Source organism: Cherax quadricarinatus, chromosome 23 (genome assembly GCF_038502225.1).
Source record: "Cherax quadricarinatus isolate ZL_2023a chromosome 23, ASM3850222v1, whole genome shotgun sequence".
NCBI classification, from domain to species: Eukaryota; Metazoa; Arthropoda; class Malacostraca; order Decapoda; family Parastacidae; genus Cherax; species Cherax quadricarinatus.
In genome coordinates this window covers 18,642,288-18,714,376 of record NC_091314.1, presented here as the reverse complement: position 1 = coordinate 18,714,376, position 72,089 = coordinate 18,642,288, and the positions used below count along the sequence as shown (strand labels likewise).

At 40.4% G+C, this 72,089-nt stretch overlaps 1 protein-coding gene across 1 annotated transcript; it reads right to left on the bottom strand.

Annotated features, from left to right (window-relative positions):
* Positions 1–12,276: 12,276 nt before the first annotated feature.
* Positions 12,277–57,298, bottom strand: LOC128685583 (peptidyl-alpha-hydroxyglycine alpha-amidating lyase 2). Its single transcript, XM_070087993.1, has 7 exons — positions 56,993–57,298; positions 52,324–52,466; positions 39,623–39,815; positions 29,310–29,508; positions 19,578–19,781; positions 13,094–13,200; positions 12,277–12,632 (listed from the first exon to the last, which is right to left on the bottom strand). The coding sequence occupies exons 1-7, from the start codon at positions 57,128–57,130 to the stop codon at positions 12,516–12,518; spliced, it is 1,101 nt and encodes a 366-aa protein (XP_069944094.1). The 5' UTR covers positions 57,131–57,298; the 3' UTR covers positions 12,277–12,515.
* Positions 57,299–72,089: the final 14,791 nt, after the last annotated feature.

Genomic DNA, 72,089 nt, shown 5'->3' with positions numbered 1-72,089 from the left:
TACCCGTAAACGTGTGTATATAAGTGAGGTGAAATATCAGCCTTATAAGTCTTCTGTTCTTGTATTATGTTTTACTGTTCCTTGATAATGTGAGAAATCACGAAATCTCATGGAATTTCACAATTTCTTCACTTGTTATTTTGCATATTGTGATATCACCTGTTTACTGTGATCTTTTTACATCGTAGTATATATTCATTAAGTATTTACTTTAATACATATATTAGGGACTAAAGTGTCCTTGACTGATGGTGACCAGGTTACATACAACCCTGATGACTCTTTGTGTAGTTGATAGGCTTTAAATACAATTAAGCAGCCAAGAAGTCAAACATGACTGTTACATTCAATCTGTTCAGGCAAACTCTTCGGTGGTCACACAGCTTCACCTCGTCGTTCCTGTGCACATGTATAGCATACATATATATAGCGACCTATACAACAATATGTCCCCATGAAATGACACACCAAGTAAGCGTGCCTGCGACACCTAATATTATCAAAAATATTTTGGAAAACAATATTCGAAGCATCCCCCCCCCCCCACCATTTTGTTATCTGAAAATTTCTACCTCCAAAATCTATTATAGAATGATAGATTTGGGAAAAAAAACAGTCACCATATATGAGCTATATTATATGTTTATTTTAAAATGTTTCCAATGATTCTCTGTCGGGCTACTCTCTGACAATATACTGAAATCTACCGTGCAGGTTAACGTACGTTGTGCCGACTCTGCCGGGTAATGGCAAACCACTTCAATGTTAATAAGATATTCAATATGTTGAGAGTGTATCAGACAAAACAACTTTATTTATACAAAGTGGAGTACAGTACACAACTGGTATTGGAGTAATTCATATCTGAAAGCTACTAAATTTAGCATGTGTAAATATGTATGATTTGACCCTTCGGGAAATTTTGTGTGAAGGAGGGTGTGCAGCGGGCACAGAGTGATACAGACGGAGATGCCATAATGGAATAATCTGGGAACACTGGTTTTGACATTTTGTGCATTGTAAGCAGGCGTCATCGAGGTCAAATTAGTGTATATTGGCCTCAGTTCGCAATTTAGAAATTTCTGACACGTTTCTCACTAAAGAATTGGGATAAATTGTGTGGAAAAATCCTTACAATTCGGCAACAAGGATGGAAAAATAGAGGACTCCGACTCTTTCTAGAAGCACATCTTAGCTAAGTAGTTTTGTGACGGCCAATGTAATTCTAGCTGTTAGCATCCGTAACTCAAAAAACCAACTCATCTAGCACCTCTAATTCCTTGCCAGATGGATTCAGCTCAGCCAGTCACACTCCCATTATCAAGAAAAATAGTAGATGGGATATCAGCAGGTACAGGCTTGTTAGTATACTTAGCGTCATATCCAAACTCCTCGAGAAAACAGTATATTATTAGGCAGTAAATTATCTTACTGATAATGACATCTTAAATGTCAATCAAATCTCAAGGGATCTCATTCAATGAATATCTCCTCACTTAACCTAAAACAATTATAGGAGAACCCAAATGTTAAATGCGAATTACACAGGCATGGTCACTTTAGATCTACAAAAGACATTTGGCACAGTAACCATGACATACTGTGTGATAAACTACAAGCTATAGGCATAGGCTTGTAGAATGGTTTAAGTCTTGCCTAAACAAGAAGAAATAAATTTTGAAAGTCATGAATCCAACATCTGAACTCTTACCGATATTATGTGGAATTCTACAAGGGGAATATCTAGGGTCTTCTACTCTTCCTGTGCTATATAAATGTTTTATTATTATATGCGGATGACGACTTTCTTAGTACCGGTGAAGATCCAAAGTACTGAGGTTGTGAAGACAATGTGACAAAGTGTTGCTGCATCTGGGCAAAACTAAAGCTGTTATTCGGCTTAAAATGTAAACTGACGAGAATGGATAATTTTAAAATATTGTATGTACAACAATGAACCCATCATAACGATAACTTCTTGTAACATTCTAGGAATATCCTTTAATCCATGCATGTCAGGTGAATTAATAGATAATAATACAGTAAAAAAAAAACATGTTAAAATTGTTTTGTAGACATAGTGAACAGGGCGTTTTACAGTGAGTGTAAGACCCTATATCTATTTCTTGTACAACGCTTTATAGATAATTTCTGTTCTTCATGGCACAATGAACTAACAAATAACTGGAAAACAGATGACAGATCAATAATCATCCACAAACAGATGGCGAAATTCATCCTTTGCCTGGTGTGGAAAATTTTGAATTTTCCTAAATTCAGTATGTATAAATTTGAATTATATAATAATTGTATATTAAAATGTGATGCTGATTTGAACCTCTGAGAAATTTTGAATGGGGGAATGAGGAACAACCAGGGAAGTGACATTGGAGACACGCCATTGGTAATTTGTAGGCACTGGCTGTCGTGGAAATTTCTGCTAATAATCTGGCATCTTCCGAGCCAAATTGGGGGGTTTCGGCCTGAATTTGTAATTAGGAACCCGTGTTAATGTCCCCTGCTGAAGAATTGGGACAGGAAATTTGCGGAACCTCAAGATTTACGTGTGGATGGCAGAAGATAAGGGATACTACCATCACTCACAGGGAAGTGGGCCATTAGTCCTTGCATTAAGAGCTCTAGCTGGCCAGTGTAAGGTCTAGGTGTCAGGCAGGTGTTGTGGTGTGATCTATCTACAGTAATTAAATGGTAAGTGGTAATATGAATTTCTTTTGTGTACCCAGCAAGCCTAATCATATACAGTCCACAACTTTAATTTACCAGAGTAGCTAGTTTTACTAGTGTAATTATAATTACACTATTAAAACCAGCTACTCTGGTAAATCAGCCCATTCGTGACTGCATGTCAGACCGGCCAGTTGGACACGTATTGGACTTTGACAACATTTGTTTACTCTTGAACATCGGCAAAAATCGAACATTTCTGCTACTTTGACCTCGGTTACAAGACTTATTAATTTAATGTCAGGTCTAGCTTTTTTGTGAGAGTGGTATTGAGTGGGCTTTGATGAAGTGACAGTCTGGCGGCGACCTGTTGTGACTCAAGTCCCACTTACCTCGCCCAAATTATTTGCAGGAAATAATTCAGGTAATACCCTGTAAACCTCCTGCAGGTAATTTGCTCACATAATAATAATAATAATAATAATAATAATTCACACCAGGGTCCAGAGAACATGTAAGCCATCACGAACTACAGAAAGCAGAAATCTTTCTAAACTGTTAGAGTACAGCGGCTGAATGTTAACAATGTATACACAGATGTTAACAACCAATGTCCAAAATATTTTGCTTCAAACTCTGTAAAGGTTACGAAACAAAACCAATATTATACCTTGGAAAGCGAATACCATTTTGTAGGGCTTTACAGTAGGCAGTCAAGTCTCAAACACCTTTAATTCTGTAACAATAGACTGGAATGTATTTCTTGATCATATTTAAAGGACCCCAATGGAAATAAGTCACTCTGACTTTTTTGGGTTATCCTAGGTTCTCTACACATATGCTACTATGTATGATAATCTGTGTAACTGCATTTGTGTATACCTGAAGAGAAGTGACTTTTTTGTTATTATTAATATACAGTAACATTTACATATCTTAAATATTTATAACTGTGTTTATTGTCAGCAACATTAAGGGTAGAATAAATGGCTTATATAAATTCCTTTATTCACCACTGGTCAAGACCACTTTAATCTCTAAAATATGGATCAAAATAAATTCCGCATATACACCTATCTGTGTATAAAACCATATGTATTAACATAAACCTTAATGTAAACCAGTTATATGGTGTAACTTTATTGGGTCATCCTAAATTAAGTGTATATAATATAATACATATATAAGTGATACTATCATCTTTGCACCCCCTTGACAATTGTAAAAATATTTATGAATATTATTTATATTGGCTGCCTAAATAAAAACTAACAAAACCTTTGCATAATACTGATCTAAAAAGTAATCAGTTACATTTTCTGTTTCTGACTATAATAGAAAACTTTATTGCGGGGACCAACTATAATAATATAATAATAATAATAATAATAATAATAATAATAATAATAATAATAATATCTTTATTTACTACAAGTACATAAGATGTACATGGTATACAGTCCTAGCTGACAACAATGACATACTACTATATAGACAGCCCCTTGTTATGCTCCGCATGTCAGGCAAATTAGGTCAGTGTCCCAGGATGCGACCCACACCAGTCGACTAACACCCAGGTACCCATTTTACTGATGGGGAACATAGACAACAGGTGTAAAGAGACACGCCCAATGTTTCTACTCTGGCTGGGAATCGAACCCAGGCCCTCGCCGTGTGAAGCGAGAGCGTTAGCCACTAGGGCTAATTTCCAATGGGGTCCTAAGGGTTTCCCTTACCTGCGACCTGTTAAAGTGGACTGACTCCTAGGTAACGTAGCTACCAGGGTCTACAAAGTAAGTTACATTATTTGACTATTGAGTTGTCCTAGGTTAAACTGTGGAAATAAATGGTATAAAATACCGACACAATGGAAATATAAACACATATGCAGTGTACTGTAATCCTTTATTGGCAACGTTTCGCCCACACAGTGGGCTTTTTCATGTCAAACAGATCTACCTGGGTGGAAGGTACACGGGTATTTATAGTCAGGTTGAGAATGCTGCATGTGATGATCTACCGAGTGGGGTTATAGAGTCTAAAATCTTGGGAAGCTTGGAAGGGAGACTGGTTGAGTATATGAGTATACCTTCTGCAGTGTTCCTCCATTCCTATGTTCTTATGTGGGATAGCGATGAAGAAGTTTCTTAGCAAGTGGTTCAGCTATGTTATAGAAGCCGTTGTTCTGGTTGAAGTTGATGGATATAGAGATAAGCGATGATTCCGGCATTCTTCGGTATTGAGTGTTGTCTTCTCTGGCGATAAGTCTTGAGTTTCTGTAGTTTACTAAATGGTTGTGTGAATTACAGTGTTGTACACAGGCATTCCATGGATCGTCAGACCTGTTTGTGTATTGGTGTTCTGAAATACGTGTTAGGAGGTCTCTTGATGTTTCTCCCACGTATAATTTGCTGCAGTCATTACAGTCATTACCCCTGCAGAGGATGGAAGCTTGTCCTGTCTGTTACTGGTAATGTCCTTGATGACCAATATCCACCAATTCCATTGCCAAACACGTTTCCAGCATCTTTTCCAATACCCCATTCCAGGTATCTACCTCCACAACCTCGACCACTGTGTGGGCGAAACGTTGTCAATAAAGGATCACATTATACTGCATATGTGTTTATATTCCCATTGTGTCGGTATTTTGTACCATTTTTTCCATTCTCCACCTGACCCAGCATTCTCAACCTGACTATAAATACTCGCTTACCTTCCACCCAGGTAGATCTGTTTGTGACTTGAAAAAGCCCACTGTGTGGGCGAAACGTTGTCAATAAAGGATCACATTATACTGCATATGTGTTTATATTTCCAGGTTAAACTGTAAATAATGTACCTTATTGTGCCCATGCCATGTTTATTCTCAAGACCATTGTAAACAAAAATTACATATGCCCCAGAGGTTGCCAGCGACCCTTGCAAGTTGATCCTCGGTACCCTTGTAATTAAGGGCGAGGAAACCTGTAAATGTAAAAAATATGTAAGAAAAGATAAAATTTTACTCGGACTTTTAACCTCGGAGGGTTAGCCACCCAGGATAACCCAAGAAAGGCAGTGTGTCATCGAGGACTGTCTGTCTTATTTCTATTGGAGTCCTTAATCTTGTCCCCCAGGATGCGACCCAACAACAATCGACTAACACCCAGTAAGGAAACATGTCCAGTGTTTCTACCCATGCCGGGGATCGAATCACAGACACTCAGCGTGTGAAGCAAGAGCGTTGCTTACCAGGCCACGGGCCACCGTGTAAGAATAAAGCTTTTTTTTTTTTTTACAATATACACGTAACAGAAAGTTCAAACACAGCATTAGTTATAAATCTTTCAATTAAGATAACAAATTCATAGTGCAACAGAGAGAGAATTATTACTCGAGGAGCGCTAAACCAGAGAGCATATCTACATTGCTGGTAATATCTTTGAACATTTTTGTTATAATGTACCGAGAGCTGCATATATATAGTTCGCTGACTGTTGCCTTAGTGTGCTCATGGCTAAATTTGTAGCGGCTTCAGCTCACATACTGAGGGACCGAAGTTCAATCCCCGGACGAGTGGAAACTAGGTGTTTCCTTACGCCTGCTACCCATGTTCACCCATCATTAATAATAATAATAATAATAATAATATCTGTACTACAAGTACATGTACAAAGTATACAATCCTAGCTGACATCAGTGACATACTACTATACAGAAAGCCACTGGTTATGCAGAGCATTTCGGGCAAATTAGGTCATTTTTTGTCGCAGGATGCGACCCACATCAGTCGACTAACGCCCAGGTACCCATTTTCCTGATGGGTGAACATAGACAACCGGTGTAAGGAAACACGCCCAATGTTTCTAATCCTTTGCCGAGAATCAAACCCGGACGCTCACTGTGTGAAGCGAGAGCTTTTGCCACCAGGTCACGGGGCACAAGCATGTAACTGGGTGTTAGATAACTGATGTGCACCACATCCTAGGGTAGAAGATTAACCAAATATAAAGACATTCCACGAGAAAATTAAAGACTATCCACTGCTAACGTAGTCAGTAGATTGCTCGATGGTAGATGGATCTACAACTTCCTGACAAATAGAACACAAAGAGTAATAGCAAACAGAGTAAAGTCCCAGGCAGCCGTGGTAAAAAGCTCTGTTCCACAAGGCACAGTACTCGCTCCCATTCTATTCCTCATCCTCATTTATGACATAGACAGAGATGTAAGCCATAACTCCGTGTCTTCCTTTGCGAATGACACCCGGATCACCATGGCAGTGACCTCCATCGAAGACACTACGAGACTCCAAGCGGACATCAACCAAATCTTCGAATGGGACACTCAAAACAATATGAAGTTCAACGAGGAAAAATTTCAACTACTCAGATATGGAAAACTTGAAGAAATTAAAAATGTGTCAGGGCATACCACAAATTCTAACCATACAATAGAGCGGAAAAGTAATGTGAAGGACCTGGGAGTGATAATGTCAGAGAATCTCGCCTTCAAGGACCACAACAATGTATCTACCTCATCCGCTAGGAAAATGATAGGATGGATAATGAGAACCTTCAAAACTAGGGACGCCAAGCCCATGATGATTCTCTTCAAATCGCTTGTGCTCTCTAGGCTGGAATATTGCTGTACACTAACAGCCTCCTTCAAGGCTGGCGACATTGCAGACCTGGAGAGTGTACAAAGAACTTTCACGGCACACATGAGTGCGATGAGGCACTTAAACTACTGGGAACGGTTGAAGGTCCTTGATCTGTATTCCCTCGAACGCAGGCGAGAGAGATACATGATAATATACACTTGGATGGTCTTGGAGGGATTGGTACCAAACCTGCACACGAAAATTACTCCATATGAAAGCAAAAGACTCGGCAGGAGATGCAACATTTCCCCGATGAAAAGCAGGGGCGCCACGAGTACACTGAGAGACAACACAATAAGTGTCCGAGGCCCAAGACTGTTCAATTGCCTCCCAGCATACATAAGGGGGATTACCAATAGACCCCTGGCTGTCTTCAAGAAGGCACTGGACAGGCACCTAAAGTCAGTACCTGACCAACCGGGCTGTGGTTCGTACGTCAGCTTGCGTGCGGCCAGCAGTAACAGCCTGGTTGATCAGACCCTGATCCACTATGAGGCCTGGTCTCAGACCGGGCCGCGGGGGCATTGACCCCCGAAACCCTCTCCAGGTAAACTCCAGGTACTCAGCTCACATTGAGGTTCGTGGTTCGATCCCTGGTACGGGTGGAAACATTAGGACGTGTTTCCTTAAGACCTACTGTCCATGTTCACCTTTCCCTAAAATAAGTAGCTGGGTGTTGGTCGACTGGTGTGGATCGCATCCCGGGACAAAATTGACCTAACTGTACATGTACTTTTAGAAATAAAGATTATTATTAGAGACGTGGTGGGTAAAGCAAGGAGGGACACAGTGTCTACTCATGACGTTAAATAAAAGAGAATTATAATTAATTATAATCACGAGGAGCGCTAAACCCGTAGGATTATACAGGGAATGTGGTTGGGGGATGGAAAGTATTCAAGCTCGATTCAAGGAACCGGAGCACAGATCCATTTCCCTAGATCAAGAGCCTCTCACCAGCGTCAAGGAACCTCTCTTGAGGGGAATAGACAAGAAAAGATTTATTTCCACGTCAGCAGGTTCCAGAGGTTGGTGAGGAAGGTGGAGGTGACGGTGTTACACCACCAAGTGATCTGGGAAGTACAAGGACTCAACCATCACTACTTGTACTGTTAACAACAATGTATATCTGTAGGAACTTTTCCTTCACACTGTAACTAAAACACTTTGTATCTTGCCTTCAGATCGGCAATGTTTTCATGTCATTTTCCATCTCTCTTTTCACAAGTTATTTTCTGTAAACAAAATTACCATAGAATATAATATTTCCTGTCTCACAGATTACCTTAAATATGTTTTTATAAGTTTTAGTTTACTAAAACGTCTCTTTCTCGTGAAAACAGTGACAGGTATCATAAATATCATTGATGATGTAACCCACACATTTGTCATGACATCCTCTAACTCATTGATAAATCTAACTGTTTTTATTGGGATTATTATTCGACTCAAAACTAAGAGCTAAACCCACGCTTTTACTGGGAACTTTACATATCCATGAAATATTTATTTTGTAATAGTGTCTAGTTGAGTCAGAGGTCATCTGTTATATTACTATTGTCTTAATACCATAATTAACTTGTCCTCCAAATCTTGGTTTGTTAATCTCAGTTTGTTTTGATCTGGCAATTTTTTTATGTAATTTAAATATTCACATCAGCTACAGAAACTTTTTAATTGCTCAGTTCTGAAGGATAAAGAAATAATAGTTTTGTCGATTATTATATTAAACACTCGACTTTTTAATATTCTTTTTGTGTTATATTTATTTAGAGAGACATTGTTACACTCAACACTGACGCTGTCTTTTATAACTTAACTCTTCCACTTGTTAAAGTGGACTCCATATCTATTATTAAAACCAAAAGGAAGCGCTAAACCTACTAGGGTCATACAGCAGGACTCTACATCTAGATCTGCAGCTAATTATTTTTTCCAATATTAGTGCCCTTTCATATCCATTTGTAAGATAAACACTTAAATAACTGATGAATTAGACATACGTGAAGCATCTGAGTATGTTTATTTGCAAACGTTTCGCCACCCAGAGGCTTTATTAATACAATACAGGGACATCAAAGTTGGTGTCTTTGATCTGTTCATTCCTCAGGGGAGGTACCTTGATGTCGGTGAGGGGGCTCATGATCCATGCAATTGTACTTGTCTTCCCTTTCCATGCATCGAATCTGACTGCCTATTTCCCTACTGTTTTAGTGTTTCCCCATAAATAAAACAAATATATGTTGGTGTTGGCATATACTAAGAGCAAAAACACTACTGAGTCTGGTAGAGGTGTCGTTGTAACAACTGTACCAAGCGTACCATCTAGTGTCACTCATATAAGAATTGTAATGCACATCTGAGTTTTGTAGCATGAATTTAAAGAATGTTCATTAAAGTGATCTCTATCCTCTCATAAGTTCGTAAGTTTTATTAATCCCTTGGCGATTAAGGCTAACTCACTGCGTTTATGATAATAATATATCTTCATTTACTACAAATACATGTATAAAGTATACAGTCCTAGTTGACATCAATGACATACTACTATAGAGAAAGCCGCTTGTTATGCAGAGCATTTCGGGCAAATTAGATCAGTTTTGTCTCAGGATGCGACCCACACCAGTCGACTAACACCCAGGTACCCAGTGTAAGGAAACACGTCCGACGTTTCCACCCTTTCGCCGGGAATCGAACCCAGACCCCTCACTGTGTAAGGCGAGAGCTTTTGCCACCAGGCCACGGGACACAAATAACGAGGACAATAAAACACTAGACTTGTTGATGATTTTAATTAATGTTATAGACAGAAGATGCAAACCTTCTTCATTACCAGAAATATCCAGGATCAGGTTCAAATACTCGACCCCAAGCACAGGTTCACTAGTTTAATACCAAACGATTTTGCTGTGGGTCACTCCAGATATATCTCACCCAAGATAATAGAAATGTCCAACACAACGAAGATTTTTCAACAAGACATGTGCAATAGTATTCTATATATAGATTAATGAGCACGTTCTTGTTCATTAGACTTTCAAGTAATGTGTGTGTTCACTTGCGTACCCACTGTGGTCGACACACTGTACAATGAGTATATTTGACCAATATAGCTTACTGCACCAGAATAACAACAACTTAGCTTGTAATATGTGCATAAACTTTTTTTTAATTTGGCCATATTTATCTATGCCTTTACTTTCCACTATATATATCATAAGGAATGTTCGCTAATCTGTTTTTTTTTTCTGGAGTTAGTTTCCATGTGTATCGATGATGATCGGTGGTGTAAGGGCTAAGGCACCGTGTTGCTAACAACTCGCCCTGGCTGAATGTGAGTAGTGTGGCTTCGAATCATTCACGTTGACTGAGATAAAATATTTATTCATATTTCATTAATTTCCGTGTAGTTGCAGTATATGTGAAGAATGGTAAGACCCTGGAATAGCACATATAATATGAAGTTCCCATTCAAATATTTATTTTATTCTATTATAGCTGATGTAATTCAATATTTTTACTGCTCTAGTTGGGTGGGTTATGTGTGGTGCTCCTGAGCAGGAGTCCAGCCTTCTACAACACTTGACTATATGCTGCTGTTATTGCACCTCCAGTTGTCTCGTCTTCCCCACTAACCTAATGTTTGAGGTAATCCTCATCATCCTAAGTCTTGGAACTAGGGTGACAGATTTTATTACCTTATGTACTCATCTAGTTGTGGTTGCAGGGGTCGTGTCACAGCTTCTGGCCCATCCTGTACGATGGAGTATGACAAGGAAACGTTATTAGCTTTTGTCCACATAATTTAACCTGAATAAAGAATATAGTAGCCACATACTGCGGTTGTTTCCATAATGTAACCATCGTATAGACCAGAGAAGTCTCACACTTAAGGTGTTCCCATAATGCATCTGTCAAAGAGAATAGAGTATCATCACACTTCCGGTTTTCCCATAATTGTCATACAGAACAGTGCAGCATCACACCGCAGGAGTTTCCACACTTTAGTTTTTATACACAATAGGATAGCTGCAAAGTACGGTTGCATGTTAAGAACTCTTCACTCCTGCAGAGCCTTGCTGGTTCACCTTGACACAATCTTCATCCCTTCCCTCACCTCTGCCTTTCGTCTCGCTGTGTTAGGTGACTCCAGCTTCACAAATTAAGACTTACTATACTATGAGCTTGAAAACAATAACTTCAATTGAGTGTTGTTGTTTCCATGTTCCACGAATCTCTATAGTACATAACCAGCAGAATGACAACCCAAGAAATTATTCTCGTATATATTTTTGCTATCGTAGTATTGTTTTCCTCGGTGAACGTAGCTAGGAGACTCCCTGACTGTATATATATATATATATATATATATATATATATATATATATATATATATATATATATATATATATATATATATATATATATATATATATATATATATATATATATCCGTAATCCTTCACACTGACACACGCAGCATCAGTCATTATCTACCCACATTACACTCCAAATAATGCATTACATTGTATAAATTGAGTAACGCACTCAGCACATCTAATGTTTTATGTTACAGATGAAATGTATAATTTGCATCAACAAAGTCTTGTTCCTACCTTGGAAACATTTGTCTCTCCTTGATACATTGTTTATATAGTGAGTTTATATGAAGAAAAGAATTATTAAGGCCTTGCTACTAGTGCAGTATTAGACCGACTTTCTTAAACATTAACACCTATTATACATAATACTGTAGTTATGATTCAGTATGAATTGTGTTGAGGAGGGGGAATTATTATTATTATAATCAAAAAGAAGCGCTAAGCCACAAGGACTATACAGCATGAAGAGGGGGAAGAGAAAGATGCAAGTTATCAGTGTTGTTGAGGGTTGTGGTTGTTACAAATTAAAGTGTTGTCATTGTGGGTGGTTCTTGTTGTAGTAATAGTAGTGTTGTTGTCGGTAGTGGTGGTAGTGATTGTTGTGACAGTGGTGATGGTAGTGGTTGTGGGAGTGGTAGTGGTGGTGGTAGTGATGACAGTGGTGGTGGTAGTGGCACCGGTGATGGCGGTTGTGATGACAGTAGTGGTAGTTGTAATAATGTTGTTGTTAGTGGTTGTGGTAGTTGTGGTAGTGGTGGTGGTGGCAGGCACTCTGACGTTCCCCATCAGTGCTGCTGGTTCCTTCAGAAAGTTGCAGGGGTGTCCAAGACAAACTTCCACACTCGGTTGGGACCAATCTCAGCCACGTAGATGGCGACACCGTCTTGACTTACAGAGATGGCGTGGGGGTTGTGGAAGCCCTGCGCACCAACACCAGAAACACACACTTAACATTGTGACGCACTAAAGCATGCAGGAACATATGATATATACAATAATGTCCCGAATGTAGACAGAGAATAATCCGTCAACATCCAGGTGAACTACTCGCCTACGTGAATATCAATGGTAAAATATATCGATAATTATGTGAATGAGACACAATATACAGTTAGCCAGTAAATGCAACTGTTGAAAAAGAAGGAAAATAGGTGTAAGATTACCAACTGGCTAACCTGGCTTCGAGCCCATATAACGCCTGGCTTCGAACCTATATAACGCCTGGATTCGATCTCAGATAATGCCCCCGGTTCAAACCCATATAACACCCGGGTTCGAACCCACATATCGCGTTGTTTACACCAGCTACTGAGGTCACCCGATTATGATGGTTCATATAGAAACATCATCACCATGAGAAAGGATGTTGGTGGTGACGTACCGTGAGAGGTGCCCAGGCGTCAAGCAGGTCGCCAGTGTCCATATCAGCCGTGAAACCTGTTGCCACGCCCTCGTCCTCGCTGCCGCCCACGCCCACTAGCATGCCATCTGTCGGCAAGAAAATTAATTACCCGGCTGACCAAATGAATTATCCTGCGGTAACTGATTATAATAATCGGGAAGCGCGAAACCCGTGAGGGTCCTACGGCTCTTGAGGAATGGGATGTAATCAGGTATGATACGAGAAAGAGGTTAAAAACCGTAGAATCAAGAGTCTTCTCCAGCATCAAGGTATGTCTCTTGAAGAGTCCCGCCCCTCAAGGAAGGTTCCTTGACGCTGGTGAGGGGTTCTTGATCTAGGGAATTGGATCTGTGCTCCAGTTTCCTGAATTAAGAATGAATACCTTTCACATCCCCCCACAGGCGCTTTATAATCCTACGGGTTTAGCCCCCTCAAGGAAGGTTCCTTGATGTTGGTGAGGGGCTCTTGATTTAGGGAATTAAATCTGTGCTCCAGTTCCCCGAATTAAGCCTGAATGCCTTCCACATCCCCCCTAGGCGCTGTATAATCCTCCGGGTTTAGCGCTTCCCCTTGATTATAATAATAATAATACGGGTTTAGCGCTTCCCCCATGATTATAATAATAACTGAAGAGCCCCGTTGTAAAACTTTCATCTGTCCGTATATCATCTGTCCGTATATCATCTGTCCATATTGCAAAGAATTACAGACCGATAGCACTAACGTCCCACATTATTAAAATCTTTGAGTTTTCTAAGAAGCAGGATCGCCAACCATCTGGACACCCAACAGGTGCACAACCCAGGGAAGCAGGTCGCTTCTGCCTCTCACAATTACTGGACCACTATGACATGGTCTTGGATGCACTGGAGGACAAACAAAATGCGGATGTAGTACACACAGACTTTGAGAAAGCCTTCGACAAGTGCGATCATGGTGTAACAGCATACAAAATGCGTGATAAAGGAATAACAAGGAAATAGGGTAGATGGATCTATAATTTCCTAACCAGTAGAACACAGAGAGGAACAGTAAACAGAGTTTTAAGGTCAAAGGCGGCTAGAGTGAAAAGCTCTGTTCCAAAAGGTACAGTACTCGCTCCTATCCTTTTCCTCATCCTCATATCTGACTTAAAGAATATCTTATCATTTCACATACACTTTTTAAATTACACCAAAGTGGTTGGGCCACCTACCTTTTATATCCTACCTCTCTCCCCCCTCCCACCCTTTTCCAAAATTTCTATCCTTACCCATCCTTCTTCCTTACCCATCTCACCAAAGCTCTGGTCTGGACAAGAACAAGAGGTAATTGAAGATGATGTGGAGGAGTTGGTGGAAGAGCATAGAACTAAATTCACCACAGAAGAACTTGAAGACCCTCAGAAGGAGCAGCAACATCTTGCAGCGGAGAAGCTGTCATCAGAGGAAGAGGAGGGAAGGGATGATGTGCCCACTGCACTTGCCAAGGAAATGTGTGCCAAATGGCGTGAAGTGTAGGAGTTTGCTGAAAAATACCATCCAGACAAAGCAGTGGCCATCTGTCTCTCTAACATGTACAATGGCAGTGTAATGTCTCAATTTAGACAAATGTTATAAGAGAACCTGAAACAAACCTCACTGGACGGGTTTTTAGTGAGACAAAGAATCAGTGAGCCACAACAAGTGATGAAAAGAGACAAAGAAGAGAAACAACAGGACAGTTGCCTGACATATTAATAGGTGACTCTCCTTCCAAGCAGCAACATCCCCCTCTTCTCTTCCACTCCTGCTTCCAGTATGCCATTAGCTCTCTTCTGACAGATAAGAGCCAATTAAATTTTGATTTACTGTACAGTATTTCGGTTAAAGTTACTTTTAGTATTCATTTTTAGTTTAATGTAGCACTTAGTACATTTTTAATAAATTATTATATTATCATTCAGGCTCTGAAACGGATTAATTTTATTTACATTATTCTTCATGGGAACAATTGCTTTGGTTGTCGCCCATTCTGGTTGTTGAATTGACATCTGGAACGAATTAAGTTCGACAACTGAGGTTCCACTGTTCTTCTTGCTCTGTATGTATATTTCGGTTTCAGTCTCATGTTCATTATTTTATACATGCTTGTTTAATAATTCATATATATGTCGTGCCGAATAGGTAAAACTTGCGATTTTCACTTAAATAGCAACGCTCTTCTTGCCGAATAAGGCAAGCAAAAATTTGCATATGCAATAATTTCGCAAAAATCGTTCTGAACCTAATGAAAAAATATATTTCATTATGCTTGCTTATTATTAAATTATTGCAAATTTATCTAAAATATATTTAGTTGGATTAGGCTAAATTAAACTATGCTTGTTATAATAAGGTTAGATAGGTTTTCTAAGGTTCTTTTGGTACAAAATTATTTTTTACATTAACATAAATGAAAAAAATGTCTTTATACATATAAGAGAAAATGTTAGAAAGAACTTAATTTTAAATGAGTTCTTGCTAATTGACCATTTTACCTATTCACCACGATATATATATATATATATATATATATATATATATATATATATATATATATATATATATATATATATATATATATATATATATATATATTCTTCTTTCAACGTACCAGCCGTATCCCACTGAGGTGGGGTGGCCCAAAAGAAAAAACTAAAGTTTCTCCTTTTAAATTTAGTAATATATACAGGAGAAGGGGTTACTAGCCCCTTGCTCCCGCCATTTAAGTCGCCTCTTACGACACGCATGGCTTACAGAGGAAGAATTCTGTTCCACTTCCCCATGGAGATAAGAGGAAATAAACAAGAACAAGAATTAGAAAGAAAATAGAAGAAAACCCAGAGGGGTGTGTATATATATGCTTGTACATGTATGTGTAGTGTGACCTAAGTGTAAGTAGAAGTAGCAAGACTTACCTGTAATCTTGCATATTTATGAGACAGACAAAAAACACCAGCAATCCTACTATCATGTAAAACAATTACAGGCTTTCGTTTTACACTCACTTGGCAGGACGGTAGTACCTCCCTGGGCGGTTGCTGTCTACCAACCTACTACCTATAATATATATACATATATATATATATATACATATATATATATATATATATATATATATATACATATATATATATATATATATATATATATGTATACAATAAGATCATAGTAAACAGGTGATATCACAATATGCAGAACAACCACAGTGAAAAAATAGCTATATTGCCAGTTCCTACTATCATTAAACTTACTAAACTTAGCACTGGTGATGCAAAAATTTGTATTTAATGACGAGTTTTACACTCAGAAGTTTAGTATGGCAATGGGAAATCCTCATTCACCTGTTCTTAGTAATTTATTCATGGAACTTTTTTTAAACAAGACTGCTTAACACAATCCTTCCTAATAAAGCTAAGTGGTTTAGATATGTTGATGATATTTTGTGTCTTATGCCTAAGAATGTAGATATAAAACATTTCCTTGTTAAATTAAAGAGCTTAACTCATTCTATAAATTTTACTGTTGAGTTTGAAGAAAATAACTCATTGCCTTTCCTAGATGTTTTAATTATTAAGGATAACAATGATTTTAAATTTAAAATTTCAAGAAAACCAACAAATAACTGTTCCTACGTACACTATTATTCTTCACATCAAGATAGAGTTAAACTGTCTGTTATCTCATCAATGTTTTTGAGAGCTTTGCTATTTGTAGTCCTGAGTTCATAGATGAAGAAATATCCAAAATTTATGAAATAACTAATGATCTGAAATACCCAAGAAACGTATATTGGTAAATCATTTAAAATTGCTAGAAATACTTTTTACAATCCAAAAAGGGACAACTAAAAATATGTTGATTGTCCCTTACCATGAAAATTTGGTTGATATGCCTTCTCTTCTTAAGACTTTTAATATCAAAGTTGTATTTAAAAGTCTTGACACAGTTAAACTTTTGATAAAGAATTCCCCCCAAAATGCTGACGGATGTGTGTATAAGATTCCTTGTAAATTTTGCGATAAAGTTTATTACGGTCAAACTGGTAAAAATCTCGAACTAAGATTAAAACATAAATATAACATTAGAATTGGACAAGATTCCAATGCTCTATTTATTCATGTGAGAGATTTTAACCATCCAATTGATTTTCAAAAAGTTGAGAAAGTTGTATCAAGCAAGTCCATGGTCGACAGGAATATAATTGAATCTTGTTTCATAAAAAGCAGTTTTGACAATAATATGAATATTTCTTTTGATTTATATAAATTGGATTCATTTATAATTACTAAAATTTGGGAAGAATTTAAGGTACATTAGACAAATTTTTGGGTAGAATACAAGCTGTGTTTCACGGATCACAGACTACCTACCTACACCATCATAAAAAGTCAGGTGTTGTTGTGGGGTGGCAATGAGGTGTAGTCTCGTCCTTATATGCCTTCCTGTTAACCTTTTATTTTTATAGCTTTTTGATAATGTGAGAAATCACGAAAGTGCTTGGAATTTCACTATGTTTTCGCAGTGGTTGTTCTGTATCTATATATATATATATATATATATATATATATATATATATATATATATATATATATATATATATATATATATATATATATATATATATTTTTTTTTTTTTTTTTTTTATTTTATTATCACACTGGCCGATTCCCACCAAGGCAGGGTGGCCCGAAAAAGAAAAACTTGCACCATCATTCACTCCATCACTGTCTTGCCAGAAGGGTGCTTTACACTACAGTTTTTAAACTGCAACATTAACACAGTTGCTCTTTGCTGATGACACTGTGCTCTTGGGAGATTCTGAAGAGAAGTTGCAGAGATTGGTGGATGAATTTGGTAGGGTGTGCAAAAGAAGAAAATTAAAAGTGAATACAGGGAAGAGTAAGGTTATGAGGATAACAAAAAGATGAGGTGATGAAAGATTGGATATCAGATTGGAGGGAGACAGTATGGAGGAGGTGAATGTATTCAGATATTTGGGAGTGGACGTGTCAGCGGATGGGTCTATGAAGGATGAGGTGAATCATAGAATTGATGAGGGGAAAAGGGTGAGTGGTGCACTTAGGAGTCTGTGGAGACAAAGAACTTTGTCCTTGGAGGCAAAGAGGGGAATGTATGAGAGTATAGTTTTACCAACGCTCTTATATGGGTGTGAAGCATGGGTGATGAATGTTGCAGCGAGGAGAAGGCTGGAGGCAGTGGAGATGTCATGTCTGAGGACAATGTGTGGTGTGAATATAATGCAGAGAATTCGTAGTTTGGAAGTTAGGAGGAGGTGCGGGATTACCAAAACTGTTGTCCAGAGGGCTGAGGAAGGGTTGTTGAGGTGGTTCGGACATGTAGAGAGAATGGAGCGAAACAGAATGACTTCAAGAGTGTATCAGTCTGTAGTGGAAGGAAGGCGGGGTAGGGGTCGGCCTAGGAAAGGTTGGAGAGAGAGGGTAAAGGAGGTTTTGTGTGCGAGGGGCTTGGACTTCCAGCAGGCGTACGTGAGCGTGTTTGATAGGAGTGAATGGAGACGAATGGTTTTTAATACTTGACGTGCTGTTGGAGTGTGAGCAAAGTAACATTTATGAAGGGATTCAGGGAAACCGGCAGGCCGGACTTGAGTCCTGGAGATGGGAAGTACAGTGCCTGCACTCTGAAGGAGGGGTGTTAATATATATATATATATATATATATATATATATATATATATATATATATATATATATATATATATATATATAACATTATGTTTATTTAATAGTGAATATTTAATTATTCATGTTTATTTATTTATGTTCAACCTAACATTTCGAGAGCAGAATAAATCAACAGTAGCCTCGGTGAGGTAGGTCATCAAATACATAATGAACACCATCAAAACAAACTGGCAGGCCAGTAACAGTACTCTTCAAGGCACTTGAGCTCACAGTCCTTTTCAAGAAAGGCAGCTTAGCCTTGCTGATTCAACAAGGCACATATCATCTACAACACCCCACCACCACCCAGCTTAAGTTAACCTTGCTGATTCAGAGAGGCACGTATCCTCCACAACACCACACCACCTAGCTTAACCTAAGCGATTCAAAGAGGCGCATATCATCTACAATACACTATATTAACACCATAGTCCCATGATTCTTCTTCTCCCAGTAGACATAAGAAATATTATTGGAATGAAATTATAAGTCTTCATGAGGGAACTAGTCAAGGTTCTTCACGAGGCGCCTAGTCATTTAGGTTATACTGGCAATGTAGGCCTATAGACTGGAAGCAAAAAAGCTGAAAACTCTTGAATCCTGCTACAAGTTAATTACAGTTAGTTTGCTCTGAGAGGAAAAGTAAAATCAAGGAGAGCAAATTCGATTGCTTGAACTGACCGCCAAATTACTTTCTTGCAACCTCAACCATTATCAGCTTGCTTCTAACTTAAGCAGAGAACTATATATACCACTCACTGAGAAAAGCAACGTCAAACACCCTGCTGCGGTTAGGGTCCTGAAGAGTCATGACGGGTTGGCCAAACTGTTGTTGGTGCTGGAGTCCTGCCTTGAGACATACCACTCTATGGTTCTCCCGGTCAGCCACACACAGGGCGTCACGAGTCTCATCAAGTGCTAACCCGTGGGGAACATACAGTGCTCCAGCGCTACCCTCGCTCCCTGTATACAACAAATACACACATTAAAAATGAAAATTTTATTAGTCACAATTTTTCATAAGTAAAATGCTAAAAGAAGGTGCCAGGTCAGTGAGGGGTTCCTGATCCAAGGAACTTAACTTTCCTCGGATCGAACCTGATTTCTTCTCATTGACCCTATGGGTTTAGTGCTCCCCTATAAGCGTAATACTAATAAAAGTGCAGATTCTAAAGAACTGATAAATTATCATATAATGCATTATATTTGTTCTGAAATAAATCATTTACAAAGAAAAAATGGTGCAAATAAATGGATGTAAAAGAACACAAACAAACATGAGTGGGAACCAGACAGATAAAAATGGGAAGACAACAATTGTGAATTAGGATAACAAAATAAGTCATCCACACACACACACACACACACACACACACACACACACACACGGCAAAGAAGACCGCAGACAAAGACTACAGACCTCACTCAAGGAGAAAGACCTTGGGGTGACCATAACACCGAGCACGTCACCGGAGGCACACATCAACTAAATAACTGCTGCAGCATACGGCGCCTGGCAAACCTGAGAATAGCGTTCTGATACCTTAATAAGGAATCGTTCAAGACACTGTACACTGTGTATGTTAGGCCCATACTGGAGTATGCAGCACCAGTCTGGAACCCACACCTTGTCAAGCACGTCAAGAAGTTAGAGAAAGTACAAAGGTTTGCAACAAGGTTAGTCCCAGAGCTCAGGGGAATGTCGTACGAGGAAAGGTTGAGGGAAATCGGGCTGATGACACTGGAGGACAGAAGGGTCAGGGGAGACATGATAACGACATACAAGATACTGTGGGGAATAGACAAGGTGGACAGAGACAGGATGTTCCAGAGAGGGGACACAGAAACAAGGGGTCACAACTGGAAGCTGAAGACTCAGACGAGTCACAGGGACGTTAGGAAGTATTTCTTCAGTCATAGAGTTGTCAGGAAGTGGAATTACCTGGAGTTTACCTGGAGAGAGTTCCGGGGGTCAACGCCCCCGCGGCCCGGTCTGTGACCAGGCCTCCTGGTAGATCAGAGCCTGATCAACCAGGCTGTTGCTGCTGGCTGCACGCAAACCAACGTACGAGCCACAGCCCGGCTGATCAGGAACTGACTTTAGGTGCTTGTCCAGTGCCAGCTTGAAGACTGCCAGGGGTCTGTTGGTAATCCCCCTTATGTGTGCTGGGAGGCAGTTGAACAGTCTCGGGCCCCTGACACTTATTGTATGGTCTCTTAACGTGCTAGTGACACCCCTGCTTTTCATTGGGGGGATGGTGCATCGTCTGCCAAGTCTTTTGCTTTCGTAGTGAGTGATTTTCGTGTGCAAGTTCGGTACTAGTCCCTCTACGATTTTCCAGGTGTATATAATCATGTATCTCTCCCTCCTGCGTTCCAGGGAATACAGGTTTGGGAACCTCAAGCGCTCCCAGTAATTGAGATGTTTTATCTCCGTTATGCGCGCCGTGAAAGTTCTCTGTACATTTTCTAGGTCGGCAATTTCACCTGCCTTGAAAGGTGCAGTTAGTGTGCAGCAATATTCCAGCCTAGATAGAACAAGTGACCTGAAGAGTGTCATCATGGGCTTGGCCTCCCTAGTTTTGAAGGTTCTCATTATCCATCCTGTCATTTTTCTAGCAGATGCGATTGATACAATGTTATGGTCCTTGAAGGTGAGATCCTCCGACATAATCACTCCCAGGTCTTTGACGTTGGTGTTTCGCTCTATTTTGTGGCCAGAATTTGTTTTGTACTCTGATGAAGATTTAATTTCCTCATGTTTACCATATCTGAGTAATTGAAATTTCTCATTGTTGAACTTCATATTGTTTTCTGCAGCCCACTGAAAGATTTGGTTGATGTCCGCCTGGAGCCTTGCAGTGTCTGCAATGGAAGACACTGTCATGCAGATTCGGGTGTCATCTGCAAAGGAAGACACGGTGCTGTGGCTGACATCCTTGTCTATGTCAGATATGAGGATGAGGAACAAGATGGGAGCGAGTACTGTGCCTTGTGGAACAGAGCTTTTCACCGTAGCTGCCTCGGACTTTACCCTGTTGACGACTGCTCTCTGTGTTCTGTTAGTGAGGAAATTATAGATCCATCGACCGACTTTTCCTGTTATTCCTTTAGCACGCATTTTGTGCGCTATTACGCCATGGTCACACTTGTCGAAGGCTTTTGCAAAGTCTGTATATATTACATCTGCATTCTTCTTGTCTTCTAGTGCATTTAGGACCTTGTCGTAGTGATCCAATAGTTGAGACAGACAGGAGCGACCTGTTCTAAACCCATGTTGCCCTGGGTTGTGTAACTGATGGGTTTCTAGATGGGTGGTGATCTTGCTTCTTAGGACCCTTTCAAAGATTTTTATGATATGGGATGTTAGTGCTATTGGTCTGTAGTTCTTTGCTGTTGCTTTACTGCCCCCTTTGTGGAGTGGGGCTATGTCTGTTGTTTTTAGTAACTGTGGGACGACCCCCGTGTCCATGCTCCCTCTCCATAGGATGGAAAAGGCTAGTGATAGGGGCTTCTTGCAGTTCTTGATGAACACAGAGTTCCATGAGTCTGGCCCTGGGGCAGAGTGCATGGGCATGTCATTTATCGCCTGTTCGAAGTCATTTGGCGTCAGGATAATATCGGATAGGCTTGTGTTAATCAAATTTTGTGGCTCTCTCATAAAAAAATCATTTTGATCTTCGACTCTCAGTCTGGTTAGCGGCTTGCTAAAAACTGAGTCATATTGGGACTTGAGCAGGTCACTCATTTCCTTGCTGTCATCTGTGTAGGACCCATCTTGTTTAAGTAGGGGCCCAATACTGGACGTTGTTCTCGATTTTGATTTGGCATAGGAGAAGAAATACTTTGGGTTTCTTTCGATTTCATTTATGGCTTTTAGTTCTTCCCGCGATTCCTGACTCCTAAAGGATTCTTTTAGCTTAAGTTCGATGCTTGCTATTTCTCTGACCAGTGTCTCCCTACGCATTACAGATATATTGACCTCTTTTAGCCGCTCTGTTATTCTTTTCCGTCGCCTGTAAAGGGAGCGCCTGTCTCTTTCTATTTTACATCTACTCCTCCTTTTTCTTAGAGGAATAAGCCTTGTGCATACATCGAGTGCCACCGAGTTAATCTGTTCTAGACATAAGTTGGGGTCTGTGTTGCTTAGTATATCTTCCCAGCTTATATCGGTTAGGACCTGGTTTACTTGGTCCCACTTTATGTTTTTGTTATTGAAGTTGAATTTGGTGAATGCTCCCTCGTGACTAGTCTCATTATGTCGGTCTGGGGCTCCACGCATACATGTCTGAACCTCAATTATGTTGTGATCTGAGTATATTGTTTTTGATATGGTGACATTTCTTATCAGATCATCATTGTTAGTGAAGATGAGGTCTAGTGTATTCTCCAGTCTAGTAGGCTCTATTATTTGCTGGTTTAAATTGAATTTTGTGCAGAGATTTAAAAGCTCGTGTGAGTGTGAGTTTTCATCAGAGTTGCCTCCTGGTGTTATTACTGCAACAATATTATTTGCTATATTCCTCCATTTTAGGTGCCTTAAGTTGAAATCCCCCAGGAGCAAGATGTTGGGTGCAGGAGCTGGAAGATTTTCCAGACAGTGGTCAATTTTTAACAGCTGTTCCTGGAATTGCTGGGATGTTGCATCCGGAGGCTTGTAGACTACCACAATGACTAGGTTTTGGTTCTCGACCTTTACTGCTAAAACTTCCACTACATCATTTGAGGCATTAAGCAGTTCTGTGCAAACAAGTGACTCTGCAATGTACAGGCCACCCCCCCCCCCCACATCCTTTTTGCCTGTTCACTCTGTCACATCTGTATAGGTTGTAACCTGGGATCCATATTTCGTTGTCCAAGTGATCCTTTATGTGGGTCTCAGTGAAAGCCGCGAACATTGCCTTTGCCTCTGCAAGCAGTCCACAGATGAAAGGTATTTTGTTGTTTGTTGCTGGCTTTAGACCCTGTATATTTGCAAAGAAGAATGTTATCGGACTGGTGGTATTGTTGGTACTGGGGGGGGATTTTTTTTCCGGCATTAGTATCTGTATCTGTTGGTTTGGAGTGGAGGCCATCGACGGTGGTTCCACTCCAGGAATGACTGGATTTGGTGTACGATTTCTGCCATTTCCTGCCAGTTTTTTTTCCTTCCTGACACTAAAAAAACCTCTCCCTCTTGAGTGGCTGTGGCTACCCAGGTTTTCCCATGGCCTGGATGTTTTGTATCTTTTTGTCCCCTTTAGATGGTATGCCTGGCAATTTAAGTTATAGCACAGTCTTTCCTGTACTGAAGAGGTACACAGTTCAGGGTGAAAAAGCTTACAGGAAGGGAGTTTGCATTTTCCTGTTGTCATATGGGCATGGCATTTTCTAGGGTGGTCATAGTTGCATGTCCCATCTGTTTTTCCAGATTTCCCATGCCAGCAGATACCAAGTGCATAGTATGTGCACAGGCTTGGTTTCCGTTTGCCTTGGGTTTCTGTGACTGTATTCCCTGTTGGTGCATGTTTCCCTGTCTTACTTCTATCCACCCTAGCACCAACAATGGAGCTCCCACCAGTTGTTTTTGGTAATATATCCTCACTATTGCTAGTGGAGTCCTCTTGTTTGCTATTTCCTGCGGTATTTCTAGTTTGCAATATTGGTTTTATCTTATCTTTGACTACACTTGTTTCCCTACTATGGCTCCTGTCCCCTATGAGGTCATTTATATGTATTCCTTCCTGCGTATAATTCCCGACTACCTGGACAAAATCTCCAGCTTCACCATTACTGTCTCCCAGGACAGCATCTCCAGCTTCACCATTACTGTCTCCCAGGACAGCACCTCCAGCTTCACCATTACTGTCTCCCAGGACAGCACCTCCAGCTTCACCATTACTGTCTCCCAGGACTGCACTATCAGCCCCACATTTACTGACTACCAGGACATCACCTCCAGCGTTACAGTTTCTGACTACATGGCCAGTATCAAGGGCAGTACCATTCAGCCCAGACTTTTTATGTTCCCATCTGTTGTAGAAAGCTTCCAGGTTTTCTATGAAAGCAGCTTTGATGTTGTCCTCTTTTAATACCCTTGTGATTTTAGTCCACAGATTTATCTCATTTGGGCATACCCAAAAACACTTCCCTGTTTTAACACTGCTTGTAGCTAGTTCTTGGATATCTTCACAAGGGGCGTGACACCAATTTCCACAAAAATGACAATTTACCCATGTGGAAGCCCGTTTGTTTGACTGACCACAGACTACACACAGCTTCATAATGATTTGAATGGTTGATTTACTGCAATTCTACTAGCAACCTCTTGAATATTCTATTAATAACCTCCTTAAATGAAGCTCTAGCTATTTGTATTTCTGTTTCTAACTGTTTTTGTATATTGGACAGCTTACCGTGTATGTTCCTGATTTATATTTAATGTTTGTGTTTATAAGGGCGCCTACAACCCCATCCGTTTACAGTCTGCTTTATTGTCCAACGAAACCGTTTGAAACCAGTCAAGGGTTCGGACCAGTCAAGGGTTCCGACCAGTCGATCTGATCTGATCAGTGGGTCACTTATTTAAAACATACTGGTCGGTGATTTGAGCTAACACATGAAGGATCTACTGGAAATTATCTACCCGAGTAATATGTGATTTGATTGATACAAAAGTATAACTTGCGTGTTGAAGAAACCGGTGACTGCTGGCAACTCCTACAATGACGAACGGTCGACCTCAACCCTTGTTTATCAATTGCTGTATCTAGTTTTTCTATTTTTTTTTTCCGTCTCCACCACAATAAATGCTATATTATCACTATAGTTGACTGGTGGAAATTTTGGAGGAAGGACGCTTTTTCTGTAGTAATAATTGCTTCTCGTTGTGTATATTGCGACCGCTGGTAACTACAGGTTATATGAAATTCACAGTAACGTCTGGTATTTCAAGAAAAAAGAAACTAATGAAAGTCACTCCACTCCACTAAGTACCATTATGATACTGGTTAGTTGCTACTACAACACTAGCACTAGCAATCACTAGCAAGTGAAGTAGTGGAGGCAGGAACCATACATAGTTTTAAGAAGAGGTATGACAAAGCTCAGGAAGCAGAGAGGGAGAGGACCTAGTAGCGATCAGTGAAGAGGAGGGGCCAGGAGCTGAGTCTCGACCCCTGCAACCACAATTAGGTGAGTACAATTAGGTGAGTGTACACACACACACACACACACACACACAGTGCAAAGGTTTGCAACAAGACTAGTCCCAGATCTAAGAGGTATTCTCAGTAGTATTACCAGTTCCTAGTAACCAGTGTACCAGTAGATGACTCACTACCAACCGTCTGTGTGAATCACTGTTATTCATACTGCTGCTGACCATAGCAGGATTTCAAACACCCTCACCCGTAGACACTTGTGGGTCAGTCGAAGATAGGGAGCAGAGAGAGGCAGGTCGGTTGTTGGCGCTTCCCATACTTCCCGTTATATATTATATGTACTACCAGCCTACGTGAGTATTTTTACCCATCCACGTTATCGAAAACCCACATGACAGTATGTCCTACGAGGAGAGGTTAAGGGAAATCAACCTGACGACACTGGAGGACAGGAGAGATAGGGGGGATATGATAACGACATACAAAATACTGAGAGGAATTGACAAGGTGGACAAAGACAGGATGTTCCAGAGATTGGACACAGTAACAAGGGGACACAGTTGGAAGTTGAAGACACAGATGAATCACAAGGATGTTAGGAAGTATTTCTTCAGCCACAGAGTAGTCAGGAAGTGGAATAGTTTGGGAAGCGATGTAGTGGAGGCAGGATCCATACATAGCTTTAAGCAGAGGTATGATAAAGCTCACGGTTCAGGGAGAGTGACCTAGTAGCAACCAGTGAAGAGGCGGGGCCAGGAGTTTGGAATCGACCCCTGCAACCTCAACTAGGTGAGTACAACTAGGTGAGTACAACTAGGTGAGTACACACACACGCACACACACACACACAGTAGCGAACAGTGAAGAGGCGGAGTCAGGAGCTATGAATCGACCCCTGCAATCACAAATAGGTGAGTACACACACACACACACACACACACACACACACACACACACACACACACACACACACACATACACATTACAAACGGTGCAGTTGTAAGCAAAAAATAACGAAAACCCTAATAGTGAATAAGTAAATGCAGAACGTGTGGTGAGACTTGGAGACTGAAGAAATTAATCATTCTGCTTTATGTGACTTACAGAATACAGGAAAATCACAAATAGTGACAAAACATAAAGTAAACCAATTAAGAAGAAAGTAATAATGTTATAAATAGTCACATAAGAAATGATGAAAATAAACATTGAGGTGACTAACAACAAAGATCAAATCAAGGATAAAGTGAAATTTCGGAAATAATTTGAAAGTCCGATATTTTTTAGGATTAAAGTATTCCTGACTGGTGGTGTACAGGTGAATTACAGTCTTAGTAAGGTTTAAACCTAACAAACCAATCTCTCAGATCTAGAAATCAACACTGATAGCAACGTGAAGCTCCGACACAGAATCAGTAATTCATTAATTCATCCACTCACCAGTGAACGAATAAAAAAGAAATTACAAAATCCAGCTGATGTGAGAGTATTTGGCCAAATAGGAGCAACATATAACAATATATCGCTCGGCTGTACTAGTAACAATAGATCCTGTCAGAGTGGAGACTTGTAAAACTGTCATTTATGATTTAAAACCGTTAATGAAGATGTTCTTATCTTCTGGCAGACGTTACTCGCTTCTTTATGTAAATCAGTTACTGGCAGTCAGCTGTGTGTAAATGTAACTTAATTAAAGTTAAGGTAAAATATATTAATTTACAATAACTTATTTAATATGTTGGTCCCTACCTGGAGTATATATACCTGGAGAGGGTTTCGGGGGTCAACGCCCCCGCGGCCCGGGGGTGGATCAGGGCCTGATCAACCAGGCTGTTACTGTTGGCCGCACGCAACCCGACGTACGAACCACAGCCCAGCTGGTCAGGTACTGACTTTAGGTGCTTGTCAAGTGCCTTCTTGAAGACAGCCAGGGGTCTATTGGTAATGCCCCTTATGTATGCTGGGAGGCAGTTGAACAGTCTTGGGCCACTGACACTTGTTGTGTTGTGTCTTATCGTGCTAGTGGCCCTTCTGCTTTTCATTTGGGGGGATGCTGCATCGTCTGCCGAGTCTTGTGCTTTCATAAGGAGTGATTTTCGTGTGTAAGTTTGGTACTAATCACTCTAGGATTTTCCAAGTGTATATAATCATGTTTCTCTTCAGCCTACATTCTAAGGTGTACAGGTTGAGGAACTTAAAGCGTTCCCAGTAATTGAGGTGTTTTTATCGCCGTAAAGGTTCTTTGTACATTTTCTAAGTTAGCAGTTTCACCTGCCTTGAAAGGTGCTGTTAGTGTGCAGCAATATTCCAGCCTAGATAGAACAAGCGACCTGAATAGTGTCATCATGGGCTTGGCATCCCTAGTTTTGAAGGTTCTCATCCTGTCATTTTTCTAGCAGATGCGTTTGATACATTGTTGTGGTCTTTGAAAGTGAGATCCTCTGACATTATCACTGCCAGGTCTTTTACATTAGTTTTTTCGCTCTATTGTGTGGTTGGAATTTGTTTCATACTCTGATAGAGGTTTAATTTCCTCACGTTTTCAATATCGGAGTAATTGAAATTTCTCATTGAACTTCATATAGTTTTCTGCGGCCCATTTAAAGATTTGGTTGATGTCTGCCTGGAGTCTTGCAGTGTCTTCAAGGGAGGACACTGTCATGCAAATTTGGGTGTCATCTGCAAAGGAAGACACGGTGCTCTTGCTTACATCCCTGTCTATATGAGGATGAGGAACAGGATGGGAGCGAGTACTGTGCCTTGTGGAGCAGAGCTTTTCACAATAGCCGCCTCAGACTTTACTGTTTACTACTACTCTTTGTGTTCTATTTGTTAGGAAATTATAGATCTATCTACCAACTTTTTCTGTTATTTCTTTATCACGCATTCTGTGCGCTATTATACCATGGTCACAGTGTCAAAGGCTTTTGCAAAGTCTGTGTATACTACATCTGCATTTTGTTTTTCTTCTATAGTATCCAGGACCTTGCCATAGTGGTCCAGTAGTTGGGACAGGCAGGAACGACCTGCTTTAAACCCATGTTCCCCTCAAGGAAGGTTCCTTGATGTTGGTGAGGGGCTCTTGATTTAGGGAATTGGATCTGTGCTCCAGTTCCCCGAATTAAGCCTGAATGCCTTCCACATCCCCCCCCCAGGCTCTGTATAATCCTCCGGGTTTAGCGCTTCCCCTTGATTATAATAATAATAATTTAAACCCATGTTGCCCTGGGTTGTGTAACTGATGGGTATCTAGATGAGTGACTTAGATCATACAGAAATTGACGCATTGTGTGTAGTAATGATTCGAAAAATGAACGTGTTATTTGGAGGACCCGTGGCAGAGACTTACCCTGGTGTCCGAACTGATCCTTCAGAGTTCCGTCAGCAGCGAAGCGGAGGATGCGAGCGTTGCAGTAGCCGTCGGCGACGAAGAAGTCCCCTGAGGAGGTGACAGCGACACTGGTAGGCTTACACAGGTGATGATCGTCACTGCCAGGTACTCCAGCCTCTCCAACACTCAACTCTGACTCTTCCCTCTCACCACCGAACTAATACACAAACATTATAATTATTATTAGTAGTAGTAATAATAGTAATAGAAATTGTGGAAAATTTTTAATTTTCCGAAACTATAGCGCCTAATAGGTGTTTTTTTGTGCCGATATGAGTCAAAATGTATTTGAAAATAGAGTAGAACCAAGAGTTCCCTTGGCGCATGCGCGGATGTGCGGGGGAGGCAGGCGCGTATTTTTTTGAATGGTGGTGAGGAAGCTGGGAAAACATGGAACCACGAAATTGACGTTCACGGTGGCCTAAGGATTAATATAGGCCTCATTTCATAATAAGAAGTGTCGTAACTGTTCCTGGTGGAGAGTGAGGGAACGGGATTTACGGGACCACAGTAATAGAGTGGTAAAAGTGTGATGAGAGAAGGACCGGGGACTGACGCGTCGCAATGGACTGTGTCCTGGGGAAAATTACCCTTGGATTAATCATCACTCATCGGTCTCAGATCTTAATGGAGTGACCTCTAGTTTGTATAATAGTTATGAGACGTTAAATCGTCTTGTGAATTGTAATGTAATTAATGATAATAACGCTAAGTTAAGAGAATATGTGAAGTGAGATAAGTCGTTTGCTCCGAGTGAACACGCTAGACCTCGTTGTTAACGAGACGAGGAAAGGGAAACTCCTTGAGTCACGACGTCTAAAAGGCAGGACAAACCAGCGGATACCTCGTCCTGCTGGAATGAGAATCGTGTCGGTGTAGCAGGACATCGAAAATGAGATGGTGAATCAAGAAATGAGGAATATCAATCACCCACAGTTAAGTAACCCTTCTAGTTATAGCAACCTTAGACTGGCCAGTAGTGGTATGTTATAATTAGATAGGTTACGACTGATCCAGCTACATCAAGTGACCACCAGAGAACATCTGGTAAGTAGTGGGATTATGTACAAACGTTTTTCCTTGATGGATGTATCCATGTGTATCCTACCCCCCCCCTTCATTCAGCTAAACTAATATAATCTATACAGTCCACAAATAATTGGTAGCACCGTACTTGTGGGTGCTATCCAATCTATACTGGTCTCGGATATATATGGATAAGATAGTGAGGTCGAGGGGACCACCTGCCGCGACCAGAGGTGGTTAAGTTTTCTCACATGTCTACACGGGGTGACTACGGTAAACATATAGTCAAGCACCCTAGGAAATTTTCCATATCTATGCGCTGGTCCTTCGTGAACCGGATGCAATCAGTGAAAAAATTAATTGAATTAATTACTTAATAATTAAGTGACTGATTGAAGGAAGTCGGTGTAGGGTGCACAAGTTTAATCGATCGTGTGATGGATGATAATTAGCCCAATAAATTGCTAGCACATGGGTAGCTAGGATTTATACAAGAGTAAAGTGCAAGAATTACTCTTATAAGGCGTCTACTTAAGTAGTATAATGGGTGATTATTAATTCCCTAACCATGGCTGGGTCTGAGGAAGTTAGTGCGACTGGCAAGTCCATGGATGCCAAAGCAAAGAAAGCGTCACTACAAGCTCGGAAGGGTCATGTTACTAAATCATACAAGAGGTGTATGGAGTTACTGAAACAAGAAACGGTAAACCCTGATGAATTAAAGCTACACCTAGATGCCTTAGGAAATAGACATGAGTCATATAGATTGTGGTTTAAAGACTATGAAAAAGAGCTGCTAGAGAATTGTGCAGATGATGCTGAAAGGGAGCGACTGCTGGATCAACATTATGAAGTGGAGGACAACATTGTGTCCTGCAAAACTAAGGCTTTGGAGAAGGTAAAGGGTGTAAACAATGTTGTTGGTCAACCTAGTAAGGAAAGTCAGAGGCATCTACCAAAACTCCCAGAATTATGTATGCCTGTGTTTAATCCGGGAGAACACTGGGAGGAGTTTTGGTCTATCTTTAAAGCAGTCGTACATGATAGGAGTGATCTTGCAAGTGTTACCAAATTATGCTATTTAAAGGGACAAGTAAGGGGAGATGCGCATGTTCTCATACAAGCATTCCCAAATGTAGATGACTCCTATAGTGAGGCAGTGGACTTGTTGGAGGTCACTTACGGTAACTTGGAGCAAAGTAGGCTGGACCTAGTAGATAATTTGGCTAATTTGAAGACTCCAGATCACAACCGCAGCAGTTTACAGCAATTTAGGATCAAACTAGAAAGCACTCTTAAGACCTTGAGTAATAAATATGATCTGGAGGGAGCAGAGTGGTTGTTGAGTGCCTTGATTCAGAATAAATTGAACCACAAGACCATAGAGTGGTTATCTAACAGATATCACAAGGGTTACTTCAGGTTGGAAGAAATAAGAGTGGGACTACAAGAGCTAATTGTCCAACTGCAGACCAGCCAACCCATTACCTCTAGGAATACCACGTCTACAGACCCCAGTGCACCTGCCAAGTTCCACAAAGGGAAACCTTATCCTAATATCAATAATCCTAAGCCACCTACTACACGGGGTTACGTAGGCACGTATCAAGTGACAGGTGCCAGTTATAGTGGTTCTCCACCTCCAAGTAAGAGGAGGAAGTACCACAATAAGGGTAGCCCAGTTGATAAGAGGTCAGGCAAGGAAAGGAGAGATTGTATCTTCTGCAACGGCACTCATTTCTCTAAGAACTGTAATGCCTATAATTCATGGGATGTTAAAGTGGAAAGATTGGAAGAGCTTGCTAGATGTATCAGGTGTCTAGGAAATCATAATGTAAGAAATTGCCATGCTAACTTGCACTATTGTTATCAGTGTAACAAGGGAAGACACCACATAGCTATGTGTAAGGGCAGATCTAATCGTAATGATGGTAACAATAGTACTGATAGTGATAATAACCCAGACACAACAGTAGCCCACGTAAAGATTGCAGCTAACGTCGGTAATGATGGCCTAGCTGAGGTAGCTTTGCCTGTGTTGGATGTGGTGATTAAGGATAAACGGCGTAAATCCAAAACTGTAACAGCATTGCTGGATCAGGGATCACAACGTACCTTCATAAAACGTAACTGCCTTAATGGGATGAAGGTACAAATGGGAGATCCTGCTATACTCAAGCTATCTGGCTTTCTCTCGAATAAGAAGGCCCAGTCATACGACACTGTTTATGTAACTGTCCGGCTGGGCAATGAGAGAAAACGTATTAATGCCGTAATTGTGGATAGGCTCCCAGAGAAAATATCTACAATAGGGCTTGGTAACGCTACTGAAAGGCTTTCGAGCAAGGTAGATTTGGCACCTTCCGGTATAAATAATGATTCGGTGGGGCCAATAGATATTTTGATAGGTAGTGACCATTATGCCACCTTTGTAAAGGGTATGACAAAGAAATGCGGAGTCACCCTTCTAAGGACCGCCGGAGGTCACGTGATGTATGGCAGGCTTCCTCGTACCGAAAATGAATGACTGGAGGAATCCATAAATACAGTTACGGTGTGTCTTACTCATGAAGTATCACCCCAGTATAAATATACTTCAATAGAGGATGAAGTTGAACCTGTGTATAAATTATGGGAATTGGACAGCATAGGGATCAATGTAAATGAAGAAAGTCCAGATGATTCCTTTACTCAAGAACAATACCAGAAGGATGTTAAATTTGAATCTGGACAATACTGGGTGAGACTTCCGTGGAAGCTGAACCATCCAGACCTACCAACTAATTACCGGATGGCGTATGGACAATTAAAGGCTCAGCTCCACGAATTGAGCAAGACACCAGAACTGTTGACTGCTTACGATGATATAATTAATGAGCAGTTAAATAATAAATTCATAGAGGAGGTACCTCCCGAGCAAACCCAGATTTATGGTCACTATTTGCCACACCACGGAGTGAAGAAAGATTCTAAGACCACTCCTCTGAGGATTGTGTTTAATTGTAGTGCCAGGAGTAATAAAAGTGTACCTAGTTTGAATGACTGTTTGATGACAGGTCCGTCGTTGACGGAAAAACTGGGAGACATACTATTAAACTTCAGGGTTAAGAATTATGCCTTTACGGCAGACATAAGTAAAGCTTTCCTGAGAGTGGGTCTGCAGGAAGCTGACCGGGACTGCACTAGGTTCTTATGGCCCGAGAATCCTAGTGACCCACTTAGTCCCCTGAAGACTTTTCGCTTCAGGAGTGTATTGTTTGGTGCTACCTCCAGTCCGTTCCTACTCCAGGCAACGATAAATGCACACCTTAAGCGTACGGGTGGTCCACTGAGTGGAGTAATGGGTAAACAATTTTATGTGGACAATTTCCTGGGGGTGACGTCTACTGAAGAGGAACTAATGAGCATATACGCAGGGGCTAATGAAATAATGCAAGGTGCAAATATGCCCCTGAGGGAATGGAACAGTAATTCGTCCAGTTTAAGAGTTCAAATAAATAAAGACAACCCTGGAGTTGAAGTGTCCAAATATAGTAATGTGCTGGGACTGACTTGGGACACAGAGGGAGACTTGTTATCGTTAAAGTCTAATGACTACAACATGCCCAATAAATTAACCAAGAGAGTCTTGCTTGCAGAAGTTTCAAAATGCTTCGATCCACTAGGCTTAGTGTCCCCACTTACCATAAGAGGAAAATTGTTGATACAAGAAGCATGGAAGCTTAAGTGTGCTTGGGATGAAACCCTACCTGAGGAATTTGTTGAAAGGTGGGAAGAACTAATGGGGGAATATGTAAAATTACCAATGTTGAAGTTCCCCCGTAATGTGGCCAGTCAAGAGGGAGAGAATGTACTCCACATTTTTTGCGATGCTTCGAAATTAGCCTATGGAGCAGTCGCTTACCTTCAATGTAATAGTGCTATTTCTCTTGTTATGTCTAAGGCTAAGGTGGCTCCAATCAAATCACGCACCTTACCTCAGTTGGAATTAACGGCCATTTATGTAGGTGTCAAATTAGCCAATTATATAAGAAATAAATTGCGAGAGATAAATATCAGCGACACCGTAATTTGGTCTGATAACGAGGTATCCTTACAATGGATTCGTAATGGTAACAGTAAGATTGTGTATGTACAAAACAGAGTCGCTGAAATCCATCAAATGCAGGAGAAACATAACAGTTTGGGTCAACATATGTTAACCTTTAATCACATTCCTGGTGACGAGAACCCAGCTGACTTCTTGTCTCGAGGCTTGACTTATGGAAAATTTGTGAGTGCTTTATCGTGGTTTAAAGGGCCAAGTTGGCTGGTGGACAAAATTAACTGGCCGGTGCAAAAGGCACATATTGCTCCTGTCGAAATTACGGTGAGCACCGCTCCGGTCAGTAGTCCCTCCTTAGCCATTGATATGAACAGGTATTCTTCCTTACCTAAGCTGATTAGTGTGACCAGGTTAGTGTTTAAATTTATAAGTAAGATGAATATCTCACATAATTTTCCCCATCCCCTGAAATACTGGCTACAGAGGGTACAAGAAGAAACCTACAGGGATGAGATTAAATTCATGATGGACGGAAAATTTGTGAAAGGCTCAATAATAGAAAAGCTGGGGCTGTATTTAGAGGATGATGTAATTAGGTGCAGAGGCAGGTTACAAAATGCTGAATTGGGGGAATATGCTAAGCACCCTATCTTGCTACCCAAAACTCATCACCTGACAACCTTGATTGTCTTTAATGCCCATAATAACGTGATGCACGGTGGGGTACAGGATACATTAAACTGTATTCGGGAAACCTTCTGGATTCCACAAGGACGGCAAAGTGTAAAGGGGGTTATCAAGTCGTGTGTAATATGTCGCCGGGTGGATGCCAGAACCTACATGTACCCAGGTCCTCCACCATTGCCCAAGGAACGCGTGCAGTTGGTAAAACCATTTGATGTGACCGGAGTGGACTATAGTGGGCCAATCATTTTGACAGGTACTTCAGATGGTGTCCCCTTGAAGGTGTATGTATGTCTATTTACTTGTACAGCTACTAGGGCTGTTCATCTAGAAGTGGCTCAGGACTTGTCTGCAGAACAGTTCATACAGCTGTTCCGGAAATTTGCAGCTAGACGATCCTGCCCAAGATTGATGATCTCAGATAATGCCACCAATTTTGTAGCGGGTGCTCAACATTTGATGAAATTAAATAAGAGTGATGATGTACAGTCTTTGTTGACCCAGCGAGGGTGTGTCTGGAAATTTATTACTCCCAGAGCCCCCTGGCAGGGAGGACTGTACGAAAGAATGATAGGTACAGTGAAAAGATGTCTTCGTAAGGTGCTACACAGGAAGAGAATTGATTTGGAGGAGTTCCGGGCAGTGTTGGTGGAGGCAGAGAATCGAGTGAACAATCGCCCTCTGTCATACATGAGCGACACTCCTGACGCGGAGATACTGACTCCCTCTCACCTAATATGTGGACAAAGGTTAGAAGCTGCGCCTATCTATAGAGATAATCCCGAGGGAAGTGATGAGGATTACAATAACGTGACGGTGTTGAGTGACAAGTTCAAAATGTTAAATAAGGTAATTATTCATTGGTCTGATGTGTGGCGTAAAGAATATCTTCTTACATTACGTGAACACTTTTATGGTGCGCCAGAGGCAGTAAACCGACAGAACATTCAACCAGGTGACATTGTGTTAATTGATACTGAACAACATCGAACACTGTGGCCTCTGGGCAAGGTAGTTACATTATACCCAGATGCACAAGGTGTTGTCAGAAACGTCAAAGTGTTGTGTCGTGGTCAGGAAAGTTTGCGTACCATTAATAAATTAATTCCCTTAGAATTAAATGATGTTCAATCCAGTGCAGATGGAAACCTAAGGGAAAGTGACACGAGTGATATTGAAGACACTGACCGGGTAATGCAAGAAGAAACTGTAGTAAGACCCACTAGGAAAACAGCAGCGCAATCTAGAGAGGGCTGGAACCGTCTCCGGGAGGAAGACGCAATTTAAGTCGTCTAACAACGACTTCCGCCCGGCCGCAGTGTGGAAAATTTTTAATTTTCCGAAACTATAGCGCCTAATAGGTGTTTTTTTGTGCCGATATGAGTCAAAATGTATTTGAAAATAGAGTAGAACCAAGAGTTCCCTTGGCGCATGCGCGGATGTGCGGGGGAGGCAGGCGCGTATTTTTTTGAATGGTGGTGAGGAAGCTGGGAAAACATGGAACCACGAAATTGACGTTCACGGTGGCCTAAGGATTAATATAGGCCTCATTTCATAATAAGAAGTGTCGTAACTGTTCCTGGTGGAGAGTGAGGGAACGGGATTTACGGGACCACAGTAATAGAGTGGTAAAAGTGTGATGAGAGAAGGACCGGGGACTGACGCGTCGCAATGGACTGTGTCCTGGGGAAAATTACCCTTGGATTAATCATCACTCATCGGTCTCAGATCTTAATGGAGTGACCTCTAGTTTGTATAATAGTTATGAGACGTTAAATCGTCTTGTGAATTGTAATGTAATTAATGATAATAACGCTAAGTTAAGAGAATATGTGAAGTGAGATAAGTCGTTTGCTCCGAGTGAACACGCTAGACCTCGTTGTTAACGAGACGAGGAAAGGGAAACTCCTTGAGTCACGACGTCTAAAAGGCAGGACAAACCAGCGGATACCTCGTCCTGCTGGAATGAGAATCGTGTCGGTGTAGCAGGACATCGAAAATGAGATGGTGAATCAAGAAATGAGGAATATCAATCACCCACAGTTAAGTAACCCTTCTAGTTATAGCAACCTTAGACTGGCCAGTAGTGGTATGTTATAATTAGATAGGTTACGACTGATCCAGCTACATCAAGTGACCACCAGAGAACATCTGGTAAGTAGTGGGATTATGTACAAACGTTTTTCCTTGATGGATGTATCCATGTGTATCCTACCCCCCCCCTTCATTCAGCTAAACTAATATAATCTATACAGTCCACAAATAATTGGTAGCACCGTACTTGTGGGTGCTATCCAATCTATACTGGTCTCGGATATATATGGATAAGATAGTGAGGTCGAGGGGACCACCTGCCGCGACCAGAGGTGGTTAAGTTTTCTCACATGTCTACACGGGGTGACTACGGTAAACATATAGTCAAGCACCCTAGGAAATTTTCCATAGAAATAATAGTAGTAGTAATTATTATTAGTAATAATAATTACTGTTGTTATTATTATTATTATTATTATTATTATTAGTAGTAGTAGTAGTAGTAGTAGTAGTATAAGTAGTAATTTTTATTATTATTATTATTAGTAGTAGTAGTAGTAGTAGTAGTAGTAGTAGTAGTAGTAGTAGTAGTAATTATTTATTATTATTATTATTATTATTATTATTATTATTATTATTATTATTATTATTATTATTATTATTAGTAGTAGTAGTAGTAGTAGTAGTATAAGTAGTAATTTTTATTATTATTATTATTATTATTATTATTAGTAGTAGTAGTAGTAGTAATTATTTATTATTATTATTATTATTAGTAGTAGTAGTAGTAGTAGTAGTAGCAGCAGTAGTAATACTAGTAGTAGTAGCAATAATGATAATAATAATTATTATTGCTGATATTATTATTTTATTATTATTATTATTATAGTCAATAGTATTAGTAGTAGTAATTATTATTATGATTTTGGGGAAAGCGCTAAACATGTAGGGGTTATGCAGTTTGGCGCAAGGGAAGGATTATTATTATTATTATTAAAGATTAGCCGGTATTCTCCCGGCCCGGGCCTTTTCCAAGTGGTGGCCCGGCCTTGGCTCCCTCTTTAGGGAGTGTCTGAGACCCAAGTCTCCCATGGGAGGAGGCACAAGTACCTCTTCATCTTTGGGACCAACTGTCCCCAGGCCTAGCCACAAGCTAGACCTCTCTGGTCTGCCATCCCCGCCCCAAGGGGGGTAATGGGAATGACAGTCTTGTGAGCTGTAAGCTCGGGCTCAGGCACCTACCCTACCCTAGAAGGGTTAGGCATGGTGTCGATGCAAGGGAAGGATAGTTTCAACTACATGAATGAAAAACCCATTAGAGGCATTAAGTCAACCAACCAGCTTCCTGCTTGAACGACAACACACACATAATGTCGAAACAGACTCCAGTTATAAAATACGGCGAAGGTAACAATATGATAACCAAGGGACTAAGTGTTCCATATTTAATATAATGCTCAGGGTTGGCTCATCGAGTTCTTAGGTACAGGTACACATAAATACAGTTACATAAATTGTCATACATGGTAACATATGTGTAAATTACCTAGGATAATCCCTCCCCAAAAAATCAGACATAGTGACTTATTTCCAATGGGGGATCTTTGTGCTTCCATAATTATTCGCTGTGAATAATTATGATCACTAAAATTATTAAGTAATGGAGGACGATTACTCAAAGACTAAAACACCTGTAGCTTAGTAATGAAGTGGTCATCTTACATCAGAAAGGACCCTGAATTCCATTCATTGGGAGTTGTAGGGACAAGTCTCATTTCATCTGCTGATTATGTTCTCATAGCAGTAAATAGGTACCTTAGTCCTCGTAGACTGATATGGGTCTCAGTAGTTATACTATGGATAGAAGTGGAGATTCAACTTAATTGAGACTGACAGCTTAGCAGTTAGAAGTGAACTGAGTCGTCAAGAAGAAACTTAATAAGAGGGCGATAGCAAGAAGAATAGAGGCTGTGTGTCTACATTATACTGCTACTGCAACAGTATTATACTGCTACTGCAACAGTATTATACTGCCACTACAACAATATTATACTGCCACTACAACAATATTATACTGCCACTACAACAATATTATACTGCCACTACAACAATATTATACTGCCACTACAACAATATTATACCTTGTTCTTGTATGGTACCTTCCTCAGGTACAGTACAAGAACACTGATAATTTGAAGCTGATCGGATGAGATATTCTTAAGTTATATCCACGAAAACCTTTTGAGAAAGAACAAAAAACAATTCCAGCAGCCACGTCAAGGTACCCCTTCAAGGTACGTTGAGGTGGATACCTAACAGTGATCGTCTCTATGAGGATAGATGATCGAGCCTCCACCAAGCCTTACGTTGAATAACTCACATAGGTTTAGCGCTTTGTAAAATACGCCATTATTACTCGTACAATACGTCATTATTATTCGTAAAATACGTCATAATAATTATTATTCACCTAATTACCCACCTTAAACACCTGATGGAGAGCGACGTCTGTGAGCCAGGTGTTACCCTTGGAGTCAACAGTTATACCGTGAGGCAAGACGAAGTGTCCACGACCCCAAGAACGTACAACTTCTCCAGTATCTGGGTCCAGCACCACCACTACGTCTTCTTCTAGAGGTCCTCCCTCCTGGTAGTGATGTGACGAGTTGAATGACCTGCACAAACCCACCGTCAGAGTGCAGGTAATCATCAGTATAATCATAATAATTATATTCATAATATAATACAAATAATAATAATAGCAATCAATAATAATAATCATATACTATTCTGAAAGGAGCAAGGCTATATACACTGAGGAATGCATATTTCAGTGTATAAGGCACTAAGTTCTATTTTATGTCTATTCAGAGAATTAAAGTATCCATGACTGGTGGTGTACAGGTCACATACATCTTAATCAAGAGACATTGTCTAGTTACTATACGGAAACCAATATACCAATTTGTTTAACAAAACTGGCAGATCAGGGCTTACACAACCCAGTAAACATTCAACTTTTCCTTTGAGCAAAACACACCAGAACTTTAAACTTCAAGCTCTCAACTTATTGCACTGAAAAACTACCCTCTCTCCCATTTTTAAAATAAAATTGCAAATTTTTCCCTATAGTCACAAATAATGTTCGTCTAAGTAGGATACATTTATGTTGAAAGTTACAAGCAGATTCGGAACTAACATTCTCAAGCTGTAAGTAAACCATTGCATTATTTGCATGTATAAAATTAGTAAAATGGCACCAATATATCCTAATACCAGTCTGAGACTTTAAGTAAGATGCACTAACGCTGAAAGTTTAAAACCAATCAGAAGAGTCGTTCTCGAGTTATCATGGGGAAAACGTGAATTTAGAAAACTGTACCTTAGTTTATAACCATTTTATTGATATAGCAATACGAAAAATAATACTTTTGAAAGGCTCATTATATTTCTAAAAATTTAAAATGCCATAAAAACGCGTATTTTTAATATACTTTTTCAGTTTTTTTTTAATATTTAAGAAACTAGCATTATCATGCCATTGGATAAGGACACTCCATTAACAGTCAAAAGTTTCCTCTAAGTAGGATACATCATTGTTAAAGATTTGAAGCAAATCGGATGAAACATTCACAAGTTATCACATGGAAACTAATATTTAAATATTCCTAATTTACAGAACAGACTTAACAAATTAACACTTACACTGCCCAAGATCAATCCAAATTTTTCACTAATATACATCCGTGTTTAAGATTTGAAGCAGATCAAGAAAGGCAAAGAAACAAATTTGTTTAATAAAGTTACCAGATTCAAATTAAGATAGTCTAACAACAACGTGGTTCTTCAAGCAACAACTACCAGCGATGGGACAGTCTAACAACAACGTGGTTCTTCAAGCAACAACTACCAGCGATCCGACAGTCTAACAACAACGTGGTTCTTCAAGCAACAAGTACCAGCGATCCGACAGTCTAACAACAACGTGGTTCTTCAAGCAACAACTACCAGCGATCCGGCAGTCTAACAACAACGTGGTTCTTCAAGCAACAACTACCAGCGATCCGGCAGTCTAACAACAACGTGGTTCTTCAAGCAACAACTACCAGCGATCCGGCAGTCTAACAACAACGTGGTTCTTCAAGCAACAACTACCAGCGATCCGACAGTCTAACAACAACGTGGTTCTTCAAGCAACAACTGCCAGCGATCCGGCAGTCTAACAACAACGTGGTTCTTCAAGCAACAACTACCAGCGATCCGACAGTCTAACAACAACGTGGTTCTTCAAGCAACAACTACCAGCGATCCGGCAGTCTAACAACAACGTGGTTCTTCAAGCAATAACTACCAGCGATCCGACAGTCTAACAACAATGTGGTTCTTCAAGCAACAACTACCAGCGATCCGACAGTCTAACAACAACGTGGTTCTTCAAGCAACAACTACCAGCGATCCGGCAGTCTAACAACAACGTGGTTCTTCAAGCAATAACTACCAGCGATCCGACAGTCTAACAACAATGTGGTTCTTCAAGCAACAACTACCAGCGATGGGACAGTCTAACAACAACGTGGTTCTTCAAGCAACAAGTACCAGCGATCCGACAGTCTAACAACAACGTGGTTCTTCAAGCAACAACTACCAGCGATCCAACAGTCTAACAACAACGTGGTTCTTCAAGCAACAACTACCAGCGATCCGACAGTCTAACAACAACGTGGTTCTTCAAGCAACAACTACCAGCGATCCGGCAGTCTAACAACAACGTGGTTCTTCAAGCAACAACTACCAGCGATCCGACAGTCTAACAACAACGTGGTTCTTCAAGCAACAACTACCAGCGATCCGACAGTCTAACAACAACGTGGTTCTTCAAGCAACAACTACCAGCGATCCGACAGTCTAACAACAACGTGGTTCTTCAAGCAACAACTACCAGCGATCCGACAGTCTAACAACAACGTGGTTCTTCAAGCAACAACTACCAGCAATCCGACAGTCTAACAACAACGTGGTTCTTCAAGCAACAACTACCAGCGATCCGACAGTCTAACAACAACGTGGTTCTTCAAGCAACAACTACCAGCGATCCAACAGTCTAACAACAACGTGGTTCTTCAAGCAACAACTACCAGCGATCCGACAGTCTAACAACAACGTGGTTCTTCAAGCAACAAGTACCAGCGATCCGACAGTCTAACAACAACGTGGTTCTTCAAGCAACAACTACCAGCGATCCGACAGTCTAACAACAACGTGGTTCTTCAAGCAACAACTACCAGCGATCCGACAGTCTAACAACAACGTGGTTCTTCAAGCAACAAGTACCAGCGATCCGACAGTCTAACAACAACATGGTTCTTCAAGCAACAACTACCAGCGATCCGACAGTCTAACAACAACATGGTTCTTCAAGCAACAAGTACCAGCGATCCGACAGTCTAACAACAACGTGGTTCTTCAAGCAACAAGTACCAGCGATCCGACAGTCTAACAACAACGTGGTTCTTCAAGCAACAACTGCCAGCGATCCGACAGTCTAACAACAACGTGGTTCTTCAAGCAACAAGTACCATCGATCCGACAGTCTAACAACAACGTGGTTCTTCAAGCAACAACTGCCAGCGATCCGACAGTCTAACAACAACGTGGTTCTTCAAGCAACAACTACCAGCGATCCGACAGTCTAACAACAACGTGGTTCATCAAGCAACAACTACCAGCGATACGACAGTCTAACAACAACGTGGTTCTTCAAGCAACAAGTACCAGCGACCCGACAGTCTAACAACAACGTGGTTCTTCAAGCAACAAGTACCAGCGATCCGACAGTCTAACAACAACGTGGTTCTTCATGCAACAAGTACCAGCAATCCGACAGTCTAACAACAACGTGGTTCTTCAAGCAACAACTACCAGCGATCCGACAGCCTAACATCAACGTGGTTCTTCAAGCAACAAGTACCAGCGATCCGACAGTCTAACAACAACGTGGTTCTTCAAGCAACAAGTACCAGCGATCCGACAGTCTAACAACAACGTGGTTCTTCAAGCAATAAGTACCAGCGATCCGACAGTCTAACAACAACGTGGTTCTTCAAGCAACAAGTACCAGCGATCCGACAGTCTAACAACAACGTGGTTCTTCAAGCAACAATTACCAGCGATTCGACAGTCTAACAACAACGTGGTTCTTCAAGCAACAACTACCAGCGATCCGACAGTCTAACAACAACGTGGTTCTTCAAGCAACAAGTACCAGCGATCCAACAGTCTAACAACAACGTGGTTCTTCAAGCAACAAGTACCAGCGATCCGACAGTCTAACAACAACATGGTTCTTCAAGCAACAACTACCAGCGATCCGACAGTCTAACAACAACGTGGTTCTTCAAGCAACAACTACCAGCGATCCGACAGTCTAACAACAACGTGGTTCTTCAAGCAACAACTACCAGCGATCCGACAGTCTAACAACAACGTGGTTCTTCAAGCAACAAGTACCAGCGATCCGACAGTCTAACAACAACGTGGTTCTTCAAGCAACAACTACCAGCGATCCGACAGTCTAACAACAACGTGGTTCTTCAAGCAACAACTACCAGCGATCCGATCACTAGACACACCATCCAGTTATTAAACAAAAACCAGTAATCTCAATTTCTTTAACTATGTTAAAAAATAACTTTGAGATTACATATCCCAAATTATCTTTAGTCCCTTCAGTTAGGTGTTCCATCTTTTAAAACTTAAACCTGTTATCTCACTGAAAATAATACTGCAATTTTTTTAATTAAATTAAGAAATATGTACTTATTTATACACTCAATAACTATCCAAATTTTCTTCTTTATATGAAACATCTGTGTTGAAAGTTTGAAGTCAAGTTAAAGTTATCGCAGAGAAACCAAAATTATTCCTTGGTATGAAAAACTGACCAAGGGGGCAGCTACACATCAATAATAACATGAACCTTCCTTTAGATAACATATATCAGCGTTAAAAGTTTAAAGCCGATCGGAAGAGACGTTCTAAAGTTATCAAACCACGGTACGGGTGGGAACTAAACTCGCGGCTAGAGAATTGTAAAATTCCAGACCGGCGCGTTAGCCACAGGGCCAGTTGGCTACAATAAAATTCATCAACTAGGTATATCAATACATCATAGGAATGTCAGCATAGGCATCACTGTGACCACAAATGCAAGTTCAGTTTCCGACCGTACGGTGGCTGTGGGCGATCGTGTCATTACGATTTCGCGAGTTCTTAAGTTATAAATGAAAACCTCGGAAGAAGAAAAAAATCCAACAACAATTACATGTTTTCCTGACGCAGGATACCGAATAATACCTACTGTATATATTCTCATGGGTGTTTTATGTATGTATGTGCGCTAAGAACAGCAGTGTAGATATACACCAAGCGGTATATATATGAGAGATAATTTTAATTTCATTTTAATAATTAAAGTATTCTTGACGTGTGTACAGATGAAAAGCAATCTTAATAACCTTCAAGCAATTAACAGTCTTTAAGATTACCTAATAGGCTAGCTAATACTGTGTTAAATCTTCGTTAGTATAAGATAATATCATTTTATTGGTCATACGATCTTGATAGGAACAACTTAGGAAATTGGTGATCTATCATTATTATCTGTTTAAGTAAAAGTTACGATGATGGCGGGAATCTCAGAAAGTGTTTATACATTTATATTATGATTCCCGCTGTGACATTTTAAAATTCCTTAATATTTTCCTTCAACCAGGTACTCTGGATAATAACTTTTCTTGAATGGCTGGTTAATGAAGTTTAAAGCCTATCTACTGCACGAGAGCCAGTAAAGTACACGGTAACCTTTTTTTTACCACCAGACAAGAATATTTTAATATTTACAAACATTATCTCTCAGTCCACAGCAGGATTCGAACTTGCACACTCTAAATCAAAGTACTCAGTGTGTGCAGGTTTGAATCATGCTGTGGACTGAGAGATAATGTTTGAAAATAATATCGCCTGTTTGCGAATTGTCAACCATCCCTTAATATACTGCCACCTGGCACCCACAAACTAACCACAGTAAAGTGTAAGAAAACCAGAAAGTGTATCAAGCTGCCTTCTTCCTGTAATCATACTCTCATGAAAAACTTTACCCAGTATGGTTATTTATGATTATAATTTTTCCATTGTACCTGGCATACCCACATGTAAAGATTATTTTATTTACACAGTTGAATTTTCAGGCTGAGAGTTATTCTCTTAGGTCCACTACAGAGCTCAGCCTTTTCCAAGGTATAATAACACTTCCTGGGATGTACCTACTTACTGGTATAAGACCAGGGGTAACAGTTTTTTCACTAGTGCCGCGACCAAACCCTAGTCCTTCAGTTATGAGCCGAGGGTGTTACCACTTACGCCATCTATTCCCCCGTGCATTTGCCATATCTACATATAAGTACTCCTTAGAGTACGTAGCTGTTATGGGGCTATAGGACCCAACATGTATTTATAAGTAGCAGTTACTCTGGAATACCTAATTATATTGAATTGATGGGGACTTTGCTCTAAATGTCAGAAGGACTGATCAACCTTATGACTGAGAGGCAGCTGGGTCAAGCCTATTTTTCTCAATATAATAGGTTATACTATAGACACATAAACACACAATTTAAATAAGTAGTTTATAAAGTTGTATTTCTTTTTGTAAAAGTAAAATTAAGGTGTGGTAAAATTGTGGTAACTGGAGAATTGTGCTTGGCAACAGTCTTTTGTTTTGGTGGGAGGAGCTTAGCCAGGCTCTCTCTCTCTCTCTCTCTCTCTCTCACTGTGGCTGACCTTCAACCTGGCAGGATCTCTGGGTCCTTCTTCTATCTTTTGGGGCATTATGTGTGCTCCAGGGGTGAGTTTTTATAATTTAAGTTGTGACCACCATACCCAGGGTGACTAAAGTGTGTCAAAACACTGGTTAGCCCAGAGTTATGTCAAGAAGAGAGGACAAAAGTTGTTGGTATACACCATGTGGGAGAACAGCTATGGAGTGTGTAGATCTTTGTTTTTAAAGTGTGAGGCTGTAATTGTATATTCTGTACATATCTATTGAGAATACAGTTATATTTTTATAGTAGTAGCTTACATAACCTGTGAAGAGGGCTGGTGAAAGGGTATCAGAGACACTCAAGATGATCAGCCATGATGTAAGTATTACCCCTAGACAGATAAGGCCATTAAGTAAAAGCTACCCCACACTAGAACATGTAGCGAGAACCTTACTATCAAAGTAATAAGGGACAACCAACGTAACATGGGGGCCTGTCCGGGATAGTTATTTGACTGCTAAAATAACTCAAAACATTCTTTGAACTATATGTGCTGGTATGGGGTAATAACAGTTGCATGTTTCTGGTAGAAGATTTACCAAGGTGGTGTCAGTGGAAGTGTTGTTTTCATATATTAGTTTACAGGTTGTTTTTCTCCTAAGGTGGGAGAAAGGTTGAGTAACACATTTTTGTTGTGGTTATGGTAAGTGCTATGTGCATAGTTTACATTCAATTTGTGTTATTTTATGTGCCTGTGGGAACTTTGTCCACTGATACTGTAAGAGGGAAGCAAGTGTTTAAAGATAAAAACTATGTCAGAAGATGAGTCTTCAGATTTTTTAGGCTTCAGGGAAGAAGGTAATAATTCATCAGTAAACATGCCTGTTAACAGTGAACATGAGGGATCACCTACTCCAGGTGATATGGAAATGGAGAGAATGAGACTGAAATTAGCTGTACTAGAGGCTGAAATTAAATTAATGAAAGCTAAGGAGGAAGAACGTCAAAGGTTAGGAGGTTCAGAACAAGAGCCTGAGCAGTACTTTAACATAACTAAAGCTGCAAATTTTGTCCCTAAGTTTACAGAGAGTGACCCAGATAGATATTTTTCTTTTTTTTGAGAAGACTGCTTTGGAGCAAGGATGGCCCAAACAGAAGTGGGCTACCCTAGTTCGCACACAACTTGTGGGTAAAGGATTCCAGAGAGTAGAGACTCTGGAGGGGCAAGATTTTTCTGATTATGATAAGATTAAAGAGGAAGTATTGCTTGCATACCAAATGATACCTGAGAAATATAGACAAAAGTTCAGAAATAAAAAATTTCGGGATGGGCAGACCTTAACTGAGTTTGGGAATGAGAAACTGTTCCTTTTTAAGAAATGGGTTTGTTCTAAAGGAGTTAATAAAGACTATAACAAATTAGTAGATCTGATGGTTCATGAGGAATTGTACAATACAATCCCTGTTGACCTCAGAGAATATTTGGAGGACAAAAACCCAGATAATCTTTCAGAAGCACTGGATCTAGGTGACCGATTTTTGGCTCGCAGGGAATTGGTAAGTAAAAACAGTCATGCTGCTTCTGAAAATTTCCCCACTCATTCTAAACCTTATTCCAAGTCTTATGGTCATAAAGGTAAGTGGGACAAGAATTTTCAGGAACAAATGAAGGCTGAGGTCCCCTATAAAATAGAAGGAAAAGGTAAGTCAGCTGGAGTTCAAAGTTTACCTAGACAATCAGATAATGTTTCAGGTCCTCGAGTAAACAGTACCAGTCCTACACCAAATGGTAAAAATACCTTTAAGAGTTATGCCTGTTATTACTGTAACAAAACTGGACACACTCAAAAGTTTTGCTGGTCAAGGCGGCGAGATCAGGAAAGGGAGGAACCACCCCAGAGGACTCTAACTGCAGAGATACATCCAGTTGCCTGCATTAGGTCTTCAAGGCAAGGTGAGGAGGAACCTTTGGATCTAGACCCCAGGATGTGTATATTTTCTAGTAGGTCCGCAGTTGGTTTGCAAAAGGATGTAGGCAGAGTTGAGAACATACTGTCCTTGAGAGATGGATGTAGCACCTACTCTTTGCTACGTGCTGGAGTGCTGCCAGTGTGTAAGGATACCTATACTGGAGTAGATATATTATTGAAGGGTATTACGGGTTCAACCATAAGGACACCTGTACACAAATTATGGGTAGAATCTGCATACCAAGTTGGCTATCTCCCTGTAGGAATCTCAGATGAAATTCCCTTCGAAGGGGTCGACCTCTTATTAGGGAATAATGTTATGGGCCTGTTAGACAGTGAGGAACAACTAGTTTGGGGGAAACCAAGTCCCAAATGTTGGGAGGAAATGGCTAGGAAAACCCTGCCAGACCTTCTCCCTGATGGTTCCACCATGAGAAGTATGGCTCATGATCATGCTACCAACAGTCTTCATGATATTTCTCATGAGGATGGTGAGGGCTTAAGTTTGGTAACTCTGCTTTCTGATGTTGAACTGCAGTCAACTGAAGAAAAGGATGTTCCAGCCAGAGCTGAGCATGATTGGAGAATGGATCAGTTAAATAGTGTGAGAGAGGCTGCACCTGCTAGGGTGCAATTAATTTCTGTGCAGGAAAATGTCGCTGTTGCTGAGGAAGAGATTTTACAGTTAAATAAGTGTTTTCATTTCAGGGAGGAAACTCTTACAAAGAATTCACCTCTGTTTGCAGTATCGATGGAAGGAGAACAAGGGTTTTGTCCCCAGGTGGTGATGTCCAAGGTTTCCAGGCATTTCTTCTGGTCTCAGCTGTGGGAGACTGTCAGAGAGTATATTGAGACCTATCATGTCTTTCAATTTATAGGGAAACCTAGTCTAAGTATTAAACCTGTTCCCCTCCAGTCTATTTCAGCACCAGGTGAACCCTTCAGCAAGCTGGTAGTAGATGTACTTGGTCCATTCCCAAGGACCAAACTGGGAAATGATTATTTACTCACAAATATTTGCTCCACTACCAGGTACCTGGAAGCAGTCCCTCTGCATAAGATAACAGCTCATGTAGTCTTAAGGGTTTTGATGAAGTTCTTTTTTCATGTTTGGTTTCCTCAAGCAGTGCAAAAAGACCAAGGGCCTAACTTTACCTCAAAGTCTTTTAGAAATGTTTTGAAGGGACTAAAAGTAGAGCCTCAGTGTTCGACTGTGTATCACTCTCCATCTCAAGGGGAAATAGAGAAATTACATCAAACCCTCAAGACAATGATGCAAGCCTATGGTATAGACAATACTGACAACTGGGATGAGAGGATCTCTTTCTTTGTATTTGCTGAGTGGGGAAGCACTCTGGAATCTCTGAGCTATTGGCTTGGGGAGGATGGTGATGCTCCCCCCTCGGAGCTTTTCTCAGTTTCAGACACTGTTTGGCTCGTATGAGGCGGATGGTACCAGTGAACGTGCCCATCAACCAGACCAGGATGATGATGTGGGACCATAATGTGGACCATGATACTCTGGAGGCTGGAGAGGAAGTGCTGATACTGGAGCCAATTCATGTAAAAATCTGTATGGCAAGTTGCTGTGAGCTGAACATGTTGTGGGGGAAGTTCCCAGGGGTTAGATATAAAATCCACACCCCCAAGCAAGAAAAGAATGAGTATAGTGTACACAGTAACCGGTTAAAGGGTTTGAAGTTATGTCAAAAATTCAGAGAGACCAATGTTTTAATGGAATGTAAAGGGCTGCAAAACAATAATCTGTATGAAATACCAAAAGTGTATTTAAGAAATAACATGTGTGTAAAAGATTTTGGGAAATGCATGCTTGGTTTTAATGAGAAAAATGTTGGAGAGTTGGCTCAGCCACCTTGGAACTTTATAAAAGTTTGGGATGTCAGTAATGGGGAAAAGTTGAAACTCCATGAAGAAATTGTTAAGGAAGCTGAGCCAATTCAACAATTTTGTGTGGGAAAAATCTGTATGAAAAATTGGAGATGGAGGAAGAAGTGAAATTCTTCCAACACCAGTTTGTAGTGCTTAGTGAGAGTCAGTGGGCATTCCCATGCTTCATGGTTCCCAAATTAGATGGCACCCTGGGCATAAACACTGACTACCACAAAGTACATTTAACAACGAAGGTTTACAGGATTAGAAAGATTGATACTTATGCACTAAGAGATGCAAACATTTTAAATAAACTAAAACATAGGGCAGGAAGATGTGATTTCCATGGGCTGTGTTCCAGTACCATTTTAATGTGTGTAATGCAAATTGTGTTCATTGTGTGCTTAAAATTTGTGTGTGAGATGGAACGTGATGGTATTTGTGTAAACTTGATGTATCCAACCTGGGTGCAAAGAGATGTCTTTGGTGTTGTTGTTGCACTGCGAGAGGTTGCAGAACTGTTACTATCAATGAGCAACCTTCTAAATTTAAATGTCAACATTTTACCACAGGAAAGAAAATTTTCATTTTTGGGGCTGGCTATTCAGCATTTGTACATGTCTCAGGATCTCTTCATCCTGTTCCTGTGTATAGTGACTAAAATCAGACTCTTAAAATGGGCTTTGTTCCTACAGCCTTTTAATTTGGAAGTCAAATATATAAAAGGCTCAGAGAATGTGGTTGCTGATGCTCTCTCTAGCTGTTTCATGTAGATGCATGGTGCGTACTTTGTACATAGTGTTTGTCATGTGCTGACCTTGTTGTTTTTGCAGTGGTGAACTCTCGGCGAGCCTGAGTACTCTCTACCAGCCATCTGACTGTGAAGGAGTCGAGTCAGAGCCAAAAGTGTGACGATGGTCAGGGTGTACGTAAATGTGAGTTGAGGCAGTAGTTGACAACCTTCGGTAACATGAGACGTTCAGGAAGGTATGTGATGTTGTGTCTTGGTGTGCTCTATATACAAAACGGCCCGACGATTTGCCTTTGTGGTCCCTTGGACCCCTCCATGTTCTATGTCAGCCTCCTCTTCGTAAGTTTGGAGGATTTGTGTGGAGTGGGACCTCGGAAGATGGGCTTGAGTGCCTGACCATGTTAAGGATCGTGAGTGTTGACTGGAAGTCTCACTGTTTGGTTCGGCCACCAAGTGAGAGACACCTTGACATGTTTTGTGAAGTTTCCTGCCTGGTGTACACCTGACTGCTCTGGGTTTGGCTCTACTCTCGTCTCCTGATCAGGAAGATGCCACCCTGGAGTACCAGTTGCTTGCTGGATTACCGTAGCAGAGGCACAGGCCTGTTGGTGCGGGCTTTCACAGTGGGCATTGTGTGCAATTTTTGCATTGTAATGTGTATTGTTTAAAAGTCACTAAAATTGTAAATAGTTACACCCTTGAGTATATGGGTATGGTTAAAATGCTTTTCTAAAAAATTCTGCAATCTGTTGTAAATAACAGTAAAGTGAAGAGTAGTTATGGTGCTGGAAAATATGTAGCATTTCTAGTAGTCTTGTTTACCGCCTTCAGACTTAAGCAATATACTTTTTACTAGCCGTATCCTGAGGGACACGGCTAGCTTTTGTGAGACTTCGTCTGGAGGTGGGGGTGTTATGGGGCTATAGGACCCAACATGTATTTATAAGTAACAGTTACTCTGAAATACCTAATTATATTGAATTGATGGGGACTTTGCTCTAAATGTCAGAAGGACTGATCAACCTTATGACTGAGAGGCAGCTGGGTCAAGCCTATTTTTCTCAATATAATAGGTTATACTATAGACACATAAACACACAATTTAAATAAGTAGTTTATAAAGTTGTATTTCTTTTTGTAAAAGTAAAATTAAGGTGTGGTAGAATTGTGGTAACTGGAGAATTGTGCTTGGCAACAGTCTTTTGTTTTGGTGGGAGGAGCTTAGCCAGGCTCTCTCTCTCTCTCTCACTGACTCTCTCTCTCTGTGGCTGACCTTCAACCTGGCAGGATCTCTGGGTCCTTCATCTATCTTTTGGGGCATTATGTGTGCTCCAGGGGTGAGTTTTTATAATTTAAGTTGTGACCACCATACCCAGGGTGACTAAAGTGTGTCAAAACACTGGTTAGCCCAGAGTTATGTCAAGAAGAGAGGACAAAAGTTGTTGGGATACACCATGTGGGAGAACAGCTATGGAGTGTGTAGATCTTTGTTTTTAAAGTGTGAGGCTGTAATTGTATATTCTGTACATATCTATTGAGAATACAGTTATATTTTTATAGTAGTAGTTTACATAACCTGTGAAGAGGGCTGGTGAAAGGGTATCAGAGACACTCAAGATGATCAGCCATGATGTAAGTATTACCCCTAGACAGATAAGGCCATTAAGTAAAAGCTACCCCACACTAGAACATGTAGCGAGAACCTTACTATCAAAGTAATAAGGGACAACCAACGTAACAGTAGCATACTTACAGGTAGTCCCAAGTGCGTGTGCCCCTGTGGAAGAGCACAGGTCTACCTAGGGGGTCTACGGAGACCCCAGCAACCTGCCCCAGCACCAGACCCGGCGTCCAGCCTCTCTCCTCCCGCGGGTGACCCACTCCACCGCCACCCTCCTGAAAAATATACATATTTTTGCACACTTCAATCTGTGGAGAAGAACCCTTCCTCCGTAAGCCATGCGTGTCGTCAGAGGCTACTAAAATGCCGGAAGATATGGGCTAGTAACTCCTTCTCCTGTATAAATTACTAAATGCAAAAAATAAAAAAAATAATAAACACTCATTTCTTCTTTTGCGGGTCACTCTGCCTCGGTGGGAAACTACCGGTTAAAAGATTTTTTTACACGGTATCTATTTTTGTAAGTAAAGGGCCGATTCCCACCAAGACAGGTTGACCCAAAGAAGAAAACACATTAACCATCATTCATTCAGTGAAAGTCAATGTATGATACTTCAAGACTTGCTTAAGTGGATGTTTCCACTGTGATCTCTATGGTGCGAATCCCATTTCCAGATAAATATGTATATTATTCTTATCATACATAGTTAATAATATCTTACCATCCACAAGTAATACAATAAGATATTGTGCATAACTTATAAAAATATGTCTGCCTAAATATGTATGATCAAGTTGACAATTTAGAAATATTGTTATAAGTAAACAAGTCCAGGTCACCTGTGTCCATAATTCAAAGACTTTATAATGCATCTCATTATTCAGAGGTTGTTTACAATGCATTTTGTCATTATTCAAAGATTGTTTATAATGCATCTCATCAAAGGTTGTTTATAATGCATCTCGTCAAAGGTTGTTTATAATGCATCTCGCTATTATTTTATGGTAGTTCATAATCCACCTCATCTTTATTCAGAGGTTGTTTATAATGCATCTCATCAAAGGTTGTTTATAATGCATCTCGTCAAAGGTTGTTTATAATGCATCTCGTCAAAGGTTGTTTATAATGCATCTCGTCAAAGGTTGTTTATAATGCATCTCGCTATTATTTTATGGTAGTTCATAATGCACCTCATCATTATTCAGAGGTTGTTTACAATGCATCTTGCCATTATTCAAAGGTTGTTTATAATGCGTCTCGTCAAAGGTTGTTTATAATGCATCTCATCATTATTCAGAGGTTGTTTATAATGTATCTCATCATTATTCAGAGGTTGTTTATAATGCATCTCATCATTATTCAGAGGTTGTTTATAATGCATCTCATCATTATTCAGAGGTTGTTTATACTAAGTTTAGTTTTGCAAATCACAACAAAAATCAGCTTCTGTGATATAGTTTGTTTTGAAAAATTAAAAATACGTCGCCAGGTATGGTAGAACATGTCATTATTAATATTATTATTATTGTTGTTGGTGGTAACAAGTCATGACTCGAAAAAACTAGTCTGTGAGCGAAACGTTCTCTTGTGTCTTTGTAATGTAAACTGTCCCTTTCCATCCTTTCTGCAGCTTCACCTGCTATGTTCACCTGAACTTTCTGCAGCTTCACCTGCTATGTTCACCTGAACTTTCTGCAGCTTCACCTGCTATGTTCACCTGAACTTTCTGCAGCTTCACCTGCTATGTTCACCTGAACTTTCTGCAGCTTCACTTGCTATGTTCACCTGAACTTTCTGCAGCTTCACCTGCTGTTCACCTGAACTTTCTGCAGCTTCACCTATGTTCACCTGAACTTTCTGCAGCTTCACCTACCATGTGCACCTTAACTTTCTGCAGCTTCACCTACCATGTGCACCTTAACTTTCTGCAGCTTCACCTACCATGTGCACCTTAACTTTCTGCAGCTTCACCTACCATGTGCACCTTATCGTTCTGCAGCTTCACCTACCATGTGCACCTTAACTTTCTGCAGCTTCACCTACCATGTGCACCTTAACTTTCTGCAGCTTCACCTACCATGTGCACCTTATCGTTCTGCAGCTTCGCCTACCATGTGCACCTTATCGTTCTGCAGCTTCACCCTGCTATGTGCACCTTAACTTTCTGCAGCTTCACCTACCATGTGCACCTTATCGTTCTGCAGCTTCGCCTACCATGTGCACCTTATCGTTCTGCAGCTTCACCCTGCTATGTGCACCTTAACTTTAACCTGGACCTTCTCGATGCCACTAGTGGCTCTGACATAGTTCGGTCTCTTTCCAATTCTTTATTGCTGTATAAAAGACAAGGTTTAATTTTTCTTACAGTATCTGCCACTTTTAAGAATCTAAATTTTTCAGTTTCCATAGTAATGAGTAAACAGTTAGAATTTTCATGCCTTTAATCTTTGGGGCTGAGAGCCCATGAGGTGGATACGGAAAGGTTAAGTTATTGAATTATGGCACCCACACAGCACTAGCAATAGTCATACAATGTTTGAATCCAATAAGCATATTACTGAAGTGTAGGTGTGTAGCTTACCTGTGGTCCGCTAGTGTAATTAAGTGTAACAGCTGTAACAACACTCACCTCCTGAGCTGAGGACTACCACAATTAACAAAATATATCAAGTGACCTCTTGTTATCATGGGTCTTTTTAAATTAAACAATTGAATTTTTTTCTTTGAAGTTGCAATGTGCCACTGAGCGTATCATTATTTGAACAAGAGTCTTGTTATGTGAGTTTCCTCAACGAATATGAAAAAGAGCTAGGTGTGTCCGCCTCTCTCAACTGTCTGAGGTGAAGTTGCAGTGAGCGCCTTGGGCTGCCGTGGGTGGGGTTAGGCCTAGTGCCATTACACGCCATCTACATTCCACTGTCATTCCCTTCGCTAGTGCGCGGCCGAAGCACTTTTTACTTTATTTTATCTTTAAAGTCTCTTATCCTACCTGCATATTTTAAAGCCTGAGTTTCGTCATGTTACACAACTCGCTGCTTCTTACCTCATGCTGTTGTGCTTGTATTCAATTGCTTTATTTTAATTCGCTTTGCATATTTTCATTTAGGGATTTCATAGTACCATTACTGTATTGTAAGTTGAATGACGCAACCTCTACACGTAAATTAAATTAAATTTTATCAAGTAGTGTATATCACAGTGTTGCCCCTGACACTGATGCTCAGGTCAGGGTCAGGTTGAAACTTTCATACTACAGATTATCGATCCTGAGGAGGACTATAACTTCAAAATGATGCTGACTGAGGTCCAGCCTCACCCCCGCAGCATCAGAGACCTAACAGCATCTACATTTTGTAACCCAAGAAGCACTGTATGATGACCTACACAATGTCATGATGTGGCTGCTAACAGTATCTTGTCAAGGCAGTCTGTTCCATGAATTCATTAAAGAGTGACTCGTAACTCAGTGGTAGCGCCTTCAGTTCACACCCAAAGGTTACAGGGTTCAATTCATAGCGAGTCGAGGTGAAAAATGCCTTTACACCTATTCAACAAACAGGTGTTAGCAGACTCTTCTGGATCGTATCACAGAGGCCAGGTTTTGACATAAGCTGAGGTAAGATTTCAATCTTTTAGTCTAAATTCAACGGTTTAAAACAAAATTTTCCAACCACCTCAAGAAAGGTAATCACTAAGAACTGATCATTTGTTTTCTTAAGAGAGTTTAAAGTTTGTGTTTTGAGCGTTACCTGCAGGTAGAAAAATCGATTAAATTACCTTATCAATCTTTCAACAAGCCTACTGAACGATGGTGATTAAGATACAGCCCCATAACATCCTATAAAAGGGTACCTGTAATAACAACCCTCTACAATTTGCTCTCCCCTTGCACCTATAAATCTTTTTTTTTCAAAATTTGCAGAAATTTATATAATTATTATATTTAGGAGGGAAGCTATAAACCCGTAAGGATCATGAAGTGCTTGGGGAGTGGGAGGTAATGAGGTTCAAGCCAAGAAAGAGGAGGAGGTAATGAGGTTCAAGCCAAGAAAGAGGAGGACAAGTCCAATTCCTTTAATCAAGAGCCAAGTCTTCACCAGCATGAAGGAAACTTCCTTGAGGAGAACAGGAATTTATACTACGTCGTTGTGAGGATCTCCATTACCAGTCTGTATTTCCTACTTCTCTCCCAGAAGCTTCGAGCTCACACTGATAAACTTAAACTCATTCATCACTCCTGGTGTGACCGATTGGCAGATTTTTTTCAGTTTATGCGCTGAAACGTGGAACCAAACATTGTTAACCAGTGCTCAGAAAAAAAATAAAGACAATGAAATGAAATTTCAGAAGAATGGAGAACACATTGGTAAAATTCATTAATTTTAAAAAATCTACGCTAAAATCTGAGAAAGTGCAGAAAAAAGTTATTGCTTAATATTAATGTCAGGTATGGATGAATGACAATTGCAAAATGACTTTGAAACAATTCATGCACACACCTGAGGAAGCCAGTTGAAGGCAGCAGACAACCGTCGTAACCACATCAACAATAAGCAACATTTAGTTTGTTTATATGATATAAAAACATCATTGCATTAGTTTATATATTGTACATGTATTCCTACTGTTTCACATTATTACATTTATGGGGGAGCGCTAAACCTCAGAGGTAAAAATTCAAAGAAAGAGAAATTTATGATATCGAAGGGACGCAACGATTCAGTCGTGAAAATTGTTCATGGAGGTTTCAGGCAATATATAAGTAATAATGTATGTGTGTGTGTGTAGTACATGACTCACCTTCCAGCCGTCACGGTCGTCTAGAAGGCTCCGCAGCTCAGTGTAGATGTTGTCCTCTAAGTAATCATAAGTAGGAATCTTACGAGCCAACAAACACGTGAAGCAACATATGGCAGCACACACTTCCAGCCAAAACATGGTAGGCCTACTCTTCCTCGAGCTTTCACAATCAACAAAAAAGTTCTGGTCTTTAGCAACTGTAATTTTACTTTAAATATATTCTGGTTACCGTGCAGGAATTTCAGTTTAAGCTGTGGGTTTGCGTACTAAACTGGAGGGAGGTGAGGGGGCGCGAGGTACCTTTGCAAGGTGTCTGCTCTGAATGAAGCATCGACCGTGTTACCATGGCGACACTCACGTCATACTATATAATCAATGGGACGCATGCGTTGAATATTTCTCCTTGCTCAGGGCCCGGACGATAAGATACCTGTTCTTCGTCATCTCAAAAAGTCCTTCATTTTTTGTATTTTCTGAACATGTTATGCCGTCAGTGAAAAAGTGTTTCTGTGGTTCAGAGTTATAATGACGTTTAAGGAGTGTTGTATAATGATATCCCAAGCTTAATAACATTTTGTAAGAGTATTATTGTGCACCATGGTGTCCCCCGCCTTAACATCCTATTCAATGATTCAGCAATGTTATCTATTCATACGCTAACAGTTTAATTTTATCCCTGATTTAGGGATTAAATTACACCTGATGTTAGTGTATAAAAATGGCCATACTCTCTTATTAACCCTGCAGATATGTTTAATTTTTAGGTTAGATAACCGTAGCTATGAGTGATACATGTAATTACATCACTAAACAATGGATTGTTTTATGTGTTACTCTCTGGATCCACTAACATACAAACAAGGAAGACAATTGCACTACTACTGCCCTCTCCCTGCTTTCCACTTGACTCCTGCATATATATATATATATATATATATATATATATATATATATATATATATATATATATATATATATATATATATATATATATATATATATATACAGGCTCAGAGACCCTTGGCTCATGGGGAAAGAGTGCATCTAAGTTCCTTAAGGAGCTAGGCAAAAGACTCATCAGGGTAACTAGGTATCCCAGGGCAGCTAGTTTTCTGTTTCAGCGACTCAGCGCTGCTGTTCAGAGGGGTAATGCCTGCTGTATTTTGGGCACGCGCCTCAGCTCTGAGGAGCTGGATAAGATTTTCGCATTATAATCAGTGACAAACACGTAACAATATGTACTAGACATGTATCTCTCACATCTCATGTACTGTATATGCCATCTTTATATCAACAATGTATCTCTTAAGCCTTTTGTACCATATTATGTAATAAAATATACCTATTGGTAAAAAAGAATGAAAAGATGGGGTGGTAGGGGAAATGGAATATTCAAACGGCTTCAGGAAGAAATCCAAATATTCTTCCTTGACGCCTTTTTATCCACTTCTCCGAGGCTGTGGGTCCCACATTTTACACCAGAGGTGGACCCCTAATATATATATATATATATATATATATATATATATATATATATATATATATATATATATATATATATATATATATATATATATATATATATATATCAACAAGTCGGCCGTCTCCCACCGAGGCAGGGTGACCCAAAAAAGAAAGAAAATCCCCAAAAAGAAAATACTTTCATCATCATTCAACACTTTCACCTCACTCACACATTATCACTGTTTTTGCAGAGGTGCTCAGAATACAACAGTTTAGAAGCATACACATATAAAGATACACAACATATCCCTCCAAACTGCCAATATCCCAAACCCCTCCTTTAAAGTGCAGGCACTGTACTTCCCATTTCCAGGACTCACGTCCGGCTATATAAAAATAACCGGTTTCCCTGAATCCCTTCACTAAATATTACCCTGCTCACACTCCAACAGATCGTCATGTCCCAAGTACCATTCGTTTCCATTCACTCCTACTCCTATCTTACACGCTCACGCAGGCTTGCAGGAAGTCCAAACCCCTTGCCCACAAAACCTCCTTTACCCCCTCTCTCCAACCCTTTCGAGGACGACCCCTACCCCGCCTTCCTTCCCCTATAGATTTATATGCTTTCCATGTCATTCTACTTTGATCCATTCTCTCTGAATGACCAAACCACCTCAACAACCCCTCTTCTGCCCTCTGACTAATACTTTTATTAACTCCACACCTTTTCCTAATTTCCACACTCCGAATTTTCTGCATAATATTTACACCACACATTGCCCTTAAACAGGACATCTCCACTGCCTCCAACCGTCTCCTCGCTGCTGCATTTACCAAACAAGCTTCACATCCATATAAAAATGTTGGTACTACTATACTTTCATACATTCCCTTCTTTGCCTCCATAGATAACGTTTTTTGACTCCACATATACCTCAACGCACCACTCACCTTTTTTCCCTCATCAATTCTCTGATTAACCTCATCCTTCATAAATCCATCCGCCGACACGTCAACTCCCAAGTATCTGAAAACATTCACTTCTTCCATACTCCTCCTCCCCAATTTGATATCCAATTTTTCTTTATCTAAATCATTTGATACCCTCATCACCTTACTCTTTTCTATGTTCACTTTCAACTTTCTACCTTTACACACATTCCCAAACTCATCCACTAACCTTTGCAATTTTTCTTTAGAATCTCCCATAAGCACAGTATCATCAGCAAAAAGTAACTATGTCAATTCCCATTTTGAATTTGATTCCCCAAAATTTAATCCCACCCCTCTCCCAAACACCCTAGCATTTGCTTCCTTTACAACCCCATCTATAAATATATTAAACAACCATGGTGACATTACACATCCCTGTCTAAGACCTACTTTTACCGGGAAGTAGTCTCCCTCTCTTCTACACACCCTAACCTGAGCCTCACTATCCTCATAAAAACTCTTTACAGCATTTAAAAACTTACCACCTATTCCATATACTTGCAACATCTGCCACATTGTTCCCTTATCCACTCTATCATATGCCTTTTCTAAATCCATAAATGCAACAAAAACTTCCCTACCTTTATCTAAATACTGTTCACATATATGCTTCAATGTAAACACTTGACCTACACATCCCCTACCCACTCTGAAACCTCCTTGCTCATCCGCAATCCTACATTCTGTCTTACCTCTAATTCTTTCAATTATAACCCTACCGTATACTTTTCCTGGTATACTCAGTAAACTTATTCCTCTATAATTTTTACAGTCTCTTTTGTCCCCTTCCTCTTGATATAAAGGGACTATACATGCTCTCCGCCAATCCCTAGGTACCTTACCCTCTTTCATACATTTATTAAACAAAAGTACCAACCACTCCAACACTATATCCCCCCCTGCTTTTAACATTTCTGTCATGATCCCATCAGTTCCAGCTGCTTTACCCCCTTTCATTCTACGTAATGCCTCACGTACCTCCCCCACACTTACATTCTGCTCTTCTTCACTCCTGAAAGATGGTATACCTCCCTGACCAGTGCATGAAATTACTGCCTCCCTTTCTTCCTCAACATTTAAAAGTTCCTCAAAATATTCTCGCCATCTACCTAATACCTCCATCTCCCCATCTACTAACTCCCCTACTCTGTTTTTAACTGACAAATCTATACTTTCCCTAGGCTTTCTTAACTTGTTTAACTCACTCCAATATATATATATATATATATATATATATATATATATATATATATATATATATATATATATATATATATATATATATATATATATATATATGCGAACAATCGCAGACGGGCGATCTTAACTATGCAGGACAAGCCACGGGTAACTGTGGCCAGCGACACCTACGCTATTCTAAGACCGCTCTCCCTGCTTTGGTTGTTCCCTTGTAACATTGCTTAGCTCCTGATGACGCACTGAGAAGTGTGAAAGTACTTGAGCTAAAGATTTCCACCCCCCCCCCGTGGCTTGTCCTGCATATATATATATATATATATATATATATATATATATATATATATATATATATATATATATATATATATATATATATATATATATATATATATATATGTCGGGCCGAATAGGCAGAACTTGCGATCTTGGCTTAAATAGCAACGCTTATTTTGCCATATAGGACAAGCGAAAATTTGTGTATGCAATAATTTCGCCAAAATCATTCTGAACCTAACGAAAAAAATATATTTCACTGTGTTTGTTTAGTATTAAATTATTGTAATCAAATCTAAAATATATTTAGTTGGGTGAGGTTAAAATAAATTGCTCTTTTTATAATAAGGTTAGGTAAGTTTTCTAAGATTCTTTTGGTTTAAAATTAAAAATTTTTACATTAACATTAATGAAAAAAATATATCTTTAAACGTATAAGAGAAAATTTTAGAAAGGACTTAATTTTAAATGAGTTCTTGCTAATTGACCAGTTTTACATATTCGGCACGACATATATATATATATATATATATATATATATATATATATATATATATATATATATATATATATATATATATATATATATTTTTTTTTTTTTTTTTTTTTTTTTTTTTTTTTTCAACAAGTCGGCCGTCTCCCACCGAGGCAGGGTGACCCAAAAAAGAAAGAAAATCCCCAAAAAGAAAATACTTTCATCATCATTCAACACTTTCACCTCACTCACACATTATCGCTGTTTTTGCAGAGGTGCTCAGAATACAACAGTTTAGAAGCATACACATATAAAGATACACAACATATCCCTCCAAACTGCCAATATCCCAAACCCCTCCTTTAAAGTGCAGGCACTGTACTTCCCATTTCCAGGACTCACGTCCGGCTATATAAAAATAACCGGTTTCCCTGAATCCCTTCACTAAATATTACCCTGCTCACACTCCAACAGATCGTCATGTCCCAAGTACCATTCGTTTCCATTCACTCCTACTCCTATCTTACACGCTCACGCAGGCTTGCAGGAAGTCCAAACCCCTTGCCCACAAAACCTCCTTTACCCCCTCTCTCCAACCCTTTCGAGGACGACCCCTACCCCGCCTTCCTTCCCCTATAGATTTATATGCTTTCCATGTCATTCTACTTTGATCCATTCTCTCTGAATGACCAAACCACCTCAACAACCCCTCTTCTGCCCTCTGACTAATACTTTTATTAACTCCACACCTTTTCCTAATTTCCACACTCCGAATTTTCTGCATAATATTTACACCACACATTGCCCTTAAACAGGACATCTCCACTGCCTCCAACCGTCTCCTCGCTGCTGCATTTACCAAACAAGCTTCACATCCATATAAAAATGTTGGTACTACTATACTTTCATACATTCCCTTCTTTGCCTCCATAGATAACGTTTTTTGACTCCACATATACCTCAACGCACCACTCACCTTTTTTCCCTCATCAATTCTCTGATTAACCTCATCCTTCATAAATCCATCCGCCGACACGTCAACTCCCAAGTATCTGAAAACATTCACTTCTTCCATACTCCTCCTCCCCAATTTGATATCCAATTTTTCTTTATCTAAATCATTTGATACCCTCATCACCTTACTCTTTTCTATGTTCACTTTCAACTTTCTACCTTTACACACATTCCCAAACTCATCCACTAACCTTTGCAATTTTTCTTCAGAATCTCCCATAAGCACAGTATCATCAGCAAAAAGTAACTATGTCAATTCCCATTTTGAATTTGATTCCCCAAAATTTAATCCCACCCCTCTCCCAAACACCCTAGCATTTGCTTCCTTTACAACCCCATCTATAAATATATTAAACAACCATGGTGACATTACACATCCCTGTCTAAGACCTACTTTTACCGGGAAGTAGTCTCCCTCTCTTCTACACACCCTAACCTGAGCCTCACTATCCTCATAAAAACTCTTTACAGCATTTAAAAACTTACCACCTATTCCATATACTTGCAACATCTGCCACATTGTTCCCTTATCCACTCTATCATATGCCTTTTCTAAATCCATAAATGCAACAAAAACTTCCCTACCTTTATCTAAATACTGTTCACATATATGCTTCAATGTAAACACTTGACCTACACATCCCCTACCCACTCTGAAACCTCCTTGCTCATCCGCAATCCTACATTCTGTCTTACCTCTAATTCTTTCAATTATAACCCTACCGTATACTTTTCCTGGTATACTCAGTAAACTTATTCCTCTATAATTTTTACAGTCTCTTTTGTCCCCTTCCCCTTGATATAAAGGGACTATACATGCTCTCCGCCAATCCCTAGGTACCTTACCCTCTTTCATACATTTATTAAACAAAAGTACCAACCACTCCAACACTATATCCCCCCCTGCTTTTAACATTTCTGTCATGATCCCATCAGTTCCAGCTGCTTTACCCCCTTTCATTCTACGTAATGCCTCACGTACCTCCCCCACACTTACATTCTGCTCTTCTTCACTCCTGAAAGATGGTATACCTCCCTGACCAGTGCATGAAATTACTGCCTCCCTTTCTTCCTCAACATTTAAAAGTTCCTCAAAATATTCTCGCCATCTACCTAATACCTCCATCTCCCCATCTACTAACTCCCCTACTCTGTTTTTAACTGACAAATCTATACTTTCCCTAGGCTTTCTTAACTTGTTTAACTCACTCCAATATATATATATATATATATATATATATATATATATATATATATATATATATATATATATATATATATATATATATATATATATATATATGCGAACAATCGCAGACGGGCGATCTTAACTATGCAGGACAAGCCACGGGTAACTGTGGCCAGCGACACCTACGCTATTCTAAGACCGCTCTCCCTGCTTTGGTTGTTCCCTTGTAACATTGCTTAGCTCCTGATGACGCACTGAGAAGTGTGAAAGTACTTGAGCTAAAGATTTCCACCCCCCCCCGTGGCTTGTCCTGCATATATATATATATATATATATATATATATATATATATATATATATATATATATATATATGTCGGGCCGAATAGGCAGAACTTGCGATCTTGGCTTAAATAGCAACGCTTATTTTGCCATATAGGACAAGCGAAAATTTGTGTATGCAATAATTTCGCCAAAATCATTCTGAACCTAACGAAAAAAATATATTTCACTGTGTTTGTTTAGTATTAAATTATTGTAATCAAATCTAAAATATATTTAGTTGGGTGAGGTTAAAATAAATTGCTCTTTTTATAATAAGGTTAGGTAAGTTTTCTAAGATTCTTTTGGTTTAAAATTAAAAATTTTTACATTAACATTAATGAAAAAAATATATCTTTAAACGTATAAGAGAAAATTTTAGAAAGGACTTAATTTTAAATGAGTTCTTGCTAATTGACCAGTTTTACATATTCGGCACGACATATATATATATATATATATATATATATATATATCTATATATATATATATATATGTATATATATATATATATATATATATATATATATATATATATATTTTTTTTTTTTTTTTTTTTTTTTTTTTTCAACAAGTCGGCCGTCTCCCACCGAGGCAGGGTGACCCAAAAAAGAAAGAAAATCCCCAAAAAGAAAATACTTTCATCATCATTCAACACTTTCACCACACTCGCACATTATCACTGTTTTTGCAGAGGTGCTCAGAACACAACAGTCTAGAAGCATACACATATAAAGATACACAACATATCCCTCCAAACTGCCAATATCCTAAACCCCTCCTTTAAAGTGCAGGCATTGTACTTCCCATTTCCAGGACTCAAGTCCGACTATATGAAAATAACCGGTTTCCCTGAATCCCTTCACTAAATATTACCCTGCTCACACTCCAACAGATCGTCAGGTCCCAAGTACCATTCGTCTCCATTCACTCCTATCTAACACGCTCACACACGCTTGCTGGAAGTCCAAGCCCCTTGCCCACAAAACCTCCTGTACCCCCACTCTCCAACCCTTTCGAGGACGACCCCTACCCCGCCTTCCTTCCCCTATAGATTTATATGCTTTCCATGTCATTCTACTTTGATCCATTCTCTCTAAATGACCAAACCACCTCAACAACCCCTCTTCTGCCCTCTGACTAATACTTTTATTAACTCCACACCTTCTCCTAATTTCCACACTCCGAATTTTCTGCATAATATTTACACCACACATTGCCCTTAAACAGGACATCTCCACTGCCTCCAACCGTCTCCTCGCTGCTGCATTTACCACCCAAGCTTCACACCCATATAAGAGTGTTGGTACTACTATACTTTCATACATTCCCTTCTTTGCCTCCATAGATAACGTTTTTTGACTCCACATATACCTCAACGCACCACTCACCTTTTTTCCCTCATCAATTCTATGATTAACCTCATCCTTCATAAATCCATCTGCCGACACGTCAACTCCCAAGTATCTGAAAACATTCACTTCTTCCATACTCCTCCTCCCCAATTTGATATCCAATTTTTCTTTATCTAAATCATTTGACACCCTCATCACCTTACTCTTTTCTATGTTCACTTTCAACTTTCTACCTTTACACACATTCCCAAACTCATCCACTAACCTTTGCAGTTTTTCTTTAGAATCTCCCATAAGCACAGTATCATCAGCAAAAAGTAACTGTGTCAATTCCCATTTTGAATTTGATTCCCCATAATTTAATCCCACCCCTCTCCCAAACACCCTAGCATTTACTTCCTTTACAACCCCATCTATAAATATATTAAACAACCATGGTGACATTACACATCCCTGTCTAAGACCTACTTTTACCGGGAAGTAGTCTCCCTCTCTTCTACACACCCTAACCTGAGCCTCACTATCCTCATAAAAACTCTTTACAGCATTTAATAACTTACCACCTATTCCATATACTTGCAACATCTGCCACATTGCTCCTCTATCCACTCTATCATATGCCTTTTCTAAATCCATAAATGCAATAAAAACTTCCCTATCTTTATCTAAATACTGTTCACATATATGCATCAATGTAAACACCTGATCTACACATCCCCTACCCACTCTGAAACCTCCTTGCTCATCCGCAATCCTACATTCTGTCTTACCTCTAATTCTTTCAATTATAACCCTACCGTACACTTTTCCTGGTATACTCATTAAGCTTATTCCTCTATAATTTTTACAGTCTTTTTTGTCCCCTTTCCCTTTATATAAAGGGACTATACATGCTCTCCGCCAATCCCTAGGTACCTTCCCCTCTTTCATACATTTATTAAACAAAAGTACCAACCACTCCAACACTATATCCCCCCCTGCTTTTAACATTTCTGTCATGATCCCATCAGTTCCAGCTGCTTTACCCCCTTTCATTTTACGTAATGCCTCACGTACCTCCCCCACACTTACATTCTGCTCTTCTTCACTCCTAAAAGATGGTATACCTCCCTGACCAGTGCATGAAATTACTGCCTCTGTTTCTTCCTTAACATTTAAAAGTTCCTCAAAATATTCTCGCCATCTACCCAATACCTCCATCTCCCCATCTACTAACTCCCCTACTCTGTTTTTAACTGACAAATCCATATTTTCCCTAGGCTTTCTTAACTTGTTTAACTCACTCCAAAATTTTTTCTTATTTTCTTTAAAATTTCTTGACAGTGCCTCTCCCACTCTATCATCTGCTCTCCTTTTGCACTCTCTCACCACTCTCTTTACCTTTCTTTTACTCTCCATATACTCTGCTCTTCTTATAACACTTCTGCTTTGTAAAAACCTCTCATAAGCTACCTTTTTCTCTTTTATCACACCCTTTACTTGATCATTCCACCAATCACTCCTCTTTCCTCCTGCCCCCACCCTCCTATAACCACAAACTTCTGCCCCACATTCTAATACAGCATTTTTAAAACTATTCCAACCCTCTTCAACCCCCCCACTACTCATCTTTACACTAGCCCACCTTTCTGCTAATAGTCGCTTATATCTCACCCGAACTTCCTCCTCCCTTAGTTTATACACTTTCATCTCCCTCTTACTTGTTGTTGCCACCTTCCTCTTTTCCCATCTACCTCTTACTCTAACTGTAGCTACAACTAAATAATGATCCGATATATCAGTTGCCCCTCTATAAACATGTACATCCTGGAGCCTACCCATCAACCTTTTATCCACCAATACATAATCTAATAAACTACTTTCATTACGTGCTAATATATATATATATATATATATATATATATATATATATATATATCAATAACAACACTGCGACTAGTTAAGGCGTCGAACCCATGCTGCTTTGGCCTGCCACATGGTGGGCGAAAATTCATGACGCCTTAATCCACGGGACCACATGATCCTCAAGAGTAGCGCATCCAGCAAAACTAGATGTTCTACTCGCTACCCAAGGACATACGGTGGTGTGGATTCAGCTGGATGCGCTACTCTTAAGGATTGTGTGGTCCGGTGGATTATTAAGGCATCATGAGTTTTCGCCCACCATGTGCTAGATGTATGTGAGTGTATATGTGTTCAACCAGCTGTGTGTGGTTACAGGAGCAGAGTAATACTTGCCTTGTACCATCTCCGTTAATAATTATCACCACTCGAACATTGTCTCCCAACATATTACTCACTCCTCCATGAATATAATAATCATCATAATAATAATTAGATGTATTTCGGTTGCTGCGCTATTCGAGAAAGGTGTCCTCGCATTGCATAACCCCAGTCCCTCTTACCTCAGTCCACGCGACTGGAATAGTGCAGAGTGCGGCATAACTTGATGATGCATATGAATATTAAGGTTGAACATTTCAAGGGAAATCATAAGAGGTATTCACGAGTCATCATATGGAAACTAACATCGAAATTTCTTAAGGAAAAATGATGAATATGAGTCTCTTCTCAATAAACTTTAAAATGCCACAATTAAGATACACGAGCATTCAAGGTTTTAAGTCGATCAGAAGAGACATTCTCCAGTTATTACGCGGGAAACAATTTTCTTAAAAACACTGGCAAATTGAAATTTACACAGTTTAGAGTGACAAGATTCCTTTTAATAAAGCCCAGCAATGGTAAAAGTTTGAAGCCAATCAGAAAAAGGCATTCTCCAATAATTTATCTGATTCCAACCATTTTTTTTTTTAAACAGTTTCCTAAAACTTCAAATTTGGGCTGTTATTGTTTTTGGTCAATGTAGCGTCAATAATATTCTGAGGCCAGTCACAAGAAGCTTTCTTCATTTACTGAATAAAAATATAAATTTCATTATGTATTCGATAAAACAACTAAATAGGGACAAATTGTGTTGCAGTAGTTGCGTGAGCCTTGTGTTGCAGTAGTTGCGTGAGCCTTGTGTTGCAGTAGTTGCGTGAGCCTTGTGTTGCAGTAGTTGCGTGAGCCTTGTGTTGCAGTAGTTGCGTGAGCCTTGTGTTGCAGTAGTTGCGTGAGTCTTGTGTTGCAGTAGTTGCGTGAGCCTTGTGTTGCAGTAGTTGCGTGAGCCTTGTGTTGCAGTAGTTGCGTGAGTCTTGTGTTGCAGTAGTTGCGTGAGCCTTGTGTTGCAGTAGTTGCGTGAGCCTTGTGTTGCAGGAGTTGCGTGAGCCTTGTGTTGCAGTAGCTGCGTGAGCCTTGTGTTGCAGTAGTTGCGTAAGCCTTGTGTTGCAGTAGTTGCGTGAGCCTTGTGTTGCAGTAGATGCGTGAGCCTTGTGTTGCAGTAGCCGCGTGAGCCTTGTGTTGCAGTAGTTGCGTGAGCCTTGTGTTGCAGTAGCCGCGTGAGCCTTGTGTTGCAGTAGTTGCGTGAGCCTTGTGTTGCAGTAGCTGCGTGAGCCTTGTGTTGCAGTAGTTGCGTGAGCCTTGTGTTGCAGTAGTTGCGTGAGCCTTGTGTTGCAGTAGTTGCGTGAGCCTTGTGTTGCAGTAGATGCGTGAGCCTTGTGTTGCAGTAGTTGCGTGAGCCTTGTGTTGCAGTAGTTGCGTGAGCCTTGTGTTGCAGTAGTTGCGTGAGCCTTGTGTTGCAGTAGTTGCGTGAGCCTTGTGTTGCAGTAGTTGCGTGAGTCTTGTGTTGCAGTAGTTGCGTGAGCCTTGTGTTGCAGTAGTTGCGTGAGCCTTGTGTTGCAGTAGTTGCGTGAGCCTTGTGTTGCAGTAGATGCGTGAGCTTTGTGTTGCAGTAGTTGCGTGAGCCTTGTGTTGCAGTAGTTGCGTGAGCCTTGTGTTGCAGTAGCTGCGTGAGCCTTGTGTTGCAGTAGTTGCGTGAGCCTTGTGTTGCAGTAGCTGCGTGAGCCTTGTGTTGCAGTAGTTGCGTGAGCCTTGTGTTGCAGTAGTTGCGTGAGCCTTGTGTTGCATTAGTTGCGTGAGCCTTGTGTTGCAGTAGCCGCGTGAGCCTTGTGTTGCAGTAGTTGCGTGAGCCTTGTGTTGCAGTAGTTGCGTGAGTCTTGTGTTGCAGTAGTTGCGTGAGCCTTGTGTTGCAGTAGTTGCATGAGCCTTGTGTTGCAGTAGTTGCGTGAGCCTTGTGTTGCAGTAGCCGCGTGAGCCTTGTGTTGCAGTAGTTGCGTGAGCCTTGTGTTGCAGTAGTTGCGTGAGCCTTGTGTTGCAGTAGTTGCGTGAGCCTTGTGTTGCAGTAGTTGCGTGAGCCTTGTGTTGCAGTAGTTGCGTGAGCCTTGTGTTGCAGTAGTTGCGTGAGCCTTGTGTTGCAGTAGTTGCGTGAACCTTGTGTTGCAGTAGTTGCGTGAGCCTCGTGTTGCAGTAGTTGCGTGAGTCTTGTGTTGCAGTAGTTGCGTGAGCCTTGTGTTGCATTAGTTGCGTGAGCCTTGTGTTGCAGTAGCCGCGTGAGCCTTGTGTTGCAGTAGTTGCGTGAGCCTTGTGTTGCAGTAGTTGCGTGAGCCTTGTGTTGCAGTAGTTGCGTGAGCCTTGTGTTGCAGTAGTTGCGTGAGCCTTGTGTTGCAACACAAGTGGTAGAAACACTGACAGCACTGACAGGAACAACAACTGGACGAGCAAGGGTAGCAGGTAGACAGGCAGGAACAACTGAACGAACAAGGGTAGCAGGTAGACAGGCAAGAACAACTGAACGAACAAGGATAGCGGGTAGACAGGCAGGAACAACTGAACGAACAAGGGTAGCAGGTAGACAGGCAGGAACAACTGAACGAACAAGGGTAGCAGGTAGACAGGCAGGAACAAATGAACGAACAAGGGTAGCAGGTAGACAGGCAAGAACAACTGAACGAACAAGGATAGCGGGTAGACAGGCAGGAACAACTGAACGAACAAGGGTAGCGGGTAGACAGGCAGGAACAACTGAACGAACAAGAGTAGCAGGTAGACAGGCAGGAACAACTGAACGAACAAGGGTAGCAGGTAGACAGGCAGGAACAACTGAACGAACAAGGGTAGCAGGTAGACAGGCAGGAACAACTGAACGAACAAGGGTAGCAGGTAGACAGGCAGGAACAACTGAACGAACAAGGGTAGCAGGTAGACAGGCAGGAACAACTGAACGAACAAGGGTAGCAGGTAGACAGGCAAGAACAACTGAACGAACAAGGATAGCAGGTAGACAGGCAAGAACAACTGAACGAACAAGGATAGCAGGTAGACAGGCAAGAACAACTGAACGAACAAGGATAGCGGGTAGACAGGCAGGAACAACTGAACGAACAAGGGTAGCGGGTAGACAGGCAGGAACAACTGAACGAACAAGGATAGCGGGTAGACAGGCAGGAACAACTGAACGAACAAGGATAGACAGGCAGGAACAACTGAACGAGCAAGGATAGCGGGTAGACAGGCAGGAACATCTGAACGAACAAGGGTAGCAGGTAGACAGGCAGGAACAACTGAACGAACAAGGGTAGCAGGTAGACAGGCAGGAACAACTGAACGAACAAGGTTAGCGGGTAGACAGGCAGGAACAACAACTGAACGAACAAGGGTAGCAGGTAGACAGGAAGGAACAACTGAAGATAAGATAAGATAAGATAAGATTTCGTTCGGATTTTTAACCCCGGAGGGTTAGCCACCCAGGATAACCCAAGAAAGTCAGTGCGTCATCGAGGACTGTCTAACTTATTTCCATTGGGGTCCTTAATCTTGTCCCCCAGGATGCGACCCACACCAGTCGACTAACACCCAGGTACCTATTTGCTGCTAGGTGAACAGGACAACAGGTATAAGGAAACGTGTCAAATGTTTCCACCCGCCGGGAATCGAACCCGGGCCCTCCGTGTGTGAAGCGGGAGCTTTAGCCACCAGACCACCGGGTAGCGGGTAGACAGGCAGAAACAACAACTGAACGAACAAGGGTAGCAGGTAGACAGGCAGGAACAACTGAACGAACAAGAGTAGCGGGTAGACAGGCAGGAATAACTGAACGAACAAGGGTAGCAGGTAGACAGGCAGGAACAACAACTGGATGAACAAGGGAAACAGGTAGACAGGCAGGAACAACTGAACGAACAAGGGTAGCAGGTAGACAGGCAGGAACAACTGGATGAACAAGGGAAACAGGTAGACAGGCAGGAGCAACTGGATGAACAAGGGTAGCAGGTAGACAGGCAGGAACAACTGAACGAACAAGGGCAGCAAGTAGACAGGTAGGAACAACAACTGGACAAACAAGGGTAGCAGGTAGAAAGGCAGGAACAACAGTTGGGCGAACAAGTCAAGCAAGTAGACAGGAAGAAACAACAACTGGACGAACAAAGGAAGTAGGTAGATAGGAAGGGACAACAACTCGACGCACAAGGGAAGCAGGTAGACGGGAAGGAACTACTGAACCAGTAAGAAAAGACTGTACTTGATGAACCAATATATATGTTCTGTATGACATTTTAGTTGAATAAACATTTAATTATTTATCATGATTTGAAGTGAGATAACATTAGTAAACTAGTTTACAATTTGTAAATTAACTTACTCGCGGTGGGTCAGGAAGCCGTTAATAAGATCTCACAAAATCAATTAACTCTCGACAAGGATCTCTCTTAACCTCGTTATGTTCAGAAACCAGACAGGAGATTATCATTATTATTATTATTATTATTATTATTATTATTATTATTATGAGTAGTAGTGGTAGTAGTTAGTAGTAGTCAAAGGGAAGCGCTAAATCGTAATGCGTAACCAGGTTTGATCCGAGGAAGGGGAG

What these genes read in the sequence shown, in the direction of transcription:
- LOC128685583 (XM_070087993.1), bottom strand. Translation starts at nt 57,130, where the DNA reads ATGTTTTGGCTGGAAGTGTGTGCTGCCATATGTTGCTTCACGTGTTTG. An exon ending in ACACGCACTTGGGACTACCT is followed by an intron (nt 39,816 to 52,323) that starts GTAAGTATGCTA and finishes GGGTTTGTGCAG; the next exon opens with GTCATTCAACTCGTCACATC. An exon ending in GTTTGACGTTGCTTTTCTCA is followed by an intron (nt 13,201 to 19,577) that starts GTGAGTGGTATA and finishes TCTTGCCGACAG; the next exon opens with ATGGCATGCTAGTGGGCGTG.